This window comes from Crinia signifera, chromosome 1, assembly GCF_055691185.1.
Source record: "Crinia signifera chromosome 1, ASM5569118v1, whole genome shotgun sequence".
NCBI lineage: Eukaryota > Metazoa > Chordata > Amphibia > Anura > Myobatrachidae > Crinia > Crinia signifera.
The window spans coordinates 33,206,820-33,278,908 of NC_139217.1; the positions used below are offsets into that span (position 1 = coordinate 33,206,820).

Genomic DNA, 72,089 nt, shown 5'->3' on the forward strand with positions numbered 1-72,089 from the left:
CCAGCAGGTCCTCCATGCCTTGACAAAGAGATGCACATCTCGAAACGCGTCGGCAGGAGGACTTGCTTTTGAGTTGACCTTGGATTCTAACTCTCTGCTGGAAGCTCTTTTGAGGAACCTGATTTCCCCCTGAGAAAAAGGTAGGACAAAGAGAGAATTTTTTCTCACAGTTGCGGAGTCCACTTACCGGTCAGTGGCCCAAGACTAATCCTGCCCTATTCCCAAAGGGGACAACAGTGCTCCTCCACCAGCAGACGGTAGAAACGTACGGATTATACTAGAATTCCGTTTTAAAGAAAATATTTTAGAGTTTTATATTGTAAAATAAAAACCTTTTTTTTTACTGGATAAGAAGTCAGCCTGGACTAATTAAAGATACCTTGATGCACGTGTACACACACTATCAATCGTGAGTACTGGTACGCAGCTTACTTGATAAAGATACCTTGATGAGAGTGTTCATGTGCAGAAACGTGTAAGTGAGGTACGCCTCTCACTAATCACCACCCAACAAAAAGAAACCCAGATAAGCTTACCCTCACTACATACATATGTAAGTGAGGTGAGAAATATCAGAAAACTGGGACAAGAACAATAGTATTTTGGAAACAAAATTCCACCCCCGCTCAAACCCTAAATATTTTTATTCCTTCTGTTTTTCTCCTGAAAAATCTGACGAGAAAATACGCGAAGGAAAAATCAAGAGGGAGAAAAAGAGAACCCAGAAACACCTAAGCTAAGTATCCCCACTCGAATATCGTGCTTGACCCGGTGTAGCGCCATATCCCACATCCAACAAACCCCTTTTTTCAAGATTACTACTCGGGTTACCTAGGAATAACCCCACAGGGTGTAGGACAGGCAGCAAAACAGCGAGAATATCAGCGCCCAGGCGATTGTCTTACCAATTACTTGTCACTTAAGATTAAAAAATGTCTGGGTAGACATTGGCACCTATTAAAGATGGATCCGATTTTTGGTCCAAATTTACCAGATAGACCAGATGTAATTTTTAAGAGGGCAAAAAACTTGAAAAGTTCTTTAGCACCTAGTAAACTTAGACCACTTGAAACTCAAAAAAGTGTGGTCATTAGAAACAACCCTTCCTTCTTACCAGAAAGAAGAGGTTTGTTTCCATGCAACAAGTGTATATGTTGTAAACATGTAGAAAAACATGGCCCTGTAATTCCTGATAATTTAAGAAAGAACTGTAGGTTTGAAGGAGTTTTAACCTGCAATACTACATATGTAGTGTATCTAATAAAATGTGGCTGTGACAAGTGGTATGTCGGTAAGACAAAAAGAAGCTTAAAAATCTGCATCCAAGAACATCTAAGAAATATAAAAAGAAAGGTCCAAATCCATAGCCTGCCCAGACATTTTGAATCTTGTCACAATTCTGAGACATGCTCCTTAAAATTTACAGTACTTGAACATGTAAAAGAAGATCCCCGAGGGGGAGACAGGGATCGTAATTTTATCATGCGTGAATCATACTGGATTTACACCCTAGATACCCTGGCCCCTAGGGGATTAAACGAGAGTATTGAGATCACAGCCTTCTTATAAGATAATTCTTTTAGGTTCACCTGTTAAGTGGAAGTATAATATAATTAAATATTGACATTGGTCATTTACCAATCTTATATATTACACCTTACATGATATAGGAATAAAATGTATTTTTGTATTTTTATTGTATTTTTTATTATTTTTTTATTTTTTTATTTTTGTATTTCTATGTATATATGTATTTTTATTTCTATTTGTCTGCTTTGCCATTGTGTAAAATGAATGTAACTTTAGAATTCAAATGGTTACGTGTGGTCATATGTAAAATCAAAGCCCCTTTTTCAAATGGAAGCATTTATGATAAAGAATAAAATAGACACTTCACAAAGGGTGACATTTACACATTGGGAGAAAACCAATATGGCTGTGCGTTTCATAATATTTGAACCGCACATATACAAATTTAAAACCAATATGGCAGTGCGTTCCAGCCTCCGTTAATTGGAACGCAAAGTCTCGTAATAAGCACTATACATTATAATTAAAACACACATATATGTAAGTCTTAATAGAGCGCCCCTTGGGAAATTATAGCACTTATTAAGATATTAAGATACACGCACTTAAAGATATTGCAATGGTACGCTCCAGCTGTAGAATAGTGGGAGCGAAGCTTAGAGTTTGGACCACTTCCGCGTTAAATGCGGAGATCGGAGAACAGTATGGCGGTGCGTTCCACCTCGTTTTAGGTGGAGCGCAGCTTATGGTGTGGTCTGCTTCCGCATTTTGAACCGGAGATAAGAAAACAATATGGCGGTGCGTTCCACCCCGTTATAGTTGGAACGCAAACAACCTAATTAAGATTAAAAACTGACTTTTGTAGCTCTGAATATTGCAATATCTTAGAAGGATAATCCTTATCCTACGCACTAGTTAAACATACAATCACTGTTTGAAACTAAAGGTAATTAAGTAAGATTTAAAAATTAAAAATTAAAAAAAATTATCTGAAATATGTTTAAATTATAATAGGGTTAAAAAAGACCTAGAAAGTCATTAATTCATAGTGGTATAGGGTGGATTATATTATCACGATTATATATATATATATATATATATATATATATATATATATATATATATATATATATATATATATATATATATAGAAAAATAAAAAATAAAATATTTTCTTAAAAAGGAAGTGACATCACAGACAGGCCCTATATATAGAGAGGCCAGATCCATCTTAAAAATCACTTGCAGTCTGGATCCCAATGAGTGCACACCATTCCTCTGACACAGGGTAAGACCATTTTTATTGGTAATAGTAATTGAACCTCCATTTAGGATGGAATTTTTCCTCTAATTTGAAAATGATGGCTTTGGTTATTATACTAAAATTCTGTATAATTGTAGGTCTAATAGAAAGAAAAGATCTTGCTTTCTTGGACACATTGGGACAAGATTTGAATTTGCCCTAATTAGGTATGCTATTGTATACTTATGTATCCACTACTATCATTAAGAAAATCCTTTTATGTCTTAAGAACATTAAATGATGGTACATATATATACATATATATCTTCCTTATTAGGTTCTTCATTCAAGCTTTAAATATATTGTCAAAGACATCTGATTAATTAAACATCTTAAAACTATAAGAAGGTATGTACCATAAAGGGAATTGAAAGGATAATAAATCTCTAAAAAATTATTATATGGTTTAAAAATAAAAATAAAAATAAATACCTCATTTTTACCATATTATTAGGTTTCTATAACACCTACTGTCTTCTGAGGTGTCACATTTGGACCCTAACTACGGTTCTTTTGCGCTATCTTTATCTCCTGACCCAGAAGGGTCAAATAAACTTTGTTTATTCTAAGGTATGTACCTTTAATATTCCTCCATAAATTGTATGTGTAAAATAATTGGTCCTCTTCATCCTCTTTTATCCTAGTCTCTCCTTCTCCTATCATTATATATACTTTTATATACTTTTATGTACTATGTATATACCTTATATGTACTTATATGTACTCTTATCAATTTTTATAATGAGTATCATGTTTTATATAAATGTAATGTCCTAAAAAAGTTATGTGTCTTATAAAATGTATGTTATATTTTAGATCATGTACCCCTGATGAAGTCTCTAACGAGATGAAACGCGTTCGGTGTTGGTCAGATGTACTGAAAATAAAAATAAAAGCTTCTTATAAAAGAACCACTGCAATTGTTTCTTGTCAATATTTTTATTGAAATATTTTTATGTTGGACATTACAGAGTTTGGGCGCTGAAGACACTATTGTTGGTGTAGTTAGTTTGTTCTATCCCTACTAGTAGGGGATAGAGTGTCAACAGCGACCACCTAATATTGTATTTTAACAGCGCAAGTTTTGGGTATTTTTGTCTTTATATATATATATATATATATATATATATATATATATATATATATATATATATATATACATATATATAGTAGCGTGGCGTTGTGCACAGCTCAATCGCTATACAACTGATGAACACTACATGTACCATGATTTCTGCCTGTGTCTCTGGGCTGCATCTTACTGTATGTCGGTTTCGGTCTCTGTTCTCTAGGGTCCTGGAAGTTACACTGACATTTGTTGTGTGGACTTCAATCCCATATATAAATTTCGATATCATGGCAATTCATCGCTACCATTTTTGTTACCATGGTGACTTAATAAATGTACGGATTACTCTGAAGATCCAGATAATATCATAAGTTGCTCTTATTTTCTTCCTAAGTCCATTCTTAAGTCCGCATCAGTCCTCATATATAATACCTCAGAAATAAATATAACATAATTCATGTTTAGATTCTCCTAACTGTCAAAAAGTGCAAGTGTGCATCAGAGCAAAATTAATAAAGTAAAAGTGCAGTAGCGACCCCCATAGAGGAAGAATAGAATAGGTGGCGAGTGTAGCGAGTCCGCAAGGGGCTTAGTTGCGCTCACTTTGCTGTCTGAGTCCGGACAGTTGGGATCCCGACATCGAGCTAATGACTGTCGGGATCCTGACTGTCGGACGCCTGTACCACACCCATTTTTTTATGCAGTTGCATATACAATCATTGCCTAATGGGTGGAGGGGAGTGGGCTAATCAATGACTAGGTGGCAGCTGGAAGAGTTCTATCTGGCTGTGACTTCTGTAACTCTATTGATCACTAGGGTGGATGCAGGTGATCTGGCTCGTGGGTGTTCCCTTTGCTCACTGCTTCACAAGCGTCCCTCGTGAAGCTGCGCGCTCTGTCAAGGAGGATGCCTTTGCCGGTAGAGAAGTACTGATCTTTGTTCAAGGTGTTCCGAGTAGCTGCACTCCCCTGCTACAACCTCAAAACAAGTACCAAGACCCCTATCTGGCTTGATTGTGCACTGTTTACACAGTGCAGCCGAGGAGCAGTGGGCGATTGGTGCAGCAATCAATTACTCTCATTAGTGGAATGCAATCAGTTGTATGCATTTAAAAGACAAGTCCCTCATACGAATGACTCTCAGCAGTGGGCACCAGACCAGACATGTAGATGAGGCAGTACTATGCACCACATGGTAGATACTGCAGTACTAGGCACAAGACCGGTAGATAAGGCAGTACTAGGAAGTACTAGGCACCAGACGGTAGATACGGCAGTACTAGGCAGTGGGCACCAGACCAGACAGGTAGATGAGGCAGTACTAGTTGTGTGTGTATCTGTTTTTGTCAGTTTAATATTTAACAAGACCCCTATCTGGCTTGATTGTGATTATGATTGAATGATTGATTATTAATTAATTTTATGATGTGATTGATTCATGGACGAAACCCCTTTTAACAACTTTCCTAATCCTGACCCTGATGTGCAGTTTGTCTCTGTGCTGAAAGATCCCAATCTCAAATGGCAGACTGAACAACCTGTGGATAGCCATATTTTTAAAAATGTGAATGGGCATGTGTGGCAGCCCACTACAGGATACCGGAGCTAGAAAGAGAAAGAATTGCACTGTGGATGCACACCAAAGAAATAAAGTATTGTTGGAGAAGGGTAATTGACCCCAAAAAATCTTTTAAAATATAACTTTTATTAGTGTTTGTATTTAAGAAGAAAAGAGACACACATCCTGTGTCGATTTTTTAATATATAGAATCTCACAGGATGGTCTCCTTCTGAGACTTTTGAAAATTTGAAGAGTTTAAAATGGACTTTAGACGTACATACATATAACATACATGAGTGATGTGCGTTCCCACAAAACATAGAAAAGGTGATATTTATAGGGATAAAAAGTTTCCCTTTTTTATTTATTTATTTTTTAATTATGCTGTGAATTAGTTTTGCAGTATATCTTATGGATTAAATTCCCAGTTAAAGAGGTGTTTTAACTCTTAGTGTCCTTTTTGGGGTTTTAATTCCCACTCTGAAGGGATTTCTGGTGTATATACAGATATCTGGGTTTAATTCCCAGTCCAAGAGGTGATTTATCTCTCAAAGTCCTTTTTGGGGTTTTAATTCCCACTCTGGAAGGATTTATTGTATACAACTATCAGCACTTTATATCATCTTACGGGTATTAATTCCCACTCTGAAATAATTTATTGCATACAGGTATCAACCTCTGGGGTTTTGATTCCCACTCTGGAGGGGTTTGTGATGTATATACAGATATCAGGGTTTAATTCCCAATCAGAGAGGTGTTTTATCTCTCAGTGTCCTTTTTTGGGGGGAGGTTTTAATTCCTACTCTGAAAGGATTTATTGTATACAGATATCAGCACTTTATATCATTTTATGGGTTTTAATTCCCACTCTGAGAGCATTAATGGTATACAGGTATCAGCACTTAGGATTTTAATTCCCACTCTAGAGGGATTTATGGTGTATATACCAATCTCTGGGTTTAATTCCCAGTCAAAGTGGTGTTTTATCTCTCAGTGTCCTTTTTGGGGTTTTAATTCCCACTCTGTAAGGATTTTTTGTATACAGATATCAGCACTTTATATCATCTTTGGGGCTTTAATTCCCATTCTGAAAGAATTTATTGTATACAGGTATCGGCACTTTATATCATCTTATTTTGAATGGTAAGTACAAGCTGTATAAATGTGTGCACCTTCTGTGAATTTACTTGGTGGATATCTTAGCTCTCTCTCACAGAGCTACAGATACTGCTTAAAAGATATTTTTGCAGTTTTCTTTGATCCTATCTAGCGCATGAACCACCTTGCATTGGTGTTGTCTGGTACTAGGAATAATTCATACCAGGTAGTTTATTTTTACTGGTTTCCTATAATCACAGTTTGATACCCTTTTAATAGGCGCTGGAGTATTGCCTATATGGGGTCAGTTAATATGGGGTTAAATGTATGGATGGCAGACTGTTCACATTATCATATGCTGACAGAATTATGCCTGGCTTCCCTGTGTAGGGCTCAATATCTCTGACTCGAATATTGCTAATATTTGGTCAGCCAGGACAGAGTTATTGAGTTGTGCCAGACTGTCATAAAGTTAGTAATGTCAGGTACTGACAAGTTTCAGATGGTATTGTAGCTGATTTCCCTGTATAAGACTTTGTATCCACAAACACCTTCACTGATTTTCCCTATTTGGGACTTCAATATCTACAAGTACATTTCACAGCATCATTGTTTCATTATATAGACATTTCAATATGATTGGAAATATTTGTAGCCAGCTAAAGGCTAACACGTGTTTCCCATTTTTACTTCCTCAGAGCCACTACAGGTTACCCCCTGTGCCCCTGGAGTGCCCCCAAAGAACTTTAATTGCAGCCAATGCTGCTCAAAGGAAAACTGCAGGGATGTGAGGGGTTAAACAGCCCCAGCTCAGTCCACGTGCAAGGAGCCTGACGCCCCCTGATTGGCTGCCCAGGGAGCATGAAAGGAGAGGTCAGAGGTGACCTGAAACTGTGCAGCGTGACTGAGGAGGGTTTGCAGCAGCGTGAGAGAGGATGACACGTGCTTAGAGAGAGACACACTGGGCACCCTAAAGATCCACAGAGAGGAGAGCAGCAGAGTGCACAGCCTGGAAGCATGCAGAAGTGAGACCCGCTAGAGAGGAGAGAGCCGGGCAGCGTTTCCGTGCCGGAGACCTGGCGGTGATGGACAGCGGCGCACACAGAGAGAGTCAGCAGCCAGCATCATGAGGAAGGCAAAAGGGAGGCCCTGCAGAGTGCCAGCCGTGACACCAGGGAGACGCTACCGGCCGGAGCCGGCAACAGCAGCAGAGTACAATTGTGCCCTAACTCAGCCTGTACCCTTCCTGCCCCAGCCCTGACTCCCCCAGGTCAGGGAGATCACATTCTCACCCATGAAGATGGTGATGGTGACACAATTCTAAAAGAGGACAGAGAACAATCTCATGCACACGAGACCACTGTGCTTGATACAAGACAGACCAGAGTCCACCTAAAGGTGTCGGCTAGTACAGCATCCCTAAAAGTCTCAAGGCTCAAAAAAAAAAAGCTGCAGTGGCAGACTCCCAAATTAATGCAGGGTGAGAGCTGCAACCAGCAGTGGGCGATTGGTGCAGCAATCAATTACTCTCATAAGTGGAATGCAAACAGTTACAGTATATGCATTGAAAAGACAAGTCCCACATATGAATGACTCTCAGCAGTAGGAATAATGAATGGTGATGCAAGATGGAATTGTCCTTGGACCCTCCCGCCCACCCTTATGTTGCGAAAATAGGACATGCACACTTTAACAAACCAAATATTTCAGCGACAGGGCCTACAAAACTGTGGCTAAAATGATTGGTTTGTTTGGGCCCCCACACCAAAAAAACAATTCATAATTTCTCCCTGTATAAACTGGCTCTACAGCAACAAGATGTCATCGTCACTCATCATCATCCTCCTCCTCTGATTCCTCGCCCCCTTCAATGCGTACTTCCTCATTCTCAGAGATTATCAATTCATCCCCGCTGGACTCCACAATCACCGGTCCCGTTATAATCTCTGGAGGCAATTCCTGGTCTTCATTGAATAAGTGATCATTCATTTTTATAAACATCATTTTCTCAAAATTTTTCGGAAGCAACCTCCTTCGCCGCTCACTGACCAGGTTCCCTGCTGCACTGAATACTCTTTCGGAGTACACACTGGAGGGGGGACAACTCAGGTAAAATAGAGCCAGTTTGTACAGGGGTTTCCAAACTGCCTTTTTTTTCCTGCCAGTACAGGTAAGGACTGTCTGACATGTCTACTTGGCTGCTGTCACCAAAGTAATCATCCACCATTTTTTCAATGTTGACAGCATCCAATGCACCGACAGTAGACATGTCAGCAATCGTTGGCAGGTCCTTGAGTCCGGACCAGATGTCCAAACTCCCTCCTGCCTGCCCTGCACAGGCACAGGTGGGGGAGAAAATGAAGGAAGAGCTGGGGCCGTGTCACGGTCCCCTTCAGATGTCAATCTCCTGACCAGCAAGTCTTTGCACCTTTGTAGACTTGTGTCCGACACAACATATGCTTTAAACCGAGGATCGAGCACTGTGGGCAAAATGTATTCCTCTGACTTTAACAGACTGACCACCCTCGTATCCTGGCAAAGAATATGGAGGGCATCAACCACAATAGCGACATGCTTTGCGGAATTGCTACACTTTAGCTCCTCCTTCACTTTCTCCAGCTGCTTTTGTAACAGCCTGATCAGGGGAATCACCTGACTAATGCAGGCAGTGTCGGAACTGACTTCACTTGTGGCTAGTTCAAACGGCTGGAGAACCTTGCACAACACGGAAATAAGCCTCCACTGCGCTTGAGTCAGGTGCAGCCCCGCTCCTCTGCCTATGTCGTAGGTGGCCGTGTAGGCTTGAATGGCCTTTTGCTGCTTCTCCATCCTCTGCAGCATATAGAGGGTGGAGTTCCAGCGCGTCACCACCTCTTGTTTAAGCTGATGGAAGGGCAGGTTGCTGAGTCTTTGCTCCCACTCCAGCCTTCGGCAGGCAGTGGCAGAATGCCGAAAGTGTCCGCAAATTTTGCGTGCCACAGCAAGCATCTCCTGCACACTCCTGTCATTTTTTAAGAAATGCTGCACCACCAAATTTATTGTGTGGGCAAAACATGGCACGTGCTGGAAATTGCCCATGTTTAATGCCTGCATAATGTTACTGGCGTTGTCCGACACCACAAATCCCCAGGAGAGTATAAGGGGGGTAAGCCACAGGGAGATGATTCCCCTCAGATTCTCTAAGAGGTTGTCGGCGTTGTGCCTCTTCTTGAAACAGGTGATACACAGCGTAGCCTGCCTTAGAAGGAGCTGGCGTGCAGGAGATGCTGTTGCTGCTGCGTAAGGCGATGCATCTACCCAGTGGGCTGTCACAGTCATATAGTCCTTAGTTTGCCCTGATCCACTTGTCCACATGTCTGTAGTTAAGTGTACAGTGGGTACAGCGACATTTTTCAGGGCACTGAGGACACTTTTTCTGACGTCCCTGTACATCACCTGCCTAGTGAAGTGGAATCTCGATGGGATTTGGTACCGGGGACACAATACCTGCATCAACCGTTTAAATCCCACTCCATTGATGGCGGACACCGGACGCACGTCTAACACCAACATAGCTGTCAAGACCGCAGTTATCCGCTTTGCCATAGGATGACTGCTGTCGTATTTCATCCTCATGGAAAATGACTGTTGGACGGTTAATTGCTTAGTGAAAGACGCAGTGGTCTTGCGACTTCCCCTCTGGGATGATGACTGACTTCCAGAAGCAGCAGCGGCAGTAGTAGTAGGCGTAGCGCTGCAGGATCCTCTGGAGGAATCTATGGAGTCATTCATGCAGGTGAGATGGACTGCAGGACTCCCACCTATCCGGATCGAGAAGGAATTTGTAGAGGGGGTAGTTGGTGGTGTGCTTTTCAGGCACTTGGCTCCAAAGGGAGGACCAAGTGATTTAGGTGTCGCTGGACTGCTAGCCGCACTTTCTGGACTAAACACTGAACCATGACGCTTCTTTAGATGACGTTGAAGGGAGGTTGTCCCTAGGTGGGCAAGATCCTTACCCCTGCTTATTGGAGTTTTACATAAGCTACAAATGGCAATACTTTTGTTGTCCGGATGCGGATAAAAAAAATTCCAGACCGCAGAGGTGGATTTATTGGTCCTTTGTCCAGGCATGACGATGGGCTTTTTCATCCCATGGACAACAACTTTTTCCCCCACAGGTGCCTCATTCCTCCCTGGTGCGTCATTTAAGCAAACCATCTCTCCATCCTCCTCGACAACTTCCTCCTCAGTGTCAGCTACATCAATATCCTCCTCCTGGTGTACAACATCACCTTCACTAATAAAATCTGGAACTAGACTGTGGGTGATCTTTCCAGCATATGCAGGGGGCGTACTGCAAATGGTGGAAGGAGCCACCTCATCACGTACAGTGATGGGAAGGTCTGGCATCACAACCACCGCCACCCTAGGACTCTCCGTGGGGATTTGGGATATGTCTTTAGAAGGCTGAGTATTTTTCAGATTTATTTTCCGAATTTTTATCGGGTTTTTTTTCTGCAATATTTTCAGACTTTTTTGAGTCTGTGTCAGCCTAACTCTCTTTAATTTCCTATTGGGCGGGGAGAGAGGAGGAGGAGGACTTTCCTCGTCATCTGAAGCTGCACCACTAGTCATGAAGTTAGGCCTTGGCCTTAGCCGTTCCTTGCCACTCCGTGTCGTAAATGGCATATTGCCAAGTTTAAGTTTCTCTTCCAACGATTTACATTTCATATTTTTATTCCTTATACGGAAGTTTGGTTTCGATTGTACATGCCCTCTGCTTTCACACTGGGCATCGGCCGTGGCAGACGACATTGTTGGCATTTCATCGTCTATGTCATGACTAGTGGCAGCAGCTTCAGAACTATGAGGAAGTGCATCTTCATCTTTCCTTTGTTTGTTAACCTCCATTTTTTGGATCTCCATTATTTTTGTGGAGTTATGTCACAGGACAGCGCCACTGGAGTGCAATTAATATGTCAGTGAGTATGCACCAGCAGGCAGTTATACAGATACGGCAGTATTAGGCAGTGAGCCCCAGACCAGACAGGTACGGCATTATTAGGCAGTGAGCCCAAGACCACACAGGTACGGCAGTATTAGGCAGTGAGCCCCAGACCAGACGGTAGATACGGCAGTATTAGGCAGTGAGCCCCAGACCAGACAGGTACGGCAGTATTAGGCAGTGAGCCACAGACCACACAGGTATGGCAGTATTAGGCAGTGAGCCCAAGACCACACAGGTACGGCAGTATTAGGCAGTGAGCCCCAGACCAGACGGTAGATACGGCAGTATTAGGCAGTGAGCCCCAGACCAGACGGTAGATACGGCAGTATTAGGCAGTGAGCCCCAGACCAGACAGGTACGGCAGTATTAGGCAGTGAGCCCCAGACCACACAGGTACAGCAGTATTAGGCAGTGAGCCCCAGACCAGACGGTAGATACGGCATTATTAGGCAGTGAGCCCCACACCAGACGGTAGATACGGCAGTATTTAGCAGTGAGCCCCAGACCAGACAGGTACGGCAGTATTAGGCAGTGAGCCCAAGACCACACAGGTATGGCAGTATTAGGCAGTGAGCCCCAGACCAGAGGGTAGATACGGCAGTATTAGGCAGTGAGCCCCAGACCAGACGGTAGATATGGCAGTATTAGGCAGTGAGCCCCAGACCAGACAGGTATGGCAGTATTAGGCAGTGAGCCCAAGACCACACAGGTACGGCAGTATTAGGCAGTGAGCCCCAGACCAGACAGGTACGGCAGTATTAGGCAGTGAGCCCCAGACCACACAGGTACGGCAGTATTAGGCAGTGAGCCCCAGACCACACAGGTAGATACGGCAGTATTTATTAGGCAGTGAGCCCCAGACCACACAGGTACGCCAGTATTAGGCAGTGAGCCCCAGACCAGACGGTAGATATGGCAGTACTGGGCACCAGATAGGTAGATAAGACAGTAGTTCTAGGCACAAGACAGGTATATACGACAGCAATACTAGTATTGTGCACCAGCAGAATTTATAAGAATTAATTTTATTATTAGGTACTGCTTGGCAGTGGCACACGTCAGTGCACAAGCAGCATGGAATTATTTTTTACAGTCCCACACAGCACAAGTATTATTTTTGTTTTTATTAAATTAGATATAGCAGCCTAGTATGTACTTGAACTACTAGGTAGGTACACTTAGGCAGTAACACTGCCAGTGGCAACAGTGGACTGAGTAAATAATACTGGAAACCTCTATTCACAGTATTCAGTGCAGGCGGGCAGCACCAGTGGACTATATATAATTCAATTAAATTAATTATTAATAATATTGCAGCCTAGTAGGTAGAGAAAATAAACTACTAGGTACTAGGTAGGTAGGCAGGCAGTAGCACTGCCAGTGGTCACCACAAAAGGTAGTTATTAATATTACACACCACCAGTAGCTTTATGCAGTGCACCAGCAGAATTTATATAATAATTAATTTTATTATTAGGACGGTACTGCTTGTCAGTGGCACACAGTGGCACACGTCAGTGCACCAGAAGCACGGAATTATTTTTACAGTCCCACACAGCACAAGTATTATTTTTTTTATTAAATTATTAGATATAGCAGCCTAGTATGTACTAGGTAGGTACACTAGGTAGGCAGTAGCACTGTCAGTGGCAACCGTGGACTGAGTAACTAAATAATACTGGCAGATTCAGTGCAGGCAGCACCAGTGGACTATATATAATATAATTAATTATTCATATAATATATATTACAGCACAGCACCAGAGGTAGGCCCCAGCACAGAGGAGACAGTAGTACTACAGGTACACAGTTAGACTGTTCTCCTAAGCAGAGAGGAGAACAGAGTACACAGCAGCACTGAGGGAGACAGCCCCAGCGAATAAAATAATTAATTACAGCACAGCACACCAGAGGTAGACCTCACAGAGGAGACAGTAGTGCTACAAGTACACAGTTAGACTACACAGCAGCACTGAGAGACAGCACCAGCGATTGAAAAATATTGCGCTTAAGCTCAAGGTCAAGCTCAAGTTTAAGCCCCAGCAGCAGCACCAACACACCCTCTCCCAACCCACTACTTGACTGGAGTGAAGATGGCGGGCGCGGCAGTCACTTTTAAAGCCTCTTAGGTACGACGAGGAGATGACGTAAGATGAACAACACCTTATGAGTGAGGATGGCACTACAGCGGTCCTCCATCAAAGCGGCCACCGAGGGCAAAACAAAACAAAAGACCCTCGAGCAACCAGTTGCCAAACACTATAAGGATGCGGGCCACACATTAAATCAGTTGCAGTACCAGATTATTGATCATGTCCCGCTGATCCCAAGAGGAGGGGACAGAGGCGTACAACTTCTTCAGTTGGAAATGCGCTGGATGATCAGGCTGAAAACATTGAACCCCCAGGGCCTCAACGAGAAAATTACATGGAGCGTCTTCTAAAAAGAAAGGAAACCCTGACACACCTTGGATAAGAGGTCAAGAGAGAGGGATCACCTATAGAAATATCCCGTGGTCACACACACCTACACCCCACATCACTGTAACCACACCAGAGCTCACAGCACCCCACGACATACACTGCACTCACTGAAAACATTCACAGCATCCACCATCTCTCCACATACACTTTTTTGTTCACCACACCAGTTTTTTCACACACCATTTTATTCTATTTGGCGCACTCGAGCACACCGACACAGTCAACATACTCACATATACACCTATAGAGCTGTCAAGGCACAGCCCATACAATCACAACATTCACCATCACATACACACTGCAGCGACATATCATACAGCACACTTGTCACCTAGAGTCCCCCATTCTGTACAAAGCCGGTAGGACACTTTCAGTAGTCCCCATTTACAGAACCTATATCATAGGCACCGATATATAGGGTGCACATGACAGAAAGCAGCGAAACACATAAAATACACCCACTCATTGAATAATGATCAGTTCCAGGGCTGCACCTTACAATCTGAGGACCGTACAAACTCTAACTGACTTTTCTACCTCTGAATAAGGATTGCGGTTACAATACGAATGTTTAGTTGATAAATCTAATATGGACATGTCTTTTTAACTGTAGGACTGTCACAATAACTACATGTTCTTTTTCACTAGGTGCGGGGCAGCAGATGATGACACTGACGTGACGCCGGTGAAATCGCTATGGTTACCCGGCTGCACAGAGCAGCGAGACGGGGCGGGAGGCAGCAGCGTGATGACGCATCCTCCCTTACCCCCCAGACCCCGCCCTACCTGGAAGGCAGCCGGAGCAGCCCCAGGAATGGTGGAGGGTAATCTTTCCTCATCTACAAGTTAGGCACCACTACGTGGTTTCTTCATCTCTCACCTTGAAACCGGGTCATAACAGACCCGAAACGTCGGACACGTGTTATTGTGTATTAACCACATTAAAAACTTCTTGTTTGATAAAAACTCAGTCTCCATTGTGCCGCAGCAATCCCCACAGCTACTATATATATATATATATATATATATATATATATATATATATATATATATATATATACAGGTAGTAAGTGCGCTTAGATGGTATAAAGACCAAAACCTTCACAGATGGCAATGGAAAAGAAAGAATTATTAAATATTTCATTAACTGCAATTCGACTTACATAGTATATCTCCTGATCTGTGGATGCGGGAAATACTATGTAGGAAAAACCAAAAGAATTCTAAAGGTGCGATTATTAGAGCACTATCGTAATATAAAGAGAAATGTGGAAAACCACAGTGTGCCAAGGCATTTTTCATTATGCCAGAAAAGTGACCCTTGTAACATGAGATTCTTTGGTTTGGAACAAGTAAACCTCGATATAAGAGGTGGGGATAGAGACCAATTATTATTAAAAAGAGAATCGTTCTGGATATATACGATGAATTCCCTAATACCGGGAGGTTTAAACGAAGGGGTTGAAATTACACCCTTTTTGCGCTGAAGTGCAAGATATGGGAGTAAACTCACTCTTCTCCATGCTTGCATTAATATTAACATCTTTATCTGTACCTTTTTGTTATATTTTTTGTTATAGTTACATCAAAATCATATAATAATCAGCCTTTGTTGTATGGTTATATTGTCTTTGATATATAGATTTAGTATCTGTGATTAAATATAATGTGTAGGGTAAATATCACATATTGCCCAAGGTCTGTTATTGCTCTCGTCTATTTTTAGAAAAAATTGCATATTATATTGAGAAAAAATTCTTATATCTATATTGGGATGTATGTCTCTTTAATTAGAGACAGATTGTATAGACTAGGATTGCAAAATTGGTCTGTGTGTACGATGTGCCAAAAAGCCTGTCTTTTGAAAATTTGTACCAAGTAAAATCACTTTACGGTAATTATATAGAGAATACTCTTATAAAATATGATTGTTTGTCGCATATATGTTCTCTCTAGGAAAAATCAAAACGGAGCGACATGTGGTCCGCAATATTATTCACTGTCTCTTTAAGATCTATTTCAGATAAGCTTCAATCCTAATATAGAGGTAAAAAACACAAAGCCTCATAAAAAGGATATGGTGACATTGAAGAATTAAGTATAAGTATCCGGAAACCAAAAGTGGAAGTGCATTGGATTATATGCAGCACAATATGAATTTTAAGTGTATTTTTTCATTGAATGTTTTTTTTATTTCTCATTAAATGTGTATTTATTAAATAAACTCTGTTTTATATAATGTCGTTTTATATAATGTTTTTTTATGATTGATGTATTCAAATTATGTATGTGATATGATGTTTGATTATGGGTATTGTAACTCGTTGTAACAGGTGAGAAAAATCAGATTCAACATTGTGACATATGGCAAGGCTCCTTAAAGGAACATCCAATAAGATTAAAGCATACACACATGATGCCTAATTAATGATGTCTCACCTGTTAAAATGAGGGATCTGACCGACGCTAGGCCAGCCCTCTGACGAAGTCCTTTGATGACGAAACGCGTTGGAGCGTGGCCTAGCGTCGATCAAGCTGTTACCAAGACGTGTGAGTGTAACCTCTCCGCCACCCTGTGTGTTGACACAAATCCATGCTGTTCATCACTGCGGTTGTGTTAACCGTCAGTTAGGGTATGTTACCCATTGCTTTTACGTGAATTTTAAAGCTGCATGAAATAAATTGCTTATACATATTGCACTATGGAGCGCTCCTTTGTTTGTATTTTCTATATATATATATATATATATATATATATATATATATATATATATATATATATATATATATATTTTTTTTTACCCAATAGTGGTATGGCGCCTATAACAAAGTTCAATAGCAAACTTGCAATATCCACATCCAGTGAAGTAAACCAGGAGATGTTTTTCCAATACTTTAGTTTAATTTTCTTCACAGGATAGTCAGGTCAAAAACGCTTGTAGAAATCCCAACGCATTTCGTCTCATAGAGACTTCATCAGGGGAATAACGGTCTTGTGATTCCTTTCTTCTATATAAAGATGTTTTCCAGATTAATCTAATGTGAGGACATGATAATCCTTAAACCTATAGTAGGAGTACAAATATCAAAATTCAGTTGAGATATTTGAAGTGAGCCAATTAATGTGACCTATATAATAACAGGTCTTTGAATCCCTGTCGACCTCCTCTATTAAGAAGGTTACCTATAATGCAACAGGTCTGAGAATGCCTGTTATCCTCTTATGAGTCGGAGTTAGAAATACCTATGATATAACTGGTTTGTGTATTCCTGTTAGCCTCCTCTGGATTTAAAAGTTTTTATCTAAAAATGGATAACGATTTTTGGATGAGGGATCGTCATCCATTTTTAGATAAAAACTTTTAAATCCAGAGGAGGCTAACAGGAATACACAAACCAGTTATATCATAGGTATTTCTAACTCCGACTCATAAGAGGATAACAGGCATTCTCAGACCTGTTGCATTATAGATAACCTTCTTAATAGAGGAGGTCGACAGGGATTCAAAGACCTGTTATTATATAGGTCACATTAATTGGCTCACTTCAAATATCTCCACTGAATTTTGATATTTGTACTCCTACTATAGGTTTAAGGATTATCATGTCCTCACATTAGATTAATCTGGAAAACATCTTTATATAGAAGAAAGGAATCACAAGACCGTTATTCCCCTGATGAAGTCTCTATGAGACGAAACGCGTTGGGCTTCTACAAGCGTTTTTTACCTGACTATCCTGTGAAGAAAATTAAACTAAAGTATTGGAAAAACATCTCCTGGTTTACTTCACTGGATGTGGATATTGCAAGTTTGCTATTGAACTTTGTTATAGGCGCCATACCACTATTGGGAAAAACATTGGGCTCTGTTCGTTCCCTACCCCTCAGGGAACTTAGTGATGAGGCTGCCAAGCATATAATTGCAACACACTGTTTACATAATGTGTGAAATAGGCTTCAGCGCGAGTTAGAATATTGGGGATACATATATATATATATATATATATATATATACTGACGATAGTGCCACAATAAACAAGCACTGAAACGTTGATTTCACAACCGACACAGCAATTGTCATGTACTTCTTTGTATAACTGAGTGCCGCACCATCCTACTACTATTTATATCTCGCTTTTTACAGCTGTGAAGGCACCAGCGCCAGTTATCTACTAAGGGTGGATTGCCGGTCCCATCTGCAACTATATATAAATATAAAATTAACAATAAATCTTCTGCATTTTAAAAGTGAATATTGTTTATGGATAGTGGTTTAGATTAGCGCCTGATATATCAATTTGGGCCAATAATCCACTGGCTGCCTGCTGGACTGCTGAACCTGGCCATCAATTCAACCAGAAAGTGATATTTTTCACCCCTTAAATTTAAGAATAGTGTCCCCGAGTACGCATACACAAACTTTCTCTGGTGGTAAACTGGTTTGTTTGCAAAGCACAGTTATTGCCAATGGACAAAACCATGTGCAGTGCAGGTGGGGCGGATGTAACATGCAAAGAGAGTTAAATTTGGGTGAGGTATTTTGTTTCTGCAGGGTAAATACTGGCTGCTTTATATTTACACTGCAATATAAATATCAGTTTGAAGTACAAACCCCACCCAAATCTAACTCTCTCTGCACTTGTTACATCTTCCCCACCTGTAGTGCACATAGTTTTGTCCATTAGAAAACCAAATGGGCATTTCAAACCAACCTGAATCATCCCCTTGGTATCCAGGATCTGGATATAAGGGGTCAATAGAAGTAGCAACTCCTGGAAGGTGCCAGCATCCATTTGCAGAAAGTTATGGTAGTCTTCTAGATTGTTCTCCTTAATCTCCATGATCAAGGACATATATTATAGACTCCTCCTCTCCAACTGCCAGTCCTTGGTCCAGCAGGACCTCCTCCTTTGCTTGGCTCTCTCCTCACTCAGCTTGACCACAGCGTAAGACAGCAGAACTCTACAGCAACAGGGATCCATCACCACAGAACACAACTCACAATAATAAGCAGTATAAACTACTTTGTAATTCCAGGCAAAATAAAGAAATGCACAGTACCTAGCCATGTGGAACATTCAGCAGGGGAAAAAAACAAGCCTCGCTAGTCATAGAGCAGAAAGAAGTGCACAGAGCTAATATGGTGCCTGCTTTATATACCCCCTAGTAGGCCGGCCCCCTATTTATATAAATCTTCAATCTATATGACCAGTAATATGGGGCAGCTTCATTGTATGATGCACATCGTAAGCACATCTTGTGTCAAATAAACACCAAATCGTGAGTCTGGGACTGCCGGGGAATTTAAGGGAAATTGTAACACAATCAGGATCGTGAGCAATTCATTCTAATGTATGGCCAGCTTTATTTATATTCAGTGTTATGGGTAAATTCATTAAAGTTTTAAAAGTGAAAAGAGGGGATGTTGCCAGTAGCAACGTCACATATTCTAGCTACAGATGGAGCCACTCTCATCTGCGTGGCTCTCGGAGTTGGCGCACCATGGTGTGAATGAGGTGCACATGCTTGTGAGATGCTCATGCATCCCTGTCTCTGCGAATGACATGTTGAGATAGATAGACACGGCCCACTGTTGGGATGAATGACAGCACCTCCATCTATGTCATTTCTCTATTACATCCTAGAAAATGATAGATACAATTTGAGTGTTCTATGGTTTGGCTGGTACTTTTTCTGATGTTTAAATCTGATGCCAGATTAAGGGCCTATTGTGAGAGGTGGAGAACCTGTGCCTAGTACTGTGTGGGTGAGGCCAGTGCAATTTGGATACATATAGCATTGTATACCATTTCACCATCAGTCCCAATGTCTGCCTAAATATTTTAATTGCACCATTTTGTTAATAAAATAGAAATACAATTTTTCAACATAGAATTATTGACCAACCATGAGGTCATTCGGGTGGCTTGTCATCATCATGCTGTCACGATGGTCCTATTTTTATGTAGAGGCCTGAAACTGCAGTCCCATCCACTCCATTGTGAATCTGCCTCTGGGCTGACTACACAGTGTATACCAACACCTGTACTTAGAAGCACAGTCAGAGGGCTCTGACCTAAATGTCAGGTGTAGGGAAGCCAAAACCACCATGCAGGCACATTAGACCAGTAGTTGTCAAACTCGGTCCTCATGACCCCACAAAGTTCATGTTTTCCAGGTCACCTGGCAGGCACTCATTACTCCCTGACATATTTTAAAATATTGACAGTTGGAACTAATTATTTGACTTGATTCTGTAAGGAGACCTGGAAAACATGCACTGTGTGGTCCTGAGGAACGAGTTTGAGATCCTTTGCATTAGACTATGCACCTCTGAACTGGTTCTTGTCAATTCCAAGTATGCATAAAAGTCCACCAATCCATTTGAGAACCATGACACTGTAGAAAGCCCCCTTCATTTAATACATTAATTTATTTTGATAATTGTCATTGTGTCATCACATATTCACATATGTGAATGTGCTATAGACACATTCAATGAACTATCATATATATTACAGTACGTTGATTTTTGGCATAATTACTTTCAACAAAAATGTATACAAATGCTGCACATATTTATTATTCCAGTACTTTCGAGGAAACTTTTCTTTCCAAGACCCCACCGGAGAAGACATCGTTTTCAATGAGAGAGGAGAAATGAGCACATTCTACTATATTCATAATTATGCCGTAATGGATATGAGATATCGGTTCAGGAAAGTTGGGATTTTTGATTCTACCTCTTCTAAAGGTGAAGTATTTGTGAGCCAAGTTCCCATATTCTGGAAGCATGGTCAGGTTAGTGTACCATTTGTGGCCCTCCATTACCAGTTACAGACTGTGCAATGTATTACAATTATGTGCTTTTTTAGTTAGGAATAGGTGAGAGGGATAAGGAGACAGTGGAATAAAATGTCAGTAAGGGACAAAGGAGGTTTTTCTGATTCACTCGCAAAGGCACAATCCCTCTCTAATGGACAAAACCATATGGACTGCAAGTGGGGCTGATGTAACATGCGCAGAGAGAGAAATTTGGGTGTTTTATTGTTTCTGTGCAGGGTAAATAATGGCTGCTTTATTTTTACACTGCAATATACATATCAGTTTGAAGTACAAACCCCACCCAAATCTAACTCTCTGCACATGTTACATCAGCCCCACCTGCAGTGCATATGGTTTTGTCCATTAGAGAGTGATTGTGCCTTTGCGAGTGAACCAGAATAACCCACAAAGATTGAACATGAAAAGAGAGGAAAATGGTTCAGGCAGCAGCATTGGCGATGGATTAATGAGGAGAGATGGACAATGGAAGTCTATAAAAGGAGAAGACTACAGAAATATACCATAGGTGACACATTTTGAGGGAGTAGATGAGAGTTTTACTTCCAAAGTAATGAAGGGACTGATGATGGAAACAGAGGTGGAAATGGCTGCATTGAAAGAAGTACTGAATATTGGGAGACAAAAAAGGTAGAGATAGAGCCAAGGTGATACTACACTTGATGAACAAAGTAGAGGTATTTGTTATCTTTAGGGAGGAAGAAGTTGGGAGAGGAAGAAAAATGATAGGTTACATTTTAGACAACCATTTGTTTAGGTTGACTAAACCTAACCATTTTATTTGTTGCCACAAGTTGACATCATAATCAACATTATCAATTATCATCATTTATTTAACAAATGACACAGATTTTGAAGAACTATACAGAACAAATCAGATATGACACACAGGTTAACATTAATTCAGTATAAATAGTGGATGGAGACATTAAATGATGCATAATCTTGGCCAATGTTATGGATTTACAGATGAAGCCGTTTGGAGGGCAGGCCGGTGGATGTAGCATCTCCTAAACTGTGACTTTTTCAATATGCAGTCAGCAAATGCAAGGATACTCGGTGCTACTCAACATTATTACCTTGAAATGTACATACATTATAGGATATATAGGAGAGGAGCCTAGATTGTACACCCTAACTGCAGATGGATCCGCTCTCTGTGTTGTCGCTAGTGTGCCAGCTGCTGGTATCTGGCAGTTGACGCGACAGAAGATCGTGGATGCTCGTGAGACCATAGACGGGAGTGGGGCGTTTGCCAGTATCCGGCGCATCCACACCAAACTCCGTGGCACGAGGCAGTGATTACCATGCCAGTAGAAACTCAGATGAGAGTGTCTCCATCTGTATATGTAAGGTGCTATTCTGCTGAGACATACATTGCCACACACAAAGAAAAAGAACGCATGTGCTCTATGCAAACATTACTAATTTGCATTGTAATTTTATGTATGCATCATAGCAAGGATAGGAGAGGACACATCTGTCCATGTCACACTTCATCCAATAGGTTTATAAAGATTTCACTGATGCCACAATAGCAATTTTGCGCCAAAAAGCCAATGTTTAACACTGCACATTCATCCCAATGGTAACTTCTCAGAGATACAGAGGAAATTTGGATATAAGGGGCTGTATTTAATGACAGGGAAATTTGGCGGCCGTGTGAGATGCCTGATGAGCTTGGAAGGTTTTTTTTAAAGGGGCAATCACTTACTTGTCCTGATTTTGCATTGTAAGTGATTGTTCCTTTAAAAAAACTTCCATGTTCAGCAAGGATCCTGCAACTTGGGCGGCATTACCTCTCGCCCCAGAAGAGTGATTTTTTGTGGACATTTTTGGGAGTCAACAGGGGGTGGCACAGGTATGTAATGGGCATGTCACTAAGAGCAGCTGTGTCTTAAGATGGAAAACCACTTACATCAGACCATGTATAGACAAAGAAACTGTGCCTACCATAGCGGTGGTGCATTTTGATGGTGCAACAAATGGTATAAATTTTATAAAACACATCAAGACAGTAAGACAGCGAGACACAAGATAAGACAAGACACAAGACAGTAAGTGGGCCTCAAAGATGGTAGATCTTCAGCCATGGAATTTGTGGTTGTGGCACATGTTTTAACCCCTTCACGACATTTGACGTATATATACGTCATGGTCGGGAAGTACTTCCCGACACATGACGTATATATACGTCATGACTTCTAACTGTCACTGCGTCTAGAGACGCAGTGACAGTTAGGTGATGTCTGCTGTCCCTGACAGCAGACATCCCCCCTCGCCGCCCAGGGGGGGTAGGGGTGTCCCCCCCGGTCGGCGATCGCTGTGATTGGCTGTTCAAATCTGAACAGCCATTCACAGCGTTTCCTGTGTTACCGGCGGCTAAGCCGCTCGGTAACACAGGGATCGGTGGTGATCGGTGCTGTCAAGTACAGCACCGATCACCTCCGATGTGCAGCCCCCCCTCCAACCCGCCGGGCACTCACCCGGCAGCAGCAGCAGCTCCCCCGGCTCCCCCGGAGCGTCTGAAGCGCACGCAGCGCTGACCTCCTCCCCCCTCCCAAAGCTGGTGGCAGCACCAGCACCCCTCCCACCCCCCGCCAGCCGCAGCGCCAGCCCCCCTCCCAAAGCTGGTGACTAAAATGGGGTCACTTGTGGGGGGGTTCCACTGTATTGGTGCTTCGGGGGTCTTGCTAATGCGACATAGCACCCACCATTCATTCCACCACCAAAAATCACTCCTTCCCTTCTGAGTCCTGCCATGCACCCAACTGGTATTTTTTGGTCACACGTGAGGCATTGCCGTACTCGGGAGAAATTGGGGCACAGATTTTGGGGTGCTTTGTCTCCTTCATTCCTTGTGAAAATAAAAATTTTTGAGCCAGAACTGCATTTTTCTGTAAAAAATTACATTTTTTTACACAAAAATGCAGATCTGGCTCAAAATTTTTCATTTTCACAAGGAAATACCAGTTGGGTGCATGGCAGGACTCAGAAGGGAAGGAGTGATTTTTGGATTTAGCAGCACAGATTCTGGTTGAATGACCCCCGAAACACCCATACAGTGGAACCCCCCCACAAGTGACCCCATTTTGCAAACTACACCCTTCAGGGAATTCATCAAGGGGTATAGTGTACATTTCAAACCCCCCGGGGTTTCACCAATTTTTATACAACTGAGCTGTGAAAATGAAAAATTATTTTTTTTTCATTTTCACTGCCCAGTTGTACCACAATTGGTGAAACCCCTGGGGGTTTGAAATGTACACTATACCCCTAGATGAATTCCCTGAAGGGTGTAGTTTGCAAAATGGGGTCACTTGTGGGGGGGTACCTAACTTTTAGCATCTTATGGTGCCTAGAAACCTACATTGTGCCTAAAAAATAATCTCATAAAAAGGAGGCTCCAAAATCAAGTAGGTGCTCCTTCTATTATGAAGCCTGTGGTTTGGTCACCGTGCACACTAGGGCCACATATAGGATATTTATGAAAACCAAAGAATTGGGGGAATCAATTTTTAGTCACATTTCTCTAGTAAAATCTACTGTGTTCCTTAGAAAAATGTATTAAAATTACAAATCTGCAAAAAAAAAATTTTTTTTAAATTTCACCTACACTTTGTTTTAATTCCTGTGAAACACCTAAAGGGTTAACAAACTTCCAAAATGCTGTTTTGAATACTGTGAGGGGTGCAGTTTTTGAAATGGCATCATTTATGGGGGTGTCTCACATACAAGTCCCTCAAAGTCACATCAGAACTGAACTGGTCCCTAAAAAAATCAGTGTTTGAAATTTTCTTGAAAATTTGAGAATTTGCTATTCATATTTTAAGCCTCCTAGTGTCCAAAAAAATGAAAATGAGGTTGAAATAATGATGGCAACATAAAGTAGACATATGGTCTATGTTAGTTATTCACTATTTTGAGTGGTAAGATTATTTGTCTCACAAGCAGAAAATTTAACATTTTGCAAATCGCAAAATTTTCCATTTTTTTACGACATTTTGGTATTTTTCACAAAAAAACACAGACTGTATCGACGAAAATTTACCACTAACTTGAAGTACAATGTGTCACGAGAAAACAATCTCAAAATCACTGGGATAAGTAAAAGCAAAAAAAAGTTATCCCCACTTAAGTGATACATGCCAGATTTGAAAAAAAGGGCTCTGTCATGAAGGCACAAACTGGCTCTGTCATGAAGGGGTTAAAGACTGGAAATTGAAAGTACCATTTAAAAAAGAAACAAACAAAAAAATTTAAAATAGCATCATATAACACAAAACTAATTTTGTCTTTATAATATTTAGTAAAACTCAACTGGCTGGAAAGGTTGGTACAGTAGACAATACAGTGGTGCTTCCTTCACAGTTTTCTATATTTCTTCTGACATTTTGTTCACAGTCCTAAAAAGTAGATAAAAAAGAGCCAAATCAAACAAATGAGACAAAAAATAAACTTTATATTTTTTTATTGAAGGGAAATTATCCATTATCACATAACTTTGAGTAGAAAAAAGTATAAGACCCTTTAGGCTTAGCAGATATTTTTAAAGGAGACATAAGAGTATTTTCAATCTATGGGATGACAATCAGGTGTTAATGGACAACCTTTCTTTTTAAAATTAACAAGTTCTGATGTTCACAGCACATGCTTTTGGAAATGTATCATGCAACCAGAGGAGATTTTTGAGGAACTAAGAAGAGTTGTTGATGCTTTTCAGGCTGTAAAAGGTTACAAAATGTTGTCTAAAGAGTTTGGACTGCACCAATCTACAGTCAGACAAATTGTGTACAAAAGGAGGAAATCCAAGGCCATTACTACTCTCACAAGGAGTAGTTGACCAACAAAGACCATGAGAAGAGCAAGGCATCTAATAGTTTACAAGGTCATAATGGAACCCAAGGTAACCTTTAAGCAACTGAAGGCCTTTCTCACATTACAAAAAAGTAATGTTCATGAGTCCACCATCAGGAGAACACTGAACAACAATGGTCTAAAAGGCAGAATTGCAAGGAAAAAGCTGCTGCTCTCCATAAGATATACAGTAATGCTGCCTATCTGCAGTTTTCTAAAGATCACCTGGACAAGCCAGAAAAAATTGTAACAATGTTTTGTAGACAGATGAGACCGAAATACAGCTTTTTAATTTATATGAGGTGTTATTTTTGGAAAAAGGAGAACACTGTGGCATCATTAAAACCTCTCACCATCTGTGAAAAACTGTAGTGGTGGTATAATGGTTTGGGCCTGTTTTGCTGTATCTCGCCTGGGACAATTTGCCATCATTGATGAGACAATAAATGCTGAATTTTACCAGAAGATTTTTAAGCAAAATGTCATGACATCTGTTCACCAGCTGCATCTTAAGAGAACGTTGGTCATGCAGCAAGAAAATGATCCAAAACACACAAGTCATTTAACAGGGGAATGGATAAAGGAAAATACATTTAAAGTTTTGGAATTGCAAAGTCAAAGTCCTGACCTTAAACCAGTTGAAATGTTGTGGAAGAGCCTGAAGAGTGGAGTTCATGGAGGGAAACCCACCAACATAACAGAGTTGTTTTGTACAGTAATGTGGTAACATTCCTCCAAACCGGGGGCTGGATGACTCTGACAGTTGGAAATCCACAATTTGTTTCTCCGACATCGAAATCCCGACTGCTAAATGCCCGACATTCGGGATCCTAAATGCCAGGGGCTATTTTCCCTTGTGGGGGTCCACAACCCACATAGAGGGAGAATAAAACAAAGGGGTACCGATGGGCTTGCCCCCTGTCAGACTACTGACAGTCGGGAATTTCAATGTCGGAAAATGGCTGTAAAATGTTTAAGACTAATTAACTATTACCAGATGTTTTGATGCCATTATTGCTGAAGAAATGGGTCATAGCAGATACTTAAAGCAAAGATTGACATTGTTTTGCCATTCACAGTTATGTGATATTGGATCATTGTCCTTCCAAAAATAAGGAAATCCTATTTCTATTGTCTCATTTGTTGGATTTGGTAATTGTTTAGAAGTTTTAGGCCAGATTTCTACAGAAATACTGAAAAGTCTGAAGGGAAACAGATTATTTAAAAGAACATTTGGTACTTGTGTATTATCAGGGCACCCATTGCGTAGTTTACATAGTGGTGAATTGAGAATACAAATACAGCACTATGCTGGCTACTTAAACTACGTAAGTGGCTCTGGAGCCCTAAAAATACACAATGCTTAATATCCGCACTAGCCACGTCTTACCCCCAGTATCCACATCAGCGTGGAGTTGTTTTTATAAAGTGTGGTGAACACGAAGCGTGGCGAGCGGACGTGGATACGTGTCCCCTTGCAGGGCTCTCTGCACTCACCACACTTCGGGCTCAGTGGCTTGCTGCGCTCACCACACTTTAAACAATCAACTCCACGTCAACGTGCATACTGGGGGTATGACATGTATAGTGGGGGTATGATGTGGAGAGTGGGGGTAAAATGGCTGGTCTATACTTACCCTCCTCCAGGCCCGCTGCCTCCGGGGAGTAACCATCGCTGCCGCCGGGAGTCATCGGGGATCACCGCCCAGAGGAGCGTAAGTATAAACCACACCACCCTGCTGTCTCCTGTATTATCACGGCGCCGGCTACGCTGATAACACACAAGTACTAGTGGGCAGTACGGATGGTGAAATGGTTAACATTACTGCCTCACAGCACTGAGGTCATGGGTTAGATTCCCACCATAGCTCTAACTGTGCGGAGTTTTTATATTCTCCCCATACTTGCGTGGGTTTCCTTCGGGTACTCTGGTTTCCTCCCACAATCCAAAAATATACTGGTAGGCTAATTGGCTCCCACAAAATTAGACTGTCTGTGTGCGTGTATATGTGTGGTAGGAAATAAAGATTGTAAGCTCCACTGTGGCAGGGACTAATGTGCAGGGACGTGCGGTGAGGTTTGTGGTTGGTGAGGCACTGGCTTGGTGGAGCCAGCGCCGACAGGCTCTATGGGGAGCGTTGGGACCAGGTTGCTCATGTGCTGACAGATAGGTGCGGTAGCTGCCCCCTGCATAAGCAGCAGTGACCAGAAAGAACAGCTCCTGCCTGTCAGCACTGAAAGAAGCAACCTGGACCCAGCGTTCGCCATTGCTGGCTCCACCAAGCCGCCATGGCAACTGCCTACATACATTTTTCAATAAAAAAAAATGCGGCCAAATGTAATAGCCTCTTAAGGGGCAGACTTGTTTGTGTATGTGTTGTGTATCTGTGTATTTGTGTAAAGTGACAGAGGTGTGTGCTGTTTCTGTGTGATTGTGTAAAATAAGTGTGATTTTAAATGAAGTATATTGGCCCAATACTGTTTAAAAGAACCTCTGAGGCTAGTACATTAGGCAAATATACTTCATTTAAAAACACTTATTTTACACAAACACACAGAAACAGTACACATCTCCACCTCTGTCACTTTACACAAACACACACCTCTGTCACTTTACACAAATACACAGATACACACCTCTGTCACAAACACAAGCACACACAAGTACTGTATGTCCCTTAACACCTGTGCCATAAAAAAAAAACACATTACCGTTGGTCCAGGCACTGCAGCCCAGACAGACCTCCAGCAGAGATCCAGAGCGTCTGGGGACAGGCACCCGGACACAAAACGAGAGCGCCGGCGGGAGCAGAGGCGGAACTTGTGAGTTGTGGGCCCAGGTGCACATATAAGCTCGGCCCCCCCCCCATACTTAAAATAGGAACAGTATGCCAAAAATTTAGAGCATAGCTTTGTGGGAAAGTGGCGTGGACACATAATAGTTTCAAAGTACTGTAGTGTCCGTTATTCACATAACACCACATAGTAGCGCCACTTGTACCCATTGCTCTAGGCAGAGCCCCTGATACCCCTTTCAGATCGCATTTTTCACCTGGATTATTGCCAGATCGAGTTGCGATTTGAAAGCGTGAATAGCCAGGTCGACCAACCCAGGTTATAAGAAGGGTTAAAGCAGGGTCACCCAGTGTATAATGAGCGACAGGGGTTTAGTGTGAAAGGGTAGGACCCAGGATCAAAATATAGGGTCCAATGGAGGATATCGATCTGAAAGAGCCCCTTAGACACACTGTGCCAGAATTACACACAACCTAATGCCAATTACATCTTGTCATACACTGCAGTACCCATTACACATTATGCCACATACTGTAGTGCCCATTACACATTATGCCGCACACCGTAATGCCCATTACATATTGTTGCACACCGTAATGCCCATTACCACACACTGTAGTGCTCATTACACAATGCTGCACACCGTAATGTCCATTACATATTACGACACATACCATAATGCCCATTACACATTATGCCACACACGTAATGTCCATTACATATTATGCCCCAGTAATGTTCCTTACACATAATTCACCCAGTCGTGCCCCTTAAAGAATGTCCACATTAGTGTCCCTTACTAAATTCCCATATTAGTGACATATAAATGGGGAGGAGAGAACTCACCGCCTATGAGGTGCGCGCTCAGCTCCTATGCTGCTGAGCAGCTCATACAATCGCCGGCAGACATTTGAAATATGGCGCAGGCTAGTGAACCAATTAGAGCTTGTAGTCCGGCAATCAATCACTAACTGTGGCTGCCGGTCCGTGAACTCTGATAGGCTGGTGGGCAGGTGCCATATTTCAAATGTTCTGTCAGTGCTGGTTTGAGCCCCTCAGCAGCCAAGGAGCTGAGCACACACCAGCCAGACTCATGGGCAGTGAGTGGCCATGCGCTGCTCCCCCCAGGACCCAGTATCTAGGCTGTCCATGTTTTACCACATGCACCCCATACTCCCAACATACCCTATCCCCCCTATCTCCTTCAAAAATCCCATATATTGTTATCCCCAACACATCCCACACTTCAGTTTCTGTTCCCCAACATACACCCCATAACCCACTATCCTGGCCACATACACTCTATTCCACCCAGTACATAATCCTACTCTCTACTCCCATTTCACACCCTACATTGACTGTTCCCACTTCCCAATGTACACATAATTCCAACACCCTCCCCCTCCCATTCCACATGACGCCCTTTTTTTTATTATACTGGTCCCCAATGCATTGGTAGTCAGTGGCCTCTGAGACTTACCAACACATGGGACTCTGGCGGGATGGAGTTAGTTGCAGTGTGGGTGGCTGGCTGGTCTCCGGCCGCTTCCTTCAACCTGCGCGCCAGCCACTCGGCGCACGCAGGCTGCACTATGACAGCTGAGGTCAGAACATAAGATAGCCATCACAGCCGCACTGATTGTAGTGCCGGCGGCTGTGACGGCTGGGAGAGCAATGCCGCGGATCGGATCCACAGCAGAGATCCGATCCGCAAACCTCCCCCAGGCGCACAATATTCATTCCACGCTCCCCCCCCTCCCACGGGGTTCGCAGTCCCCCACACCCGCGCCGGTCACTGACCTTTAAGTAAAAAAAAAAAAGAAAAAAAAAAAAAAAAAGGATGGAAACAGCGGCAGCGGTGCAGAGTAGCGGGCCCCATGAAACCGTCTGCACCGCCAGTAGTTCCGCCCCTGGGCGGGAGGCAGAATAGTGACACCGGAGAGGAGATGGGAGCGCAGCGTGCGCTGGTGTCCACATAGAAGTAGCTGGGAACCCGCCCCAGCTCCGCCCGCTCCCCCCGGCAATACAAGACACGCTCCCCCCGGCAATAAAAGTCCCGCTCCCCCCGGCAATTTGAGCCCCGCTCCCCCCAGCAATACAAGTCAGCCGGCCCCCGGCAGTACAAGTACAGTACAAGCCCCGCTCCCCCGGCAACATGAGTCCCCCCCCCACCACCACCACCGGCATTAAAGTCCCGCTCCCCCCAGCAATACAAGTCCCCGGCCCCCAGCAGTACAAGTCCCGCTCCCCCCGCAATACAAGTCCCCCCGGCAAAACACTTATAAAAATTGCACTGTGACTGCTATAAACGGCGGGCACCTCACCTTTAGCAGTGCCACGGTGACTGTCAGGGATGCGCTTTCTGCCTGTATGACAGCACGCCCCTGTCACTGAGACAGCACCACTGTGCCCAATCACTTCTGCCTCAGTGACAGGGGCGTGCTTTCATATAGGCAGAATGCACGTCCCTGTCACCAAGGCACTGCTATAGGTGCCGCCTATATGAGTTTTCTAAATGAGCGTTTACAGCCCCGGAGCTCAGCCCTGCCCACTGCCCGCCCCAGTGTCTGCTGGTTTAATATAGACAGCGGGAGGCATCGCTTATAATAATACAAAGCATATACTTATGACACATAATATGTGTCATAAGTATTTTCTTTGAATTGTATTATTATATTAATCATTAATGACAGGGGAGGCTCTGCCTCCCCTGCCTCCCCTGACTGCACGTCCCTGCTAATGTGAATGTTCAACTATACCCTGTAAAGCGCTGCAGAATCTGTGTGCGCTATATAAGAAACTGTGAATAAATAAATAAATAATGAATAAGTACCGAACATTTTGATATCTGTAGTAGTTCATCATGATTGATCAACATAGAAACATCTATATAATTAGTTGAAGAGTATGTGTGTGTGTGTGTGCGTGTCTGTTGCATTGCGGGCACACCGTGGCACTCAGAGACGCCAAATTCTGCAACAAGGTACCTCTGGACCTGGTGGTGTGCACCTTGAAGCCATTTTTGGGAAATTTCACTTAGAAATTTAAAAAAACACCAATGTTCAATTTGCCTTAATTGATGATCTGGGAAAAAGATCGATGATCTGGGAAACCGAAGACAAAGAACAACACCACACCTGATTTCTTTTCTGTCATTGAGTATAAATGCAAACACATTCTAACATTATGGGGGAAGCTTTCAGCAATTGGGAATTATTGGGGAAATACATAGACCACACATCACACACACACGTACACATTGTACACACATCACACACACACAGTACACCATAGACGCACACACAGCACACTACACATACATATATATGTAGCACACCTCACACACTTAGATACACACAACACACACATACATAACACACCACAAGCAGTTCAAGACACACCCATATACACTACAACACACCCAAAAACAGTACAACACACACAAACACACAGAACACACACACACACACATACACTTCTTTTACACCAAAAATCCCGGATCCGACATGCCTTTTGGAACATGGATCCAAGCCAGGTCGGACGGGATTTGCACCTTTTACACTGTGGTGGCTACCTGCAGTGTAGACGGAGGTGGCGCTTGAAGATGACATAATCTCCAAGCGCTGGGACCGGGATCTCTCCTGCCAAGACCGCATTCATCGTGCTGGGGGCAAGCCCAGGACCAAAGTAAGCTGCTGGGCTGCCCCCGTGCACCCCTCCAGCCCCTGTGTGTGAGGTGAATGGATGCCACACACAGACATCCATTCACCTCCTCCCTGACTCGGCTGCTGTCTGAAGAGTACAGCAGACATCAGCGGAGGCTTTGTGTGACCCCCATCCAACCTCCATACTGATGCTGCGGTCCGGAGGTTGGGCTTCCCCCATTGATGTAAACAGGAGCCGGGTCAGATGAACGAGACAGGTAGCAGGTGGGATGAATGCGACATACAGTATAGAGTGACATAGAGGTGCATGTCCCTGCATCACCCCACCATCTCTGTCCCTGCATCACCCCGCCATATCTGTCCCTGTGTCACCCCACTATCTCTGTCCCTGCATCACCCCGCCATCTCTGTCCCTGTATCACCCCACCATCTCTATTCCTGCATCACCCCACCATCTCTGTCCCTGTATCACCCCACTTTATCTGTCCCTGCATCACCCCACCATCTCTGTCCCTGCATCACCCTGCCATCTCTGTCCCTGTATCACCCCACCATCTTTGTCCCTGCATCACCCCACCATCTCTGTCCCTGCATCACCCCACCATCTCTGTCCCTGCATCACCCTACCATCTCTGTCCCTGTATCGGGATGCAGTTTAAATCCCGGCGGTCGGGATCCCGGCATTCAGAATCCCGACGCTGGAATCCCGACCGCCGAAATCCCAACACTTTCTCCCTCCGTGGGTGTCCACGACACCCCTGGAGGGAGAATAAATTAGCGTGCTGAGCGTAGTGAGGCACCGGGCCCGCTGCGTGGCGAGCGCAGCGAGCCCGCAAGGGTGGGCGATCCACGTCCCCCCCTTGTCAGGATTTCGACGGTCGGGATTCCGGCGTCGGGATTTTGAACGCCGGGATCCCAACCGTCGGGATTTCATACTGAATCCCCTGTATCACCCCAACGTCTCTGTTCATGCGTCACCCTGTCATGTGGCATAATGTGAATTTTGGCTCAATCCGGGTGGCATAATATGAATTTTTGCTCAATCCGTGTGGCATAAAGTGAATTTTGGCACTTTCTGTGTGGTATAATGTGAATTTTGGCTCAATCCGGGAGGCATGATGTGAATTTTGCCTCAATCCATGTTGCATAACATGAATTTTGGCTCAATTTAGGTAGCATGACAGGAATTTTGGCTCTTCCAGTTTGGCATAACATGAATTTTGGCTCAATCCGGGTGGTATAATGTGATTTTTTTTTGCTCATTTGTGTCGCATAAAGGGAATTTTGGCTCTTTCCACATCACATAATATTTAAGGGGCAAGTGTAAGGGGGTTTACTACTGTTTTGCATAATGTGTATAAGGGGCATACAGCATGGTACACTACACTCAAGGACATGCCCCCTTTACAGTGGTGGCACCCTCTTTTTCTGGAGTATGCACATAACTTCAGCCTTCAATTTCCCATACCCCCACTTAAAAAATTCCACTTCGACCATTGCACACACATATTTATACGTAACGCACCTCACACACTTACACATTGGATAGATACAATACAACACAATATACCACACACCCACTTACACTACAAACGGCACACAAACACACAAAAATAAATGCATCATAGTTGCTAAATCTCAGGAGTGGATGTGGAATTCATCAACGTACACAAGCTATGAAGTCAGGAGTGGTGCATTTCAAACAACAACACCCCTGATTTCATTGCTGGCATTCAATGCAAACACATTCTAACATGGTTTTAATACATTACAAGCTTGAGCCTTTAACGCAGCATAAGACAATATTTTACAGCAATTTTGGAAATTAAAAAAAAAACAAGGTTTTCCCGGGCAACGCCTGGCGGATCAGCTAGTTTCTAATATGTACAGGAATCTTCTGGTTTTATGAGATTTTTTTATGATTTTTGTATTCTAGATTCCTGTATCTATATGTTCTCAAGACTGTCCCTTGGGATTTAGGAGAGTTTCCAACAGAGGTTTCCACTGCTGCTTTGAATGTGTGCAATGCTTAGAGGGAGAAATATCCAATGACACAGGTGGGCATGTTTCCATGTTTCTTCAGTCACATTTAGAGATGTGTTGTTTGGTTCTCCAGAATTCTGAATTCACACACAATTTGTGGAGGTTCTGCTACAAGAATGTGTTCAATAAAAGAAAAATAAAGTTTTTCCAATCATTTTTCCAATCATTTAACACCAAAAGTAGATATTTGAGTAAAAAGGCCAAACAATTCTGAAATCATTATTTCAGATCCTGACCTTAGTGTTCTTAAATAACAGCGGCTTATACCAAGTTAAACCAGAAACTAGAACCTCAATGACTGTGGATCCGGCTTCTGAAACCTCAATGAATGAGGTTCTGGCATCAGGACAGATGTTACAGTGTTTGGAGAGGTATCACCAAATTAAAATTTTTTTACAAGTAAGTACGGATGTCCATTGGCTTGCCCTCCAAATGCAGGTCCCATTAGTGCCTCTTCTACATAAAAACTGTGTGAGAGCTGCTTAATCAAATTAGTAATGCTCCTCAGGTGTCTAAAGGGAGGGGATTAACCCCCAGCACACCAAAGGGCATTAGTAATAAGATTATAAGGTACTTATGTAGTATCTGGGCTGCAGATTTTTTGATTGTATGCCTTAAGTTAAGGCATACAATCAGATGCGATGCGATGCGATATCGCATCGCATCGCATCGCATCCGATATCGGATGCGATGACCCGATTTTTCCATAGGAATCAATGTTAAAATGATTCCTATGGAAAAATGGGTCCTTTTCATACCCCTACTATCCAAGTGGGCATGGAGTTGGATATAAACCTGTGGCGAGCGTAGCGAGCCACCGAGCCCGAAGCGTGGCGAGCGAAGCGAGCCCCGCGAGGGGACGGCATTCGTCCCCTCGCGGGGCTCGCTTCGCTCGCCACGCTTCGGGCTCGGTGGCTCGCTACGCTCGCCACAGGTTTATATCCAACTCCATGCCCACTTGGATAGTAGGGGTATGAAAAGGACCCATTTTTCCCATTGAATTCCATGTTAAAATGGACTCAGTCCATTTTAACATTGATTCCTATGGAAAAATCGGGTCATCGCATCGCATCGCATGGTCGCATGCGATGCGATGCGATCTCCCGATCCGACCCGATTTAGAAATCGGCAGCCCAGATACTACATAAGTACCGATTATAAAAACTAACACAATAAAAGGTAATTAACACTCCTTTCACATCGAACATCAAATTACGGGGTTAAAAATTTCAACCTGGTAATTTGCTGAATAACACAGGTATTTATTTGATGTTAAAGGGTCAAACTGGGTCTTAAATCCCAGGTCGCCGACCCTGCTCTTTATCAGGGTCGGCAAACCCGACATTTGCATCCCGGGTCGACCATTTCACACTAAAGAAATACCCAAGCTATTCAGCAAATTACCAGGTTGAAAAGTGTGAAAGAGGGTCACACTGCACCCGGCAAAAGGACGCATGTCTGAAAGGGTGCATATATTTAGCAAAAAATAAGACAATGAAATAAGTATTATGATGGCAGAAAACGGCAGGATCCTTATCTCTACAGTTTCTCCAGAGGTCACCTAGTGCCGCTGATACTGCAACTATACAGCATGTCCCTGAAGACTTTTCTGATGTCATTTCCAGCTCACTGCAGCTTTCCTCACCACTGCTTTTGTTGTAGGCCAAAGCCATGCTGCAAACAAACACACTTACCCTCCACAGACAAACACGGGTGCAGCTTTGATTCTGACCTCCCATTTTCTGCAGGAATGGCCCGTTTTATTGTGTTGTTGTTTTTTTGGGGGGTGGGGGGGAGTTGGGAGTCCCTTCAGCCTGTAGGGAATATATTTGTGTGCATGTGCACAGCATTTATTCAGCGATGCAGAGGGGCAAAACATGGGGGTGTTTCCATAGGCCATGCCCCCACTGCCTCACAAGTGTTAGCGAGAGACAGATGTTTGAAGGTATGATGTTTGCCAGTATCACATGGGCTTACCCAGCCAAATTTGCTGCAGCTTGCTACCTGCAGGTGTAAGAATGCTGGATACTCCTGCACTCTAGGGATGGCCATCAACGCATCTTCTATCGATGGTTCCCATCAATGGCAGTTTATGCAGGAACCATCGATGGCTATAAACCATTCTATCAGCAGCCATCGATGGTTCCCACCATCGTGTACTTGCGCATGCGCAGAGGAAGAACGGGGTGGCCGCAACCGCCGGGAGGTGCGCGCATGCATGATAGAACTATACAAGACGCGCTGGATAATGTGTCTTCTGTGCATGTGTGCGCTGCGCATGCGAGTGCCATGCATGCGTGTGCGGCATGCGCATGCACAGAAAAAATCATTATTATCCGCGTCAGGTTAGTTAGTTCTATCGTGCATGTGCGCACCTCTTGACGACGGCCACTGCCCGGCCTTCCGCTGTGCATGCGCAAGTAGTAGATGATGGGCACCATCAATGGGCACCATCAAGACCGGCCGGCTCGGCTGACTCCTCCTCCTGGCTCTGTGTCCTGCTCCGGAGTCCGTCCACTAGAGACAGTCCCGACTCCCAGACCAGTGCTGCTGCGGCTGCGCCGCATGATGACATAGTTCTAATTCAGAAAGTGAGTCACACTCCAGTCTAGGACTCGGAGTAGCCGGGCAGCTGGCCAGCAGGGTAAAAAAAATTATATATATATATATCGACATCGGATGCCATCCATTGATGGCATCAAACTATTCGACCCTTGCCTATTGATGCCCAAAACATCGAGCACTAGGTCCCGACCATCAATGTTTTGGGAACATCGATAGTTGATGACCATCCCTACTGCACTCTGTCAGTGCTTCAATGATCTTCACTACAGATGGATGTTTGCTGCTGTTCTCCAGGATTCTAGCTCTTGTGCTAAGCCACTCATCTTAAAGAGAACAGCATCTGTTATCTTCTAGCTGGCCAAAATCCAGGAAGCAAACTGCAGCAAATTTAATTTGGAAAGCCCATGTGATATGACAAACATGACTGCACCCAGGTTTGTCTGTGGAGCGAAAATGTGTTTATTTGGAGCATGACTGAGGCCCACAACAAAAGCAGTGGTGAGGAAAGTTGTAGTGAGCTAGGAATGGCATCAGACAAGATTGCAGGAATATAATGAATAGCTGCACCAGGTGAACTTTGGAGAAACTGTAGGGAAGATGTACTGTGGACTGTATGTAAACACCACTGATGATATCCAGACCTGGAGCACAGTCACTTAGAGGCACTTAGAGGTGAGAATAAGTATTTATTTACTAGGATTGTGACAGCAACCCCTCCTCTTTAGGAGTGGACCAAGGACACACCTTAAGCTTTCGAGGGAATTTAGCATGGAAGCTCTGGATCAAATTTTGAGCATGGACGTCTTCTGCACTGGTCCATAACCTTTCTTCGGGTCCATTCCCTTTCCATTCCACACGTACTGAAGATTTCCATAATAGAAGCGAGAATCAAGAATCTTGGCAACTTCATACTCTACACCTCTTTGAGTCTTGAGCTTTGGATACTTTAGAAGAGTCGCATGGAAGCGATTAAGGACTAATGGTCTCTTCAATGAAGATTTGTGCCAGCTTGGAAGCTGATGGAAGGGTTGTGAGAGGGAAAAAAAGAGAGCCATCTTGATAATCCGACCAAGATGGTCCAGATGGTAATGAACTTGTTTGGATCCAGGAACTCCTAGTTGGCCCTCTCCTTGGCTGGCTAGGAATTTGCATTTCCTTGCAGCATTGGAGGTACAGTAGGAGGTGGAGTAACCGCTTGAGGAACACAAGAAGTCCTGATTCCACTGAGGGTGGTCTGTATGATATCAAATCTGAAGGACAGATCCTGAATACAGCGAGTTATTTGCTCCTGTGCAGACTCTTTACTATCAGGACGGACAGCCAGATGCTGGACGATCTGAATCGCTTGGGTCTGTTCCTCTGCTGGAACCATTGTCTCAAATTTGCACATTTTCATTGAATGAAGCCCATGCAGAATATCTGGACTCAAATATTAGAAAAGAGGAATTACAGTATAGGTGGTACTCCGCTCCCTAAAAGCCAGAAAAGTCTCCGGTCCAGATGGACTACCGGCAGAGTATTATAAAATCCTGCAGAATGAAATAATTGGCCCTGTAACCAGTTTGCTCCAGCACCTACAAAATAATACTCCCCGATGTACCCAATTTAATGCAGCTCTCTCCACCCTGATCCTCAAAGCTAATTTAGATGCACAGAACAAGTCTTCCTACCATCCTATTACACTTCTAAATACTGATTGTAAAATAATGGCAAAAATAACTGCGAACAGGATCCAGTGTATAGCGGGGGATATTCTTACAGAGCATCAGCTGGGCTTTGTGATTGGGCACCATTCAGTAATAGGGGTCAGGATGGTGGTAGCTGCAATTAACATACTCCAGAGAAATAGGGATAACCCAGGCAGTCTTTTAAGCCTGGATGCCAATAAGGCGTTTGATTCAATATTGTGGGGGTATATTTATGAAAGGGTTTGGAGTCAAGACAATTTGGGGAGAAATTTATACATTTCTTATATCAGGACCCATGTACAGTGCTCCTAATTAATGGAGATAGAAGCAAGCAAATCGTGATGAAGAGTGCACCAGACAGGGGTGCTCTCTATCATCTTAAGGTGCCCATTCACGTTACAATTATTGTATCCAATATTGGATACAATATCGCATCTCATCGCATCTCGGTTTTGTGATAAGATAAGATGAGATCTAGTACAAAAAGTATGTGCAGCACCACTTCTAGCAGAATTGGAAGACCTTGAAAGGTGTTGAAAAGTGCGAGCACAAATTTAAAATCTGTTCTTTCATGGATGATTTAATGCTATACGTGGCAAACCCCAAATCCTCGATCAAAGACCTTTTTAAAAAACTGGAAGAATTTTGTAGGGCTTCAGGGTTTACCATAAATTTAGATAAGTCAGTAGCACTTTATTTAAAAATAGGAGTTAAAAAAATCCACTGTGGGCCAATGAGGTTTCATTGAAATGTGCAGAAAGTCATATCACTTATTTAGGGGTGAATTTTCCGAAGGATCTTTGCCTGTTGTATGATTTGAACGTAGGCTCTGTCATTACAAAATGTCCAAAAAATCTGGAATGATGGGCAAAATTACCAGTATCTTCGATGGGGAGAATAAATTTAATTAAAATGATAACATTCCCTAGACTTCTGTATCCTCTTCAGATGTTACCTGTCCTCCTCTCCCCTAAAGACATCCATGAGATTGATAAAACATTTAGAAAGTTTATATGGTAGGGAAAAAAAGCTAGAATTAGGGGGAAATTTACCAATATGAAAAACCTAGTTTTTCGTATTGGTATTTTCCCTACGACTGCATACGACTGTTTAAGTCGTATGCAAAGTCGTGTTTCGGAGGATCAGTTACAAAGCAGTCAGATACGACTGCTTTGTAACCCTCCGATGGTGTAATGATTCGTATTAGCGGCCGTATATACGGCCGCTAATACGAATTATTTCTAGCAGTCTGCACGGATCAGTCAGATCCGTGCAGGCTGCAAGGTGTAAAAAAAATAGAAAAAATAAATAAATAAATAAAAAAACGGCGTGGGGTCCCCCCCACAGCCGAAACCAGCACCAGGCTGAAGGAGCCGGGGCCGGTAATTAAAAATCAGGGAACCCGACAAATAGGGGTTCCCCGATTTTTAACAACCAGCCCCAGGCTCCAGGTCCGGGGCTGGTTCCCAAAATACGGGGGACAAAATGAGTAGGGGTCCCCCGTATTTTAAGAACCAGCCCCAGGCACAACCAGCCAGCAGGGTAATGTCACAGCCGGGGGACACTTATAACATAAGGTCCCGCGGCCAAAACATTCTCCCTACCGACCAGTCAGCCTGGCCAGGGGCCCTGGGGGAGTGGGGACCCCCCCAATAAAGGGGTCCCCCCCTCCAGGACTTACCTGACCAGGCTGAAGCCTGGTGCTGTCCTCGATGCCCCTGGGCGGTGGGCATCGAGCTGATAAATGGTGTAAAAAAAAGATGAACCTATTGTTTTTTACTGTGGCACTACAAGTGCCAGCAAGCCTCCCCAGCAAGCTGGGACTTGGAGAACCACAAGTCCCAGCCTGCTGGGCATTAAAGGGCCCGCTGGCACTTGTAGTTCTACAGTTAAAAAAATAGTGCACAAAACACACTGATACACTTTTAAAATAAAACTTTATTACACACAAAGCCCAAACATACTAATACTTACCTATCTTCTCTCCGTAGGTAGCCCTGATGTCCTGTGTCGGCGTCTTCTGGTCCTGTGTCGTCTTCTTCCTCCATGTCGACCGTCGCTGTCGCCGTCCGGATCCGACGAAATCCATTTGGGAAGCTGTGGAAGGAAACCATACTCACCTGTCCCAGCGCGACGTAGTCCAGGTAAGGGTCTTTGCAAAAAAAAAAAACCGACACCCCGAAACCAGACCGGACTGACGGAGACGCACGGTGTTTGTTTACATCGTGCGGCTCCGCCTCCCGAATGCCGCTATTGGCCGCCTTGCGGCCTAGCGGCCAATCAGGAGCCACTAGGCCGCAAGGCGGCCAATAGCGGCATTCGGGAGGCGGAGCCGCACGATGTAAACAAACACACGTGCGTCTCCGTCAGTCCGGTCTGGTTTCGGGGTATCGGTTTGTTTTTTTGCAAAGACCCTTACCTGGACTATGTCGCGCTGGGACAGGTGAGTATGGTTTCCTTCCACAGCTTCCCAAATGGATTTCGTCGGATCCGGACGGCGACAGCGACGGTCGACATGGAGGAAGAAGACGACACAGGACCAGAAGACGCCGACACAGGACATCAGGGCTACCTACGGAGAGAAGATAGGTAAGTATTAGTATGTGTGGGCTTTGTGTGTAATAAAGTTTTATTTTAAAAGTGTATCAGTGTGTTTTGTGCACTATTTTTTTAACTGTAGAACTACAAGTGCCAGCGGGCCCTTTAATGCCCAGCAGGCTGGGACTTGTGGTTCTCCAAGTCCCAGCTTGCTGGGGAGGCTTGCTGGCACTTGTAGTGCCACAGTAAAAAACAATAGGTTCATCTTTTTTTTACACCATTTATCAGCTCGATGCCCACCGCCCAGGGGCATCGAGGACAGCACCAGGCTTCAGCCTGGTCAGGTAAGTCCTGGAGGGGGGGGACCCCTTTATTGGGGGGGTCCCCACTCCCCCAGGGCCCCTGGCCAGGCTGACTGGTCGGTAGGGTTAATGCTTTGGCCGGGGGGACTTGCATAAAAAGTCTCCCCCCGGCTGTGGCATTAGCCTGCCGGCTGGTTGTGCCTGGGGCTGGTTCTTGAAATACGGGGGACCCCTAGTCATTTTGTCCCCCATATTTTGGGAACCAGCCCCGGACCTGGAGCCTGGGGCTGGTTGTTAAAAATCGGGGAGCCCCTATTTGTCGGGCTCCCTGATTTTTAATTACCGGCCCCGGCTCCTTCAGCCTGGTGCTGGTTATGGCTGTGGGGGGGACCCCACGCCGTTTTTTTTTTTATTTATTTATTTTTCTATTTTTTTACACTGTAGCCTGCACGGATCTGACTGATCCGTGCAGGCTAAAACGCAAATAGAACAGGAAAATGGTGTTCTATTTTCCTGTCGTATTTGCGTGGGTGTTTCACACCACTAAGCAGCCGTATTGTCAGTACGGCTGCTTAGTAAATCAGAAACCACCATTCTTTTGAATGGTGATTTCTGTCGTATCCTATCGATGGTGTAGGGCATTTGTATTTGTAACTACAAATACGAATGTTCCATCTTTAGGACTACGAATTGTTGTATTTTTGGGATTGTAAATCCCGAAAATACAAATTCGTAAAAAAAAGGTGTATTTCTCCCTACGAATACACCTTTTTTCTACGAATCCATTTTGGTAAATTTCCCCCTAAGTCTCCAAAAAGTACAACCTAAAGTAAAGGGATTAATTAATTTCCGCTATATAAAGGATTGGATTTTGGAGCGAGGAGATAATACCAACATTCAGTTGGAGCAAGCGACTCTTATGAAGGGGGGACTGGTGACATTTCTCCACTCTTCAGATTTGGATGTGGAATTGGGGGCTACATTGAACCCCCCATTAACATCCACTAGAAGAGCATGGTTAGTTGTCTGCCATAGATTGGGTATTAACTCTAAAGTCTCCTAAATTTCAAACTTCTTGGATAATTCTGGCTTCCAGAAAGGGAAAGCTGAGTATCCATCGATGGAAAGAGATGGGGGTATAAAGAGTTGGTCAATGAATTGATGTTGTGAAGAGAAAGCCCATGACTTATAGGCAGGTAGCGGAGAAGTATGCAGCAAGTATACCATAGATCTTGCATTTTTTCAAGCCCAACATTATGAAAGAAATTACCCAAATCCTTAATGAAAAGGACTGGGATAAAGATCTAGATAAGCTCCTGCTACACCCACACTTTGGGCAAAAAAGGCTTTTTCCTTCAATTACAATTTTTTTTTAGAACTATATCTGATGAAAAAGTGGTGAAAACGGGCTTTGGTACGTGGTCGGAGATATTCCCGGACGTTACAGAGAATGATCTACTGTATATATCCATTTGGATTCTATCTGCAAGACACTACCTATGCCAACGTATAAAGAGTTGTTCTTAGAAATGTATTACAGAGCATATTTATCTCCAAATAGGAGGAATAAGATTGGATTAGCCATATACATCAACTGCCTGAAGTGTGGATTAAGTGGAGCAAATCTAGTCCATTGCCTTTGGAGTTGCCCAGAGGTTTTTAGCTTCTGCAAGAATGTAGAAAGGTTTATTAATACCTATATACAGAGCGACATCCAAATAACAGCACAATGGGCCATTCTCAGTATAAAACATCTGGAAAGGGTAAGTAGGAATAGAAGGGCTAATGAGAAAGTTATATTGGCTATATCCGCTGCCGCAAAGTAAATGATTCTGCAGATGAGGATTCAGCCACAGCCCCATTTTCTACAAACTCTCTCCCCCCAAGTCCAAGAGAAAATTAAGATCTGTCGTTCCCTTGTTGAATAGAAGAGTAGAGGGGATTAGGGGATACAGGCCTACATAATATAAAATAGTATGTGCACTATTATATTTTACCTCGCCATGTCCTGTTTTTATGAAGATCAATGGGTGAAGTTCCCAATATGTATTTTATATTTCTTGTACGTTTTAGGGCCCGCTATAGAATATTGCTAGAGGACAGACTGATGTTCGACTAGTATGTCTTGACAATATTTGTCTTTTCTTGCTAAATTCAAATGTCTTTCCTTTTTAAATGTATTGTTTTTTTATAACGTGTTTATGCATAATAAAAATATAAAAAGAAGAGGGAGAACTAAAGGATGACTTCAAGATAGCACACTTGGGGTTTAGGGGAGAAAGTAGTGCAATAACTAGATAATGAGATAATTGAAAGGGAAATTGTGTTGGAGGGTGGGAAGATGAACAGCTCAGTCTTATACATTTTAAGTTTAAGTAAGCACTGGGACCTCCAAGAGGAGATAGCAGAGAGACAGTTAGAGAAATGAGTGAGGAGAGTGGGGAAGAAGTCATGTGAGGAAAGGTACATTTGAGAATCATCAACCAAGACATGATATTGGAAGTCAAAAGCACTAAAAAGTTCATCTAAACTGGATGTATAAATAGAGAAAATGAAAGCACCAAGAACAGAACTTGAAGGGTCATAATAGGAGACAAGGATGGAATGTATACAGCGGTAGCCAGAAGAGTGCAGTATCAATCAGACAAAAGGTGTGAAGGATTTTCAGAAATAGAACATGGTCCAAAGTGTTAAAAGTGGAGGTCAAGAAGAATAACAATAAAGTAGTGGCCATCATATTTGACAGCATGGATGTCATTGCAAACGTTTGTAATGGCAGTTTCAGTGGAGTGTAGAGGATGGAAGACAGACTGGAATGGGTCAAGCACAGAGTAGGAGGAAGGAAATACGGTGTTGTAGAAAAAAAGCTCAAGAAGTTTGGAGACAAAGGCAATTGACAATGATGTCCTTAAGGTACCTGTATTAAATAGTTTTTAAAATGTTCTCTACATTTTTTCTAGACAATACATCGTGCCAGAAGTGCCCAGAGGACCAGTGGCCAAATGAGAAGTACCATTGTGTGCTTAAACCAATTGAATTTCTCTCCTACATTGATGACCCCATAGCTCTAGCTGTCTGCATTATTTCTATTTTATTTATTATTAAAACTTCTATTATCCTGTTTATCTTCATTGTATTCCGGGACACTCCAATCATCAGAGCTAATAATCAGCACCTGAGTTTCCTTCTTCTGGTCTCCATCATGCTAAGCTTCCTGAGTGTCCTGCTGTTTCCGGGACATCCCATACAGATAACATGCATGCTCCGGCAGATCTCGTTTGGGATCATCTTCTCAGTAGCCATCTCTTGCATCCTGGCCAAGACTATGATGGTCTACTTGGCTTTCACAGCCACCAAACCTGGAAGCTCCTGGAGAAAACTTGTTGGAGTCAAGATTACCAACTGTGTGGTCCTCATTTGTTCTTGTATCCAAGTAGTAATTAGTATCATTTGGCTATGTATAGCACCTCCATTTCCAGAAAGTAACAGTTACACATATCTTGATAAGATTATTATACAGTGTAATGAAGGCTCAATATTGGCATTTTCCATGATGCTGGGTTACATGGGGCTCCTCGCAGCTGTGAGTTTCATTGCAGCTTTCCTGGCCAGGAACTTGCCAGATAGTTTTAATGAGGCCAAATACATCACTTTCAGCATGCTGGTGTTCTGCAGTGTCTGGGTGGCTTTTATCCCGGCGTATATGAGTGTCACTGGGAAAGGCACAGTGCTGGTAGAGATATTTGCTATAATGTCTTCCAGTATTGGAATATTGGGCTGTATATTTTATCCCAAATGTTACATCATACTTATGAGGCCAGACTTAAACACGAAGAGTAATTTACTAGGATAGAAATCATTGCAGACATTCAGTTAAGTCCAATACTAATTATATAAGTGCAAAAGTAATTGGATATATAATCATCGTTCATATGTTGTTAGTTCTGCTTCTTCTGGATTTGGATGGGAACTAGGAAGTTCAACTACTAAGCCCATTGCCCAAGTGCATAGTGGATTGAAGTCAGGGCATGCCAAATCGAAGCAAAGTACTGCTTTGTTGGGAAAGGAACCTAAGTTTCTTTGGTGCCCTTTCAGTTATTTAAACCTCACCAGACACGGGAAACATCATGCTTCTGATTAAGGACCCAAAGGTCCGAAATGCATTAAGCAGGTGTTCCCGTGGCAGGTAGAATCACCCGACTTTGAGCCGGAGGAATTTGCTGTATGTATGACCCATCTACTTTAACGACCAAGAAAGGTTCTGGAGCCTTGAGGATCGCTGAAGTGCCTTGGGTGTAACCTCCCACAACTTTGTTACCGGCTGTTGACTATGGCCCTTATTCTGGTTGGTGCGGTAATATCCGTGTGCGGTCGTGCCGCCGATGTTTTGTATCTGCGCATGTGCAGAGGCGTCTCTGCGCATGTGCGAGCGGGGCGTACGGCCAAATCCCGCATGAAATGTGAACACTCCGACCAGGGGGTGGAGAGGGGCGTGAAGGGCTATTTGGGCTCATTACCATATGCATACGCCCCGCGTTTCATGGGCGTTCCCATGCAAACGCTGGGCGTACGTATGGTAATGCGGCCGTGATGCTCGTGTAGGGGGCGGACATATGACATCGCCGGATGTCAGCTGCCCGCCCAGATCCCTGCTTTTGCACGGAAAAATGTCCGTGTGGTCTGAGGTTGCGGGAGCTGGTGGACCACTCGGTCCTGCATTCGATGGTCTGCGACCATCGAATGATGGGGGAGGTTCCCTGAGATGGAGGAGGCGTATTCCATGAAAAATACACGTGCGGTCCGTTCGGCCAGCTTGTTACTGCGTACGGACGGAGTTGGCGAACCGTATGGAAGGCGGGGTTTCGCACGCACGGTCCTGGCCGCATATTCGGATCCGGCCGCACCGATCAGAATAAGGGCCTATATGCTTTTAAATGTTTTGAAAATTGTGAGTGCAATAATAAATTGTTATCCCTTTAACAAAAAGGTGTTGCACTATCCCTTTTTTCTTCCATAGAAAACTCAGCAAGGGAAAAGGTTATCCTATACATTGAATACCGGAGGATCCGGACCTATGCACATATCTGTGTTCCATTGAAAAACAGTTTCATAAGGACTTATTTCCCTCAAAAATTACTGAGGACATTTATCCCATATCTGTGTCATTACGTTGTAAGTTATATATGATCTGAAAGTGATAGGGGTATTTGATATATTTCTTTTGTCGTGCTATATTGTTAGAAGGTTGGTGAACTTTCTTTTTATCATATACAGTACTGGCAGCTTTCATGGGATTAGCGGAAAACAAAACATCATCTTGTTTTTTTGTTGGGAAAGGTAAAATAATCTAAAGTACATCTAGAAACAGAGGGGCAGATGTATTAAACCTTGACAAGAGATAAATGCAAGGGTGATAAAGAGAAATAAACGTCCAGCCAATCACATCCTAACTGCCATGTTACAGGCTGTGTTTGAAAAAAGTCAGTAAGGAGCTGATTGGCTGGACGTTTATCTCTCTTTATCACCCTTGCATTTATCTCTTGTAAAGGCTTAATACATCTGCCCCAGAGAAACAAAATTGTCAATATGCCATTCACCACTGAAAGTGGCAAAGACAGATTATGCCTTGGACAATATTTATAACTAATGGTTACCTCTCTAGTCAACCCTCCCTGTAGAAGTTTTTTTTAAAAATGAAACGTATGAAGACACAGGAACCAAATATGTGCTCAGAAACATCACAGATCGCTGAGGAGAGTCCAAGTGTGTCTTAGGTGCCATGTCTGAGCCTGATATTCCCAATACTGTATTGCTCTTTATATAATTTGTGTGCATTCTGAATATGTGGGGATGAGCAGCACAAGTCATCATGCATCATGCATCATCTTCCGAGATCTCGGCCGTCCAGAAGCACGTCATCGCTGACCATGTGTGCTCAACGAATCTCAACCTTGAGAAAGGTCGAAAGGTTGAAATCTGTTGGGGACAGACGACCAATACTTCAGCACCTTATCTCCACACTTATCTAAGAGGAAGGCACAGTCTCCTCCCACACAGGAGTTGAGCACACATTGTCTCCAGACGGCCAAGATCTTGTGAGACCGGCTTCCCAGAAATCGCATTCCGAGCTGCACCTGTGGAGTAAGGCTGGGTGCGTGCAGCTGCGCAGACTACACCGCAGCTCAACATCAAGCGAACTGTGTGGTCCTCATTTGTTCTTGTATCCAAGTAGTCATTAGTATCATTTGGCTATGTATAGCACCTCCATTTCCAGAAAGTAACAGTTACACGTATCTTGATAAGATTATTATACAGTGTAATGAAGGCTCAATATTGGCATTTTCCATGATGCTGGGTTACATGGGGCTTCTCGCGGCTGTGAGTTTCATTGCAGCTTTCCTGGCCAGGAACTTGCCAGATAGTTTTAATGAGGCCAAATATATCACTTTCAGCATGCTGGTGTTCTGCAGTGTCTGGGTGGCTTTTATCCCGGCACATATGAGTGTCAGTGGGAAAGGCACAGTTCTGGTAGAGATATTTGCTATAATGTCTTCCAGTATTGGAATATTGGGCTGATACCAGCAATGGGTGAACAGCAAGTGTGTGGCACCTTGCTGAACACATTAACACTGCCAACCTTCAACTCAAGAATTTAATTTATAGTATCTAGTCTGAGCATAATCCCTGAGGAAACAGGGATTCACCGGCTACTGATTTTAATTTTTTTCCAGCATATTCCGCCACCACAATTCCCATCCCATCCCCATCTCCCTCATCAAATTACCCAATTTAGACCACTGCAGTCACCTGGCAGCAACATAGGGTCCCAGGTCAAGAGTCCTATGGTGACAGGGTTCCCTAAAAGACACCCTCGTACCTCTTAAGGGTCCTCCTAGAGCGATACCCTGTTCATTTGAAATACAGGACATACTGACTGTGATATAAACACATGTGATATAAACACATTAGTGTATGCCAATAGATAAAAAAAAAAAACATTACTCTCCTACACACTGTGTAAAGTGTTTTTCTTGTTGACACTGCCAACAGCACAAACACAATACATTATTGCTACAACTACAAACATTGATTGACATAGAAGGTGAGTGCTTTGTTTGCCTATTTATCCAGCAGCACACAGAACACTGGCCATACCCCCCTTTTTGCTGCTGTCAAGGACATGCAATCGCAGGCATTCTACCAAGGTTTCCTAATTGACAACGCCGCCTGAGCGCGGTGAAACACGTCTTTGTGAGGAATTCCGTGACATTAGAGATTGAGGACTTAAGGGGTGCATTTGCTACATAGACTTTTGAATTTCCCCACGTATTGGTCCCCGGCAGAGCTGGCTCAAGTACGGCACAGAGTGATTCCTGCCACCGGTCGCTCACACGGAGGATCGCACTTCCCACCCGGTGACCCGCATTAGGAGCGTGCACACACCTGCACAAGAGAGGATGCACCCGCCTGCACTTGGCTTGCCGGCCGGTGCATTAGCTGGTTTACCACCTACATTGCAAGGCGCACGGCGGAGCGTGCATCCATGCACTCCATCTGTCACCCGCTCAAAATCCAGCATTAGGATCTGGGAGATATTGACAGTTGCTCCGTAAACCCTCTGAGGTAATCACCAAGTGCAAAGTGTAAAGGTAGAGGACCTTTACAACTTCTGTGACCTGGGAGTGAGGAGAAACTCACCCGCTTATCAACTTATTTCATTTGGGAGGATAAACCATCTTCCCCCCAAAAAAGCGCTGTGAATTCCACCTTATATTATAGGACTGAAACCATCTGTCCAATTCTGCGCACAATCTTTCATCCAATCAGGACTTGGTAACTATATGTTACTTTTAAATGAAATTGCATTGATGTGTTTATTTTACATTGTTTATTGCATGCATGCAAGTTATCATTTTATGTTATTTATCAATTAAATTGTAGTTTTTGTGTACTCTAGGCGCCTACTGGTTTCTTTTTCTTTATTCCTTTCATTGAGGGCGGCATCCCTCTACCAGAAGGCAGCCATCTGTACACAGCATACAACACTTGCCCCTAGTGCTCAAAACTTGCTGCTAATTTATTCTACCAAGGGGGCATGCTTTCTTTAAAGCCATGCCCCCTTTTCAGACCCGTGCTTGTTGAGCCGTATGGGAGTCCAGACTGGGGACCTTTGAATGGGTGCGACTAGCTGTGCCAGGCCAGCACGAGTGGCCATATTGCAGACACAATGAGCGTGGTTACATCTGCATACTGTACTTTTTGGAATCTGTATCTATTGTTGCTATTGTCACATTTCATACTCATGACCTTGATCACCAGGCCGGGATTGGCTAGACCTGATGAAGGGGTGATGAATCTTACCATGCTGATGGTTTTCGACAGTGACCCCTCCAAGTGGGATATGGGCTTTGCTGCACCAGATGCGCTGGTCCTGGTCCCTGATCAGGTTCTCCACTTAGGACTGGTAAACCCTGGTAAATAGGTGGATTGGAGTCAGGAAAGCTCATGGTCATTTCTTCAAATGGGAAAAGCAGGTACTGAAGGATAAGGCAATAGGAAGTCCAATGTGAGGTAGGGTCATACACGAGGAGGCATGGTTTGCAGTACACTGGGATGAAGCAGAAGACTTATCAGGAAAGCAAGCCGAGGTCAATCACAGGTAGTCTCTAGATTCAGTACACCGGGATTAGGCAGGAGAGTAGTCAGGAAAGAAAGCCAAGGTCAATCCCAGGTAGTCAGGAATCTGTGTTGGTTTGGCTGGGCTGCTTCAGGTTAGCACACCCTAACACTTTATTTTTTCCTATCACATTGTATATATTTTGTATTTTAATCACTCCTTTCACTTCCTAACATAGAACTTATGTGATTCTTATTAACCACTACTAATTTTTATTTGTGTGCTGCCCTGGAGTGATCAGCCTGTGCTGGAATGATGGGGGGCCACCAGTGGCGTGCAGTGGGGTGAGGCAGGTGAGGCACAGCCTTTCCTGTCATACTAGCGTATATGCTGGAATTTTGAATTGATAAAGTATGACAAAAATACAAATAATTTATAAAAAAAAAATCTTATTTTTATTATTGTAATCATTTTTATAGTCAAAACTCTGGAGTAAAAAGTCTATTGCAGGTGAGGCAGTGCCTCACCTGGCTACCTTTTCTGCACACCTCTTATCAAAACTCAGCGAATCTCCATGTTTCGTCTAAACAGACTTCCCTGAGGAAGTCTGTTTAGACGAAACATGTCGGGCAGCTTTTAACCCTGTTTCCTCTCAAAAGCTAAGCGATTTTCCATATCTTTTACCTTCATTTTTATGTTCCCGTTTTTTATTATCATATGGATGTATTCATAGTGCTCTTATCTTAGCCGAGCAGATTTTATGGTGTTTTACAGCATATTATAGTTATTCTTTTTATTGCTGAGCATATATTTTCAGCACTATTTATTCTTAGAGTGTACTGTCTCCATTGTTTTATTGCGTGTTGTAAAAAAACCCTCCCCCCTTTGTTAAAATAAATTTCTGACATTCTCTATAAATATCTGATTCTTATTCCATACTGTATCCGAAAAAAACGATCGCCGAGTTCCAAAAATATAGTTCCCCATATATATATATATATATATATATATATATATATATATATATATATATATATATATATATATATATATATATATATATATATATAATATATATATATATATATATATAAAAAGAAACATGATTGAGCAAAGGGAAGAATTTAGGCTGTGGCAACACTCTACTTCAGTGTGCTCTACCCCTGCACCCTATAGGAAAGACACCGAGGTCTGCAGACCCAACAACAGTGTCTCTCCAGTGTGCCTTCAGTGAGCACCACCTAGTAAAGAAAATATACAATGTCACATCCTTCGTTCATTCCCGCAGGTGCGAGAGTGCCAATTGTATAAATCCAGTAGGTCTCACCAGTGGTGTAGCTAGGTGCCACGGCGCCCGGAGCAAGGGCATGTTTCGCGCCCCCCCAATTTGTAGTAGGTGAGGCTCCTGCTCCGTGAAAAGTGGGCACGGCCCAACATTATACCACACACCGTAATACCCATTGCACATTTTAGCAAACTTTGTAATACCAATTACACATAAAGCCACAGCCATAATGCCAACTACACATAAGGCCACACATGATGCCAATTGCATACTATAGAACACACCGTAATGCCCGTCGCATACTAACACACCGTAATGCCCATCGCATACTAACACACCGCAATGCTCATCGCATACTAACACACCGCAATGCCCATCGCACACTATTTAACAAACCGTAATGCCAATTACACATTTAACACATAAGTGCCACTTACCTACATGCTCAATGCCAGGGGCTTCATGCTCGATGCCAGGGGCTTCATGCTCAATGCCAAGGGGGACTGAAATTGCTCGCAGGGAGGGAAGGTGTGAGTAAATGATAGTGCAGAGCAGGGAGGGAGGGAAGGTGGGAGTGATAGTGCAGAGCAGGGAGGGTGGGAGTGATAGTGCACAGCGGGTTGGTTGGTTGGACGAGATAGTGCACAGCATTGGGTGAGGATTGTGCACAGCAGGGTGGGTGAGGATAGTGCACAGCAGGGTGGGTGGGTGGGGATAGTGCACAGCAGGGTGGGTGGGTGAGGATAGTGCACAGCAGGGTGGGTGGGTGGGTGGGTGGGGATAGTGCACAGCAGGGTGGGTGGGTTGGTGAGGATAGTGCACAGCAGGGTGGGTGGGTGAGGATAGTGCACAGCAGGGTGGGTGGGTGAGGATAGTGCACAGCAGGGTGGGTGAGGATAGTACACAGCAGGGTAGGTGGGAGAGGATAGTGCACAGGTGGGTGGGTGGGTGAGGATAGTGCACAGCAGGGTGGGTGAGGATAGTGCACAGCAGGATGGGTGGGTGAGGATAGTGCACAGGTAGTTTGGTGTTAGAGGATAGTGCACAGCAGGGTGGGTGTTAGAGGATAGTGCACAGCAGGGTGGGTGGGTGGGAGAGGATAGTGCAGAGATTAGTGCACCCCACCCCACCCCACCACCTTTTGTGGTGTTCAGCCAATTTGAGACTTCGATAGTTTTCAAATGGCTCGGTGCTAAATTAGTTTTCAGGGTGGGTGCCCTCTTAAACACTACTTGTGGTCTATTCGGGATAATAGTTCTTAAAAGGGGATCTAGTAGAATTATATCAAAATGTTTATTAAGTATCTTTTTTATTTTATAGTTATCCACATTATACTTTGTGACAAAGGGAATAAATGTAGAATCAGTTTTTTTTTATCTCTTGTTTGGTATACTAATAGATCTTGTCCATCCTTATTACTTGCTCTTTGTTTGCATTTTTGTATAAGATGTTGTGGGTAGTTTTTTTCTTTAAAATGGGTACAATAAATGTCTGTTGTTCCTCAAATTTTTCTAAGGTGGAGCAATTTCTTTTCAATCGTATGAATTGCGAATAGGGAATATTAGAGACCCATTTGCTTAGATGGCAACTGGTAAAGTTAATGTAGCTATTACTGTCAACACATTTAATATGTGTATATGTGTCGATACGCTTTGTTAGTTTCCAATTTGAAGCGTCCAACAATAGATCTAAAAATTCAATTTTTACACCATCAAATTTAGAGGTAAACTTTAAGTTCAAATTATTTATGTTTATTTTGGACATGAATTTTGGACTTGAATTCTTCAAAAGAACTCTGATTCCCTTGATAATATCATCAATAAAGCCTTTATAACACTTTATTTGATGACTACTCAATGTTAATTTCAGGGTTGTTATCCTCCCACCTACCTAAGTACATGTCCGCTAAGCTTGGGGCATACAGAGTCCCCATCACAACTCCGCAGAGTTGCAGAAAAAAAAATATTTTGGAAGAGGATGTAATTATTTTCAAGGACCAGATGTATACTGTCCAAAATAAAATGGCGCAGATGTTCACTGATAGTATCGTCTTTTGTTAAAAAGTAATCAACTGCTTCGAATTCACCTTGAGCAGTGCGCACTATTACCTAATTTATTATTTATGATGACACCAAAGTTCTTCTCCACTGCAGAATTCCCTATATTAATCCATTTAGCCTATAAGTAGTGTATTTTTCTATCCTGATTGCTTGATGTTTGATTATCTGTTCTCTCTAGGGTTATATGTTGCTATGGTGATGGGTGTACCAGTGTTAGATCCGGTCACATGTTTAGCATGATCACAAAAAGACGACACCCATCTAGTTGCGTGGTCCAGCGCTGAAAACGCTGACTCATCTTCACAGTGAATGTCTTATTTAAGGTAAGATTTTGTGATTCATGTTATTTCCTGACAAAAATGCCATACTATTAAAGGAACTAAAGCTTTGTAAGAGGGCTGTTATGACTGACGTCTTGTGGAGTGCCATATCTTTGGCTCCGTATACACATAGATATAGATATATATGCACACAATCTATTGCACAATCCGTTGAAATGGTGCATTCGGGCCAACAATCGTTTTGATGTATGGCCATCTTTAGTGTGCATTAAAGCATGAGGGACAGACTTGGTTGCAGTCTACCACAAAAGGGTATTAAGGGTATTTCATACAGTACCATCCCCGCTTATCTTTCCTAGATTTAGAGGCTTATTATGAGCTGGCACATTTTCCCCTTTTCTGTACAGCTACAGTATCCTGCCTGCTACCTTTTTATTATTTATTATTATTACTACCATTTACCATGTGAAAGTCATCCAGCATAAGCAAAAGCTACCATGGATTACATGTTTATACAGGAGCAATCTGTACCAATGACATGTATGACCGAACACATCTGCTCCTGCGAATCCAATCCAAGTACTTTTTATTTAATGTAACGAAAAAACCTGTAGAGGGAAATTGCGTGGCAGTCTGATATTGTGTTTTGTAGAAGAGGTTTATTTTTTCTTTTATAAAGGGAAGACCGTTGACTGCCCAGCTTTTCACAGATCATTGTTAACTCCAACATCGTTGTATTCAGCACCGTAGTCTTAAAGTGGAACATTTGTCACCCAGTAGTTAAACTATGTATTACATGGCATGGGACATACCACACGCCATAACTCTACAACTAGCAACTCGGAGGCCTTAAAAGCATGCTGTGAGTCACGATGTATGAGGACACATCTTTATATAGCGCACACATATTCTACAGTGCTGTACAGAGAATATTTGAACATTCACATCAGTTCTGGCCCCAGTGGAACTTACTATCTATATTCCCTACCACATGTACACGCACAGACATTCATTCTAGGGTTAACTTAGTTGGGAGACATTTAGCATACCAGTATATTTTTGCATTGTGGGAGGAAACCTGAGTACCCGGAGAAGGTCAATGGGTCACCACCAAGTACAGATGGGTCAGGTCCCATCCTTGCTGGCGGGTCGCCAGAACGTCCGCGCTGGCGACCCGCCAGCAGCCACGCCAGCAAATACACTGAGACGCGCGTGCGTCTCACGCGCACGCGCGTCTCAGTCTCCGTCGCCAGCGCGACGGAAACCCTGTCCGTCTCCGCCTCAGGGAGACGGACAGGGTTAGGGGGGGTTAGGGGGGGGGGTGCGGGCAGGTGGCGGGGACCCCGGGTTACCGCCGGCAAGCCGGCGGGGACCCGGGGGAACGGATGGAAGCGCCGTCGGAAGGGGACGCGCGCGCCTCTCGTGCGCGCGCGTCCCCTTCTCACCATCGCCATGGCGCTGGCGGGGGATGGCGGCTGGCGACGCCAGCGCCATCCCCTGCCAAGATGGGACCTGACCCATCTGTAGGTCAACAAGCATTAGGTCGACACCACTAGGTCAACATGACTTTGAATCTACATGCAGTAAGGTGGACAGGGTCATTAGGTCGACATGGGTTTTTTTTACTGTTTTTTTTTTTACCTCACATGTGCCGACAGGCAGTATTTCATGCCCTACCATCCACTAGGGCATGGTGGAAAAATAAAATTGTGTGCCGAGAGTAGCGAGGCACCGTGCCCAAAGCATGGTGAGCGCAGCGAGTCATGCGAGGGGACGCGTTGGTACATTTCAGTGTCCATGTTGACACGACAAGTGCTGACAGGCGGTATTTCATGCCCTACCATCCACTAGGACATAAGGGTTAAAAAATAAATTAAAATAATAAATAAATTAATAAGGTTGACTTTTTCACTGTTGACCTTACCCATGTTGATCTAATGACCCTGCTGACCTTATCCCTGTTGACCTAATGACCCTGTTGACCTTATGACCCTGTTGACCTAGCCCATGTCAACATTTCTGCATGTCGACATAGACACATGTCGACCTAAATGCATGTTGACCTAATGGTGTCGACCTAATGACTGTCTAACAACTTGCTGGTGACCAACTGATCCACACCCCTGGAGGAAACCCAAGCAAGCAAGGTGAGAATATACAATATATACAATATACAAACTCCACACAGTTAGGGCCATGTGGGAATCGAACCCTTGACCTCAGTACTGTGAGGCAGTAATGCCAACCAGTACACCCTCAGTGCTGTCCCGTGCTTATGTGATGGTTCCCCATCTATGCCAAGTAGTTGTGGACTTGCATGATTAACCCCCCTCCCAATTAGTTGCCCAAGACATGCCCATGACACTGCCACAAGATTGGTCTGTTACATGCAATCATGCCATCACATAGTCAGCTCCAAATATCCTTCCAGAAATGCCCATATCACAGAATAGCAAATGTCAATGGATGGGTCAATCCATCAACACTTTTGGGTAAATTGACTAAAGCTTCTACAAATAAAATAAATAGCAACAATTGAAATGCTATCTATCATCAACAGAATCAGGTTGCTATGGGCAATATCACTTATTTTCATTTTTAGAAGCTTTAGTAAATGTACCCCAAATACATTGCCTATCAGACTCACGCAATCTGTCCTTCAAAACTATAACTGGAATTAAATTAATAAAAAATAAACTTGATTTTTCTTTTAAAAAGAAAAGAGGAAACAACTATTTTTTTTTTGGCAACAGAAAGTACTTACACAAAACAAAAAGAGTATTTTTCATTTCCTAAAGCATGGCAACTGAAACTCACAGTGAAGATTCCACCAATAATGACCGTCCTGGATGTACTGTATTTGGCTGCAAATAAAGCATCTTCTTTCCTGATAAAGCACTGAGGTCCTGAGCTTAACATTTGGCCCTGTCTCAGTAACAGGACATTGAGGAACACTACTGCATCACAGAGAGATGTTTTACCAGACATCACTAAGCGATGGGTCTGGTCTGACAAAATGATTTTCAATAAAGTCCCCATACTGTGCATTAAGCTGAGGTATGCGATTCCTTGCCCTACTCCCCACATGGAAGCCTCCAGGCTCTCTGGTGGCTAGATCGCATGTGATACATCATATGTGGTCATTTGATGTATGATGTGTCACATGTGATCCCATTTCCTGCCCCGTGATAGGATGCAACTTGCTGCAGAATTGAGAATCTGCAGATCCGATCCAATGCAAATGGGACCGTGCATGATATTGTAATTATAAGTAAATTACATACATTTTCACACTTTGCACATGATTTATCGGTCCGATGCTTGGAAAACATGTAGAAAGGGGCTAAATCATACTTGTATATGGCCACCTTAAGGGAACCCAGGGGGGAAATGCTGTACAGGTTTGCAGTATGATATCAGCGACATATGAGAGGAAGGGAAAATTTGGGGTGACGCAAACTCCTTGTTCGGTCATAGTGTATATGCCTTTAAACAAAATGGAAGAAATATTGAAAATGGAAGAAAAACAATCATAAGAAAGATATACTGTAAGATAAATAGCTGTAGCATTTTCTAACTTTAACAGTAGAATGCAAAACAAGAAAACAAATATATATCTCTGCTATGGGGAAATCTCTCTGTAGAAACTGACTAAATATAAATGCAATAACAACCCACACACATCCATCTCTCTTACTTCCAAGACTATATAAGATCATCTATGTCATATGCAGAAGCCAGCAACCACAGACTCTGTCAGGAACTGACCCAATCTGCTGTGTCAATTTCTTTTCTCTTTTGAAAGCGATTTGACAGATCAGCCCTATCGCTTAGTGATGTCTGGTACTGCTGCTCTCTGTAATGCAGTAGTGTTCCTCAGTGTCTTGTTACTGACACATGGACAAAAATTAAGCTCAGGACCTCAGTGCTTTATCAGGAAAGAAGATCCTTTATTTGCAGCCAAATACATCCAGGACGGTGAAGTCATTATTGGTGGAATCTTCACTGTGAGTTCCGGTTGCAATGCTTTAGAAAATGAAAAATACTCTTTTTGTATTGTGTAAGTAATTTCTGTTGCCAAAAAAAAATAGTTTTTTCCTGTTTTGTTTTAAAAAGAAAAATCAAGTTTATTTTTTATTAATTTAATTCTAGTCATAGTTTTCAAGGACAGATTGCGTGAGTCTGATAGGCAGTGTATTTTACTGTACTTAGTGGGTGGTGTGACAGCAGTTACAAGTAGCTTTACTCCTGTTCAGGTGTAGCTCAATCATGAAACAGTCTGTAGAAAAACAAGAGTACACCAGTGATGGCAGAAATAAAATATCTTCACATTCTATTTATTAATTTTTTTTTTTTTTTTTAAAGTCCATGGGTAGGAAGAAGTTATAGGAATGGAACTACGCATCTAAACACTGTTTGACAATATTGAAGACATCATCACCTTTAACTTTAAAAGGGAAAAATATTTTTGATTTATTTGTTTTTTGTAGTCCAGCTACTGCTCTTTGTACACTAGGATGCCTACTGAGAAATACAGGGTAGAAATCAAGCATCTTCTGTCTGCCTTAACAAAAGTAAAGATGTATATGAGACATGTTTATGATGTCTAGAAAGAAATCCATGTTGTACTTAATGCAGGTGGTTGCTGCAAAACTGCTACCTCCGCACTGGAAAGTGGGTGATGGTGGTAGTGTGGGGTTGGGGAGATGGCAGTAGGCTAAAGTTTTGCCTAGGGTGCCGTGAAGCCAGATGCCAGCTCTGCATCTTCTAACTCTAGCACAGTAAGGTAAAAGAACAAGTTTGATGTTCAACAACTTTACAGACGAGCCTGTCCTTGAGTGCTATGCGTGAGTCTGACATTTTTTTATTCTGTGAGTCTGATATTTCTTATGCTAATTCTGAAGAAGCAACATTTAACTCATTCTGGTCTCTCTGCAAATGTGAGGATGAGTAGTAGCAAAAGAAAAAAAGACAGAGAAGAATGTCTTTTTTGTTGGCGCACAAAAGTAGATTGAGAGAAATGTATGAATTTAAAATTTCAATATCTTTATTGAGACATATTTAAAATAAGAACTGTCCAGAAAGTAAAAAATCTCATATATATGAAAACTGTTTTCTTTTAAATTTTATTGGTTTTTAATAAAGTTCACTTTAATTGTTATCCGTGTCCTTTTGTGTGTTTTTTGTTCAATTCCGGTCCTTGTCTACTAGGGAGTTTTTAAATTATTCTGTAAAAGAGTTATTTCAATATTATTTTTGAGTGCCTATATAGACAGACACTATCACATAACTTTCTCCTTACAGTTTTTCTCCCTCTGTGATGCTATTCTGTTTCACTGCGTTCTTACTTCCTTAAAGAGTTCAGTAAATACAAGTAATTCAGATTATCTCTTAATTTCACATATCACTTGTTTTTTGTCAATAATTTTTTTTTTGTTTTTTTATTTAGTTTTAAAAGTGCATAATACAAATGTACAATATAGTACTTTTCCACATACATAAATACATAAATACAAAACATACAAAACTTACATGTCGTACAAACAACATTTGGTGGATTGCTACTTTTCCATTCCCTAACCATATACCCCCTTATAGACCTTTAGTCATCCTGCCCCTTTAGATCTCACTAAGGCAAATAAGACAAATATCCCTACATTCCTATCTCACCCTGTATCCCGATCCCAGACCCATCTATTTTATACCACTTCTCTACCTGTTAACTGGACAATTGAGTCGCCCTGGTTATCTTTATTTTATGTCTATCGTTTAATAATGGCTTTACTTTTAATTTTGCTAGTGTTACAAAAAGTTGTTTAGTCTATCAACTAGTGCTATACTGTATAGTGTTTATTTAGCCTTAATTAATCTAACGATTATCGTTGTGTTACAAAAAAATTTTAAGCTTACACACATTAGTGAATTGTATCTATAGTTAGTGTAGAATTAAAGGTTTTTTTTTTTTTTTTTTTTTTTGTGTACAAAGTAAAAATATCTTCAATTACTGTATCAATTAGTGTCCGAAACTCTTTTAGAGTAAGGGGAAAAATACCATTTATCCCATATTACGTGAAATCTGCCAACGTTATTTCTAGATAGATACGCAGCTCTCTCATGTTCAAACGTGTAGTTAACCAAACTGACCCAGTCCTTAGTACTCGGTGCTTTCTCTGCCATCCAAAGTCTGGCAATGGAGGTCTTGGCAAGTGCTCCAAGATTGATGGCCAGCTGCCTTAAATCCGATGTCACCCCAGACCTAGACCAAACCCCCAGTATTAGCGCTTTGGGACATATTTCCCCCCGAGGGATACCTATATTTATCAGCACTTCCGCTACTTCCTTCCAGAATTTTTGGAGAGTTGTGCAGTGCCATATTAAATGCCAAAAATCACCCCCTGCGGCCCTACATTTCGGGCAGGAGTCGCTTTTACCCTTTGCAAACTTTTTCATTATTGTCGGAGTTATGTAGGTGCGATGCAAGATATTAAATTGGATCTGTTGGATCCTGAGGGAAGTGGTAGCCAAGTCAGGTATGGCAAGAGCCCTGTCCCAGTCGTCTGATGTAAGCTCAGGGATTTCCCTAGACCACTTTGTCATAAGGTCATGCAGGCCTGGGGTCAACAGTAAAGATGAAATATACTTATAACATTTGGATACGCCTTTAGACGGTCCCATATTACGTAGAAATATTTTAACTGGGTGATCTATTATATTGCTAGAGGATACATGCAGGTGTTCTTCCATTGCACTTCTGAGCTGCAGAAAGCGAAAAAACATACTATTTGGGATCTGGAATTCTGATTGCAGTTGGGCGAATGTTTTAACCCCACCTTGCATGACCACATGACCTACGTTCCTTATTCCAAACTGCGACCAAGCTGCCATTCCCTGATGCCTTCCAATGTGCTTAAAAGAATCCAGGGAAGAGAGACTTGTTTCGGGGTCAGTATCTATATAGCCTATTGTCCTAGAGATCCAGTTCCAAGTTTTTATTGCTTGGGTAAAGATCAGGGGATATTTCTTGCGACATTTTTTCGTCAGAATAGCTTGTATTGGGGAATGGCCTGGAATGGTCTTATTTATTAAGTTTAGTAATTCTGCTGATTGACACGGATCTACAACCCAATCTCGGAGGTGTAACAATTGCGTTGATATATAATACAATTTGAAGTTGGGGAGGGCGAGTCCTCCTAGGTCTCGTGGTCTCATAAGTGTGGATAGTTTAACTCTCGGTCTTTTATTTCTCCATATGAAGGAGATTATTATCCCATTTATTTTCTTAAATATCGTGTCAGGGATATATACAGGGGAATGTTGCATTAAGTAGAGTACTTTTGGTAGAATCATCATTTTTATAAGATTTACCCTACCTATCACTGTCAAGGGTAGTTTGAGCCAGTTCTTGCATTTAGATCTAATTAGAACAATTACTGGGTCTATATTATATTTGATATAGTCTCTTGCATCTTTAGAGATTACTACCCCCAGATAGTCAAATCTTTCTACCCTCGGTATATCGATTACTACCTCGGGTTCCATCCGTAACCCATTTAGCCGTTTTTCCACTAATAAATGGGATTTACTACTATTTATTGTTAGTCCTGAGTACAGGCCAAATTCCTGGAGGACTTGCATCACCAAAGGAAGATCCTGCCTGTAGTTTGCCATCCCCACCAACAAATCATCCGCATATAGAGAGACAAGGCTGTCCGCCCCCCCGCCCGGGTCCCCCCTACCCAGTATGTTTCTCAGTTTACACGCAACTGGCTCTATGGCCAGGGAGAACAACGAGGGGGAAAGTGGACAGCCCTGCCTCGTCCCGCGGTATATAGAAAATGGGTCCGATACGAAGCCATTAATAGTTATTCGTGCACTAGGATTATAATAAATCATCAGGATCCTTTTGATAAAACATGACCCGAAGCCGAATGCCTCCAGAGTGGTCCTTAAATATGGCCACTCCAGAGAGTCAAAGGCCTTATTTGTATCAAAAGAGGCCAGGGCAATCTCCAAGCCCGTCGTTTTTTTCGCCTGTAAATAGGAAAAGACACGTCGAATGTTTATGGAGGTTGATTTCCCTTTCCTAAAACCTGTTTGATCGACATGAACTATTTTATCCAACACCTCTCCAATTCTATTGGCCAAAATTGTTGCAAACACCTTAGCGTCGACCGTGAGCAACGAGATAGGTCTATAGGAGTCTGCCCTTAAGGGGTCTTTGCCCTTCTTAAGAATCACTGTGATGACTGCCTCAGTCATAGAATGTGATAGTTGGCCTTCTTTTTCCATTTCTTGATAAAAATACAATAGCCGGGAGGACAAGGTGTCACTAAAGAGTTTTTATATTTCTACTGGTAGGCCATCAATACCTGGGGCCTTACCAGAAGCTACGTTTCTTATTGCACCTTCCACCTCGCCCAGCGTGATCGGTAGTTCCAAAGTTTCCCTATCTTGGTCCGACAGAGTAGGCAAATCGATGGCCCTCAGATAGGCCAAACTATTGTAATAATCAGGAGTTAATTTAGAAAGATATATCTCCCTGTAGTGGTCGACAAATACCTCAGTAATTTTTGAGGTTTCACTGAACGTTTCTCCTTCAAGAGAACAGATTTTAGAAATTGTTCTAGGAGGTTCGTCAGTTTTTGCCATATAGGCCATCAGTTTGCCAGCCCTGTCGGCCATTAAGTACATTTTATGTGAGTCTTTTAATAAGCGAAACTTAGCCATTTCTTTTAGGTGTATGACCCATGCCCGTTGCGCCATTAGCCACTCCTGTTTAACTAAGTCCGATTGATTTAACATATAGGTTTGTTCTAAATCTGACATTGTGTTCTCTAAGGTTGTGGCCTTGCTCTGAAGCTGGTTTCTAGCATACGCTATTTTTTTAATCAAGATGCCCCGTATGTATGCTTTAGATGATTCCCAAACACTACCCGCTTTAGCCGAGTCTATATTGAAGCCAAAGAAACCTTCCAGATCTGCTTTTAGGTCATTAATATTTTCCAATTGAGTCAACCAAATTGGTTGAAGTTTCCAGTATCTAAAGCCCTGGCTTATATCTGTGTCAAGAACCATTACCAGCGGGGAGTGGTCCGAAATTCCCCTTGAGTTGTATTCAATATGCGATATTTTGTTTGCTAAAGCCCTTGATGTAAAAATCATGTCTATTCGTGAAAAATTATTATGGGAAGGGGAGTAACAAGAATATTTTCGCTGATTGGGAAATTTCTCTCGCCAGACCTCGTTCCATCCCAACTCAGCCGTAAATCTGGAGAGAGAACTTTCACCAGAAGGGGTACTCCTTCTGGGACACCAAACATCAAGACCATAGTTCATCACCATATTAAAATCCCCCACACAAATAAAGGGATTATCAGATCGAGCCGCTATAAACTCTAAGGCAGTTCTAAGGATATCAAAAGCAAACGGGGGAGGGATATAAATCGATAGTAACGATATTCTAGCATTGCCAAAAATACCATCTAGAAACACATAACGACCCCTTGGGTCAATCTGAGCAGTAATATGTTCATATACTACAGATCTCTTTATCAGAATTGATACTCCTCGGGAGGCTGACGTGAATGGAGCATGGAACATTTGAGCGATCCAGGGTCGTTTCAAAGAACAGCACTTTTCCCTAGTTAGATGCGTCTCCTGTAGGCAAATCACGTCAGCCTCCAGAGTTTTACAATACTTGAGCACAAGAGCACGTTTTACCTTGTCATTAAGGCCACGGACATTCCATGTCACAATTTTAACCATAAGCTTGAATTAACAACTGGAAGGACAGCATACTTTAGACTACTGTAAAAGGGGAACAAAAGTCGCAACAAAAAAAAAACAACAATTCCACCAATACGTAAAAAGTAAAAACGTACAACATTTAACATATACCCCCCCCCTCCCCCCTCCCTGTATAACCTATCCCACTAGGCATACCTATAGCTATAACCCCCATTTACTACTACACACTTATTCTTACACTTGAAGGCTCTTACTTTATAACCACCTTAGGCACGGCAGGAAGCTCCGACACTTCAATTTAGTACTGTTGAACAAAATATTATAACCCCGATCTCCACCCTAACCGTATGTGATTAAACATAACAATTGCTTCACACTAACTAGCCCCAGAATTGTAGGCAGACATGTCAAAAAGGATTAATTTTCTACTGCATGCTGTTTTTTCCTGGATAATACCTATCCAGCCAGGCGGCTGCTTCAGCTACTGCTGAGAAGAATATAGACTCTCCATTGGCCACGACCCGGAGTCTAGCGGGATATTGCATTGAATATTTTAATTCTAGCTCTCTCAGCCGTGCTTTCACATTTCGAAATTTTGCCCTATCTTTTTGAACTTCCTGTGGTAGATCAGGGTAAATTGAGACCTTGGACCCATTATATCCAAAGTCCATTTTCGCACGAGTGAGTCTCAGGACTTGGTCCCGGTCCCTGAAATGTAAAAATTTAGCAATCAAAGTACGTGATGACCCTCCTGGAATTGAAGGGCGGGCAGGAATTCGGTGTGCCCTCTCGATGGTAAATTGGGCTGAGAAGCTCTCTTGGCCAAATTCTTTCAGCAGCCATGTTTCAACGAATTTTTCGGGATCACGGCCCTCTACACGTTCCTCCAGACCCACAATACGAACATTATTTCGACGAGATCGCCCCTCCAAGTCTATAACCTTGTATCTTAGATCCGTTATTTGCCCAGACATAGCCTTAACTTGGGCCTGTAGCGGAGCCATTATGTTCTCTGTGTCTGAGACACGTTTCTCCAGTTCCACTACCTGGTCTCTAGTTTTCTGCGCGTCGTCTCTGATCAACATTATATCAGATCTCTTAATTTCACATATCACTTGTTTTTTGTCGATAATTTAATTGCATAATCTCCAACTGATATTGCTCACGGGTTCATTGTACAGTTTTCATATATATGAGATATTTCACTTACTGGACAGTTCTTATTTTAAATATGTCTCAATAAAGATATTGAAATTTTAAATTCATACATTTCTCTCAATCTACTTTTGTGCACCAACAAAAAGACATTCTTCTCTGTTGTTACATTTATTGTCTTTGGCTGCACCCCCTTTGAGCCCTACAATTGATAAAGTCTCGTTTGGGGTGACTCTGGTGCTATAGCACCTGCCTGTGTGGATATATCCCTTTCCCCCCCTGTCCCTGAAACATACGATTTGAGTAGTGGCAAATAATGATGATGGTTCAGACAGAAAAATGAAGGAAGCTACTTTGGAAATGTATATATGCAGAAGGATGATGGATGGTGAATCAGGCACTAATGATGATGTTTATGATGGATGTGTTGTACTGGTAATGTTGTTTGTGCTGAATTAGTCAGCAACCAGTGGCAGTACTTCTCCAAGCACATTGTTATGATTTGGCAAAATACCAATAATACCAATACTTATAATTTTTCCCAATACTGATATTTTTCAAGGCATCAGTCGTGCTAAAGTAAATCAAGATGGGTACATGACATTTTTGGCAGCAATTATTTTTAAGTTGTTTAACAAAATCTGGAAAATCATATATAATAATAAAAATAAGCTGCCCAACAACAGCTTCCAGCAGCATGGTATCTCCACTGCCAGCACTCTCATCATTATAATAAGCGGTCATAAGTAGTCCTTATATTTCCAATTTGTATAGGCAAACCGACTCCTCCACCAATACAATCAATAATTCCTGCCAAAAATCATTAGAGAGTGAGTGCCGGGAAAAGAACAATTATATATATACATATATATATATATATATATATATATATATATATATATATATATATATATATATATATATATATATATATATATATATATATATATATATATATACAGGGCTATTTTTCAGTAGGCTCCAGCAGGAACTGAGGCCCTTATTCTAGTTCACTCTTTCTGACAAAATATTTCTTCGATAGACAAAACCATGTGCACTGCAGGTGAGGCAGGTGTTACTTGTGCAGAGATAATTAGATTTGGGTGGGGTTTTACACCTGCCTCACCTGCACATGGTTTTGTCCATCGAAGAAATATTTTGTCAGAAAGAGTGAACTAGAATAAGGGCCTCAGTTCCTGCTGGAGCCTGCTGAAAAATAGCCCTGTATATATATATATATATATATATATATATATATATATATATATATATATATATAAAGGTTGTGTGGTCCGGCACTCCAAATTAAATACAATAGCTGGCGCTGGTGCCCTCACTGAAGCGGGGGGTCCGCTTACTTTATAGGGTGTCCTGGGTGCGGCACTCAGCTGTTCATACATCCACTCGGGGAGGCAGTAGTAGACAACGTTTCAGTTATTTATTAACTGTTTTCAAGTCAAGGATCTTGACTTGAAAACAGTTAATAAATAACTGAAACGTTGTCTACTACTGCCTCCCCGAGTGGATGTATGAACAGCTGAGTGCCGCACCCAGGACACCCTATATATATACAGTCGGGCAAAAAAGTATTTAGTCAGCCACCAATTGTGCAAGTTCTCCCACTTAAAAAGATGAGAGAGGCCTGTAATTTTCATCATAGGTATACCTCAACTATGAGAGACAAAATGAGGAAAAAAAATCCAGAAAATGACATTGTCTGATTTTTAAAGAATTTATTTGCAAATTATGGTGGAAAATAAGTATTTGGTCAAAAACAAACAAGCAAGATTTCTTGCTCTCACAGACCTGTAACTTCTTCTGTAAGAGGCTCCTCTGTCCTCCACTCGTTACCTGTATTAATGACACCTGTTTGAACTCTTTATCTATATAAAAGACACCTGTCCAACACTTCAAACAGTCACACTCCAAACTCCACTATGGCCAAGAGCAAAGAGCTGTCAAAGGACACCAGAAACAAAATTGTAGACCTGCACCAGGCTGGGAAGACTGAATCTGCAATAGGTAAGCAGCTTGGTGTGAAGAAATCAACTGTGGGAGCAATTATTAGGAAATGGAAGGCATACAAGACCACTGATAGTCTCCCTCGATCTGGGGCTCCCCGCAAGATCTCACCCCGTGGGGTCAAAATGATCACAAGAACGGTGATCAAAAATCCCAGAACCACACGGGGGGACCTAGTGAATGACCTGCTGAGAGCTGGGACCAAAGTAACAAAGGCTACCATCAGTAACACACTACGCCGCCAGGGACTCAAATCCTGCAGTGCCAGACGTGTCCCCCTGCTAAAGGCAGTACATGTGCAGGCCCGTCTGAAGTTTGCTAGAGAGCATTTGGATGATCCAGAAGAGGATTGGGAGAATGTCATATGGTCAGATGAAACCAAAATAGAACTTTTTGGTAACAACTCTACTCGTCGTGTTTGGAGGAGAAAGAATGCTGAGTTGCATCCAAAGAACACCATACCTACTGTAAAGCATGGGGGTGGAAACATCATGCTTTGGGGCTGTTTTTCTGCAAAGGGAACAGGACGACTGCTCCGTGTAAAGGAAAGAATGAATGGGGCCATGTATCGTCAGATTTTGAGTGAAAACCTCCTTCCATCAGCAAGGGCATTGAAGATGAAACGTGGCTGGGTCTTTCAGCATGACAACGATCCCAAACACACTGCCCGGGTAACAAAGGAGTGGCTTCGTAAGAAGCATTTCAAGGTCCTGGAGTGGCCGAGCCAGTCTCCAGATCTCAACCCCATAGAAAATCTTTGGAGGGAGTTGAAAGTCCGTGTTGCCCAGCGACAGCCCCAAAACATCACTGCTCTAGAGGAGATCTGCATGGAGGAATGGGCCAAAATACCAGCAACAGTTTGTGAAAACCTTGTGAAGACTTACAGAAAACGTTTGACCTCTGTCATTGCCAACAAAGGGTATATAACAAAGTACTGAGATGAACTTTTGTTATTGACCAAATACTTATTTTCCACCATAATTTGCAAATAAATTCTTTAAAAATCAGACAATGTCATTTTCTGGATTTTTTTTCCTCATTTTGTCTCTCATAGTTGAGGTATACCTATGATGAAAATTACAGGCCTCTCTCATCTTTTTAAGTGGGAGAACTTGCACAATTGGTGGCTGACTAAATACTTTTTTGCCCGACTGTATATATATATATATATATATATATATATATATTATTTTTATCCAAATTGCATGTATCTTAGATCCAAATAAATCCATTTATATCTTAAATAAGAGTGTAAGTGTTTATTTAATAAAACACCATAAGGAGGAATTTTATATAAAATAAATTTCCCTACCATACTGACTATTTAGTGATTTAAGCGCAGGGTGACACTGTAAGGTGTAAATTCTTCCCCATATCACTTTGGGCCTTATTCTGATCGGTGCGGCCCGATCAGAATATGCGGCCGCAACCGTGCAGGCGAATCCCCGCCTTCCATCGGATCGCCACCTGCCGTCCGTACGCGGATATGTGGCGATCCGCATGAAATTGGACGGGGATACGCCTCCTCCGTCTTGGGAGCAGCCCCTGCATTCGATGGTCGCCGAACATCGAATGCAGGGCCGCACGCTCCACCAGGTCCCGCAACACAAGACCACACGGACACTTGTCCGTGTGAAATCATGTATGGGGGCGGGCAGCTGACATCTGGCGATGTCAGATGCCCGCCCCGTACCCACGCATCACGGCCTCATTACCATGCATACGCCCCGCGTTTGCATGGGAACGCCCATGAAACGCGGGGCGTATGCATAGGGTAATGAGGCTAAGTAGCCCCTCACGCCCCTCTAAGCCCCCTGTGCGGCGTATAAAGAATCTGTGCGGCGAAATCGCCTGCACATGCGCAGAGTGACCTCTGCACATGCGCAGACGATCAACATCGGCGGTCCGTCCGCATGCGGGAATATCCGCACCGATCAGAATAAGGCCCTTTGTAATGTATCCTGTAATATACCTAATAACATCCAGCAGCTAAACCACACAGTCCACAGTGCAGTCTGCTGACATTTCCCTTCGCCGCACACCCTAAAAGCAGCTTGCTGCCTGCCCAGCAATTCCCCTCATGGACTACCAACGATGAGGTACCAATGGTAGAAGTCCTGGGGCCCAGCTCTGAGCACATTGTGGACAGGCAGGGTGAGTATATGTGTGTATATGTATATAGATACAGCATGTGTATGTATAATTGCAGAGCAGCATTAGAAAATACAGAATGGAGTATACAACCCTTGGCATCGGACACCATCGTACCTGGCTACATCTCTGCTCCCTTCACAGAGTGACGGAGCTCCGCATTGGAAAGGTAGCCTCGTGCAAAGCCCCAACTCCATCTCTGTCCCCTCTGTCACTGTCCTCTCATCTTCTCCACTTCTGTCTCTGTGTCCCCTCCATCTCAGTCCCTGCATCACTGCCCTCTCTGTCCCCACCTCCTCATTCCCCGCATCCCCTCTGTCACCACCCCCTCTGTCCCCGCATCCCCTTCGCCTCTGTACCTATGTCCTCTCTGTCCCTGTGTCCTTGACATCTCTGTTCCTACGTCCCCGCTTTACCTGGACTTTGGTTCAATCAATGTGGCATAATGTGAATTCCTGACAATAGTATAGGAAATGAACTGATCTCCACAGCGCAATCTGCACTTCTGCCCAGGGTGACACCAAAAAAGCTTCCACCAAACAAGCTTCAAGACATATATGAAAATAAAAAGGGTTGGTGATACACCCACTGGCGAAATGTGATAACACTTACAAAAAATTGGTTTGTATAAGTCCAGATTAAATGATCTAAAGTAACTCAAAGACAAAAGCAACAAAACAGAACCATAGCGTAATATTGTAAGGCAATTCTGATTGTTTTTAATTCAAGCAGTGCACTCACAGAGGTAGGTCATAAATGCGCATGTCATAGGTCTTTAGGCGAAATCTGTTTTTTCTCCTCCTCAGGTTATCAAAACCTATGGGGCTAGTAAAATAACTGGATAGTGCAATACTGTTTGTTAAAGGATATAACAATTTTAATGGTGCACTCACATGGTATAAAAAGATAAAAACACATATCACCCAATCCTGGGTAGAACGAAATCCGGCCGGTCTGACCACAAATGCAGCAGAAGGTTTCCCAAACGTCCACAGTGCGGCTTTCCCAGGTCCGGTCCGTTCGGTGATGACAAAAGCTTAAGCGCGCTTTCGGGCAAATAGGGCCCTTCCTCTATGGTCCTGTTTTGTTGCTTTTGTCTTTGAGTTACTTTAGATCATTTAATCTGGACTTATACAAACCAATTTTTTGTAAGTGTTATCACATTTCGCCAGTGGGTGTATCACCAACCCTTTTTATTTTCATAATGTGAATTCCGTCTCTATACGTGTGGCATATTGTGAATTTTGTCTCTATATGTGTGGCATAATGTGAATTTTTTTCTCTATATGTGTGGCATAATGTGAATTTCGTCTCTATATGTGTGGCATAATGTGAATTTCGCCTCTATATGTGTGGCATAATGTGATTTTGTCTCTATACATGTGGCCTAATGTGAATTTTGTCTGTATATGTGTGGCATAATGTGAATTTTTTTCTCTATATGTGTGGCATAATGTGATTTTCGCCTCTATATGTGTGGCATAATGTGAATGTTGTCTCTATATGTGTGGCATAATGTGAATTTCGCCTCTATATGTGTGGCATAATGTGATTTTGTCTCTATACATGTGACCTAATGTGAATTTTGTCTCTATATGTGTGGCATAATGTGAATTTTTTTCTCTATATGTGTGGCATAATGTGAATTTCGCCTCTATATGTGTGGCATAATGTGAATGTTGTCTCTATACCACACATATAGAGACAAAATTCAAATTATGCCACAAATATAGAAGCGAAATGTGATTTTTGGCTCAAACTGTGTGGCATAACATGAATTTTGTGGGCAGGTGCTGGAAAGGGGGCAGGTGCTGGTGTCATATGATTTCCGCCTCAAGCAGGCATCGGCCCGCCTGCGTTCCTAGGGGAAGCCAAGTGTTTTTATGGAGATGCTAATAAAATGCAGGGCGTTTCCCTGATGCCGCCCCCTGCCCTCTGCATGTGCAGACCCCCTGTGTGAAAGCCTTCGGTGAGTATTACACTGTGAATGTCTCGGCGAGTGTAATACTCACCGAAGGCGTTCACACAGGGGGTCTGCACATGCGCTAATACATCACAATGTCACATGCCACAAATGGAACAGGGATGAATTTGGCCCCTTCTGAGCAAGCCTGAATCAGGCTGTTAAAAAGATTTTGGGACTGTATGTTTATTGGCCTATGTTAGGGCATCATAGGAACAGACACTCTTCTACTCTGAATATAATGTATATCAAAGATGGACCTTACCTATTGGGTGAATATTTAAAATTCGATTTTTGCTGTTTTATGAAAATTGTATTTAATGTGCGCTTTTTTAATCTTATTGGAATGTTGATATGTATTAAGGGGCCTACACAGGGGGTGATCTGAGGGCATTTTATAACATGGTCGATCTACACCCGGTCAGCCCAGCATCCGGATACCCCTGTGTTCATATCCAGGTGTTGAGCTAACATGACACATTCATCTATGTAAGTGACTACTGTGATCCTGTTGAGTGTATGTTTTGGTTGCTGGCTCTTTCCACGGAGAGCCAGTATCAACATATCAACAACCTGAAGGTGAGAGTGTGTAAAGTGAGGTTAGTGCCAGGGTCCATTCATATTTTACAGTCCCTCCAACAAACACAACATGAGTTTATTAATTTAATCTAATATTTAGACACTATTGATGCTTTAGCCTTCCCTGTCACCGATGTCTCTAGGTATACTGATGTGGTAATCCCGCCTACTTTTATGCTGGCTCCACCCATTGTTGATTTGGTGCCGTCCACATGAGGTCACTTCCAGAAATATTCTAAGGCCACTTTTAGTCCCCAATCCGTCCCTTGTTGTGTATTCAACAAAATTAATAGACTCCTATTAATAAAAATCAATTATTACACTTTGAAAATTGATTTCAGAAAAATAGGAAATAGAAATAAAAATAAATAAAGTCCTGGATTAGAACCAATGACCTCAAATACCCTAGGTATTATCAATACCACTATACCATCTCTTACTTATATTAAAGCAGGAGACAAAAAGTACAGTATTTTTTTTATAACTGCCAGGCTATCATACATTTTGGTAACATATAGATATAATATTTCCTATATATACTAAAGGGGGGGGGGGGGTAGATATAGGCAATATGTATGGAGGGCTAGGGGGTTATGGAAAGTATGCTTATTCAGTCCCCACATTTTTATTATTATTGGGAGGCCACTGTGGGCCTTCTGATCACCTACATTTCAACCACCAGTCATGTTTATGTTTTTTTTTTTTTTTTTAATTGGTAGTTTCAAACAATAATTACCTGTGAAATGTTTTTTTTTTTTTTTTTTCATTTATAACAGTCGCAATCCAATTCCAAAAGTCAGATCACTATGTTATCGTTAGATCTGCATCCTATATCCACTATCAAGTCGAAAAGTTGAGGTTATGTGTTCTTGCTACCAAATGTCATGTTTATTCTAATTT

At 42.6% G+C, this 72,089-nt stretch overlaps 1 protein-coding gene across 1 annotated transcript; it reads left to right on the plus strand.

Annotated features, from left to right (window-relative positions):
- The first annotated feature begins 20,728 nt into the window (after positions 1–20,728).
- On the plus strand, positions 20,729–45,182 carry LOC146069955 (vomeronasal type-2 receptor 26-like). The gene is made up of 3 exons (XM_083179343.1): positions 20,729–20,833; positions 34,130–34,250; positions 44,290–45,182. The coding sequence occupies exons 1-3, from the start codon at positions 20,729–20,731 to the stop codon at positions 45,180–45,182; spliced, it is 1,119 nt and encodes a 372-aa protein (XP_083035469.1).
- The last annotated feature ends 26,907 nt before the right edge of the window (positions 45,183–72,089 follow it).

What these genes read in the sequence shown, in the direction of transcription:
- LOC146069955 (XM_083179343.1), top strand. Translation starts at nt 20,729, where the DNA reads ATGGATATGAGATATCGGTTCAGGAAAGTTGGGATTTTTGATTCTACC. An exon ending in TATTCTGGAAGCATGGTCAG is followed by an intron (nt 20,834 to 34,129) that starts GTTAGTGTACCA and finishes TTTGTATTCTAG; the next exon opens with ATTCCTGTATCTATATGTTC. An exon ending in AGAAATATCCAATGACACAG is followed by an intron (nt 34,251 to 44,289) that starts GTGGGCATGTTT and finishes CATTTTTTCTAG; the next exon opens with ACAATACATCGTGCCAGAAG.